This window comes from Oryx dammah, unplaced genomic scaffold (assembly GCF_014754425.2).
Source record: "Oryx dammah isolate SB20612 unplaced genomic scaffold, SCBI_Odam_1.1 HiC_scaffold_3, whole genome shotgun sequence".
Lineage (NCBI taxonomy): Eukaryota > Metazoa > Chordata > Mammalia > Artiodactyla > Bovidae > Oryx > Oryx dammah.
The window spans coordinates 7,788,252-7,860,340 of NW_024070187.1; the positions used below are offsets into that span (position 1 = coordinate 7,788,252).

At 37.7% G+C, this 72,089-nt stretch overlaps 1 pseudogene; it reads left to right on the forward strand.

The window, feature by feature from the left end:
* The first annotated feature begins 7,928 nt into the window (after positions 1-7,928).
* Positions 7,929-45,311, forward strand: LOC120862267 (annotated as a pseudogene).
* The last annotated feature ends 26,778 nt before the right edge of the window (positions 45,312-72,089 follow it).

Here is a 72,089-nt window from a genome sequence, read left to right on the forward strand (position 1 = left end):
GAATATATTTCCAAGGATGCAACCGACAAAGGATTAACTTCCAAAATATACAAACAGCTTATATGACTCAATAGCAACTGAGCCACCAGGGAAGCCCCTAATAACAAACAACCTAATAAAATAATTTGGCAGAAAATTTAAATAAACATTCTGCAAAACTATACACACAGATGGTCAAAAGATACACTATCAGTACAGCATCACTAATTGATTTACATTTCTCTAATGAAACTACAATAAAGTATTACCTCACAGCAGTCAAAATGACCATCATCAAAAAGTCTACCAATAATAAAGGCTGGAAAGGGTATGGAGAAGAGGGAATCCTTCTTTATTGTTTGTAGGAATATAAATGGATGCAGCCACAATGGTGAACAGTATGGAGTTTCCATCAAAAGGTAAAAATAGGGTTGCCATAATTTCCAGTGACCCCACTCCTGGGCATATATATGGAGAAAACTACAGTTCAAACAGGCACATGCACCCCAGTGTTCACTGCAGCCGTATTTACAATAGCCAAGACATGGAAGCAACATGAATGTCCATGGACAGATGAATGGATGAAGATGTGCTATATTCACACAGTAGGATATTACTCAGTCATAGAAAATAAAGAAACAATGTCATCTGTGGCAACATGGACAGACCTAGAGACTGTCTAAAGCAAGCCAGACAGAGAAAGGCAAATATCATATGCCTTTGCTTATACGTGTAATCTAAAAACAACAACAACAAAAGATACAAGTGAACACATTTACAAAACAGAAATGGAATCATAGGCATAGAAAGCAAACTTATGATTGCAAAGGATAAATGCAGGGAACATGGGTAAATTAGGATTTGGGGATTAATAAATACACACTATTATATATGAAAGAAATCCCCAACAAGGACTTACTGTATAGTACAGGAAACTATATTACATATCTATGAGGAAAAAGAATCTACAAAAGAATATATAGACATATACATCTATATATATATGTATATATATACATATTCAAAACTGAATCACTTTGCTGTACACCTGAAACTAACACATTGTGCATAAACCATATTTCAATTAAAAAACAGAAAGATTTTTAATATCCTCAGAAGTTCTTGACTTTTAACAACACCCCTGTCTTTGTTCATTTTTGATATGAATTTTTTCTTGTTCCTTTTGTCTTCTTGAACACCTTCTGAGAAGTGAAAATGTTTGCCAAATAAAAGGCTCTTCTGAATAGGTTGATAGATGGTTTTTAGAAAGGTTTCCTCAAGTATGCTGGATAAGTGAAATGAAAATCAATATTCTTTCATAAAAGATCAAAAGCTTTTAGGTCTTTACGAATACTTCAGTTTACAAAATTATCTTGGATTTTTTCAGGTTTATATAAGTATCTCTTTCATAGTGGTATTTCTTATTTATAGTATTTTTTTATGCCTGTACACCCAGCTCAGAATGTTGCTCCTGATTGTGATATCCTCACTCCTTTACAGAAAACCATATCCAACAACATATAAAATATCTATAGATTTTGTAGAATTTAAAGAAAATAATTTATTTTATGGTACTGGTTAATGAAACTAAAGATGAGAAAGAAAATCTGGAAGTGTTGGGGAAAGCATTCCCATTTTGTTTGAGAGGTGGCATACCACTTTCTATGAGGAATCCAGGAAACTAAAATAGTCATCAAAATCACATTTCCCATTGACTTCTTACTTTGTAGACTCTGTACACTTCCCCCAAATTCACATGTAAGGATGAAACTATCATTCTCTTTGTAATTACTCTGTTACAAAAGTGATAGTTACATGATCCTGAACATAAGGGATGATGCTTGTATTTTAGTTAGTCAATTTAGTACAAAGAGGAAAAAGAGGAAGAAATTAGTCCCCAGTTACAACATTATAAAATACACATGTTCATGCACACACACACACACACACACACACACACACACACACACACACACAATCAAGGAGTGAGAAGTTGGGGAGGAAATTAGTCATGCCTCATTTAATTGTCCATTTTTTAGTATACTCAATAGTACCACATATTGGATTCCCAGGAATGAAGGACATGTTAAATATTAAAGTGTATCATAAGAAACTCCAATAAGTTTTGTTAGATATTATACCTGTCACCCATTCCTATAACAAATTGAATGAGCTTTTCTTCTTGAAATTGCCCTGGATACACTTTTCATAATTATTGTTTTTGTCCTTCCAAGATTGTTAAAGATCTAGATAGAAAGGACAGAAAATTAAATATCCTATGTATATTTCTAGGTTTTAGTCCCCAGTAGATCTAATAGCAGCACCTAGGCATAATTGGTGTTCAATATTGATAAATGAGTTGATTGTTTACAGTGACAGGGAAAAAGTTCATTCTCTCAATGATAAGGTTCTTATAATTTTGTTAGCTACCTAAAACTTTGGTCAGCAACAGTGCATTTAGAAATATTTAAGTTTCATGGGGAAAAATGAATATTTACTCATTATTTTATGCTACTTAAATTTACTAAGCACTGCATAATTGCCAGCCTAGTTATTAATGCGGAAAACTTTACCCTGTGAGAAGCAAAAATAATATACCTTAAAAAACCTGAGATAACCAAATTCTTTCTAATACTTGCCTCTATAAAATGTTCATTTCAGCTGTAGTTGCAAGATCGAGACTCAGAGTAGATTCAGAAGACCAAATTGTGTGACAAGTAGATGACATGCAACAGCTTTGACATTATTTTGTTTTATGATATTTTTCAATTTCAATCTTGATCTCTCAAGAAGATAAGCTTTTTCTATTTTAAAATATTTCTAGTATTCCTAAAGTAGTATTTAAAAATTTGAATTTATTGTTAGACAGAGATGCACTTGTCTCTGAATTCGTTTAAAATAAAAATTTAGAACTTTTTTTTGAGAAGGTAATCTCCTAGACACTATATTACTTTCTAATTCATGTTAATTGTAGTGCTATTTTCTATATGAGTGGTCAAACTAAATCCAAGGTGACTCCAGTTTTATCAAGGAAAGTTTTATCACAGAACAGGCAGTCTCACTTTCTTAAATACTATCTCTGATATCCTGCTAAAAATAGCCAGCTTGAATGGTTGTTACAGGGACTCTATGGACCAAGAAGCTGAAAATATTACTTGAATTTTATAGAAAACATTTTTCAGCCCTTGTGTTATACCATCAGTTTGAACAATGCTAAAAATCAGATTGAATATTTGATTTATTGTATTGTCAAAAAGAGGGGTAAACCTTAATATACTTGCTTATATTTAAAGAACCTATAGTCAATGCCTAAACAAAATTAGCTCAAAACTATACATGGTTCTCAGTTTAACTACAGAGAAAACGATAAATTATTTATCTTCGAACAGTTAAATGACTTTCAAATAACTAACAACTGTATACAAACAAATAAATACTTATTTAAGCAACCTAATTACAAGCGTTATTAGGTCTTATTGATCTGACCAACACATTTAATTATATGTTTTTTTAGTTTTTGCTGCCTAAAGAAATTGCAAAAATCCTTAGAGCTTTGCATGTTATAATCCCTGGAGTAACATCTCCTAAATAGATAGATACTGGTCTTATACCAATACCTGAATCATTTGGGGTTAACCAGGAACATGCATATACTTTAGCTCACTCAAAGAATACTTAAATTAGAAATCAATCCTTCAAGCCCCAGTAACTCAAGTCAATTAGACATTAGGTTTAAAAGCTGGGTCATTATATAGTAATTTTATATCCCATTTCTACCAAAAAGCCATGCTTTTCTGCTCATTTGAACAGTGAAAAATAACTATTACCACCCCACAAAGACTAAAATAGAGCAGTTCTATTTTAGCACATAACTATATATTAAAACCAAAATTTTTTAGTACTAGTCTTTAAATATTATTTTACACAGAGTAAAGCCTAAGCCACAGTTTCATTCTTAGAGCATTTAAACAATGCCATGAATACAGCAAACACTATGGTAACAAAAATAATGGTGGCAAAAAAAATGCAAATAAGTGATTTGATGATTAGACCTGAAATTTAAAAATTCTGTAAAATGAATGTTAATATATGTGTTGATTTCTCATAGACTCTGGAGTGTTTTATCTATGGTAACAAAATTCTCATTTTAAAAGTTTTATGTGATGCAAAGTTTTCACACTTATTGCTAAGTTAGAAGACAATCTTAAGAGAATCACAACTATTCAGTTTCTTCCAACTTACTTCCTGACCTTTACATGGAGAGACTAGCACTCTCACGTTGCACACAGTTGCTTATCAAACTGTAGTCATTTAAACAACGTACTTACTGACAGGATGTATCAGCACTTTGAATAACATTATTCTGGATGTACATCATATTATTTCAGGCAGCAAATATTCAGTAAAGGAAAAAGCATACATATTAAAGATAAAAATTCAAAAAATATTTTACTTTGCAATGAAAATTAATGATTTAGCAAAGAAAGAAAAGTATCCAATCTATTTTAAAATGCCTTCAACAGTATACAGATTGTGTGTTCTTTTTTTTTTTTTTTTTTTTGATGACAAAAAGTAGTGTTGGTCTAAATAATTTTTGAATCACCATTTTCTGAACTCTAGTCTAAAATGTTCCATAATAAGTCAAGAAAAAAACAAAGCAATTGCACCTGGAGAGAAGAAATAAAATGTGATTATTTACAGTTAAAAAAAATAAAATAAAATGTTCCATATGGAGCTGGGAAAATGGCAAGCTCACAATCTATATTTAACGAACCTAGATTATAAAGCTTATAAAAGAAATTCATTTCATTTTTTAACTATGATGGTAGTGTTAATGTCTCACTCAATACTTTTGAATTTCTAAAACACCTGTATTTCTTTAAAAATAAAATTGTCTATAGTTCTATAAAGAAAGGCACATTATTTCAACTCTGGCAATTATGTTTCCTAAGAACTACTACATAGTAAAATCACTATTGTTTTGCTATTTTGATGATATATCTGTTGATTGAATGAAATTGCCATGATCTATCAATAAATCATCAATGTTAATCGCTGTCAAAGTCATTCCACTGGGTTGCTGGAAGTAAAGATTGCTATTAAGGGAGGGGTAGACAAATGTTAAAGAAATGAAACAGGTAAATACTGGAATATGTTTGGCTGTTTCAAAAGAAAAATGAGGCTGTAATTGTGGAGACCAATCTGGGGGTGAGAATACAATAACTGTGTACATTGTTTTAAGGAGAAGAAGGTAGGGTGTGATTGTTTAACATGCAAGATATGCTGAGATGTTAAAACTTTCATTTAAGAGTTAGAAGGGTGGTGGTATGCAAGAGAAAGACCTCCAGAATATAGATAATCAGTGACTGTAAAGAGAATTAGGAGGAAACATAAAAATAGTGAATGGTAATACAAATATATTTGTAGGTTTAATGGCAGGAACTTAGATACTATTTTCTCTGTAAAGAGATTTGAGTTTTTCTGTTGCTAGAGGAAAATTTGTAGGGTTCAATGCTTAAAGAAATTGGAAAACAATTTAAATAGCTATTGTGAAGAATCTGAATGAAATAGATGATTATCTCACAAGATGGAGGGCACAACTGAGGATGAATCCTCTGAATTCAAACTAGCAATATGTTTAAAATTTTGTAACAAAATACATTTGGAGTTCCCATGACTGGAGTTTTGCCAGGTGACCTTAAGAGAAGGGTAATGTGAAATGAGGATTTAGGTTCTTTTAAGACTGTACCTAAACTGGAAATCTAAGACATACATAAATAGAATTTTTGGCAACAATAGCAAAACAGAAACAGAAAACTTAGGGGGTCACAAAATTGGAGTTCTCAAAGTTAAGACAGAAAGGTAGTAGGGGTAACTGAAGGAGAAAAGACATGGAACTATAAGTTTGAACATAACATTTAAAAAACCTACAACTTCATTATTAAAAAGGAGAAAGATCATTGAGGCTGGCCAACTAGGGACAAAAAGTGAATGCAACTGTATCAAGTAACTGAGGCTGGGTGTTCTTTGATATTCTGGATGGAATATCAGAAAAGTTGATGGCAAATCTGCAAAAAGCATGGAAGATATAAGTTCCAAAATCAACAAAATTGAAGTTTACTTGAAAATAAAGAGAAGAGATGACTGTAGCTGAGTGGCCTTACCCTCAATGGGGCCCAGCTATTTAAGGATGGGCAGGGAGGGGCTGGGGAGAAGTTTAAAAGCAACAGGGCATAAAGCTGGGCTCAGTCCCCACCATCCAGAGAGGGTAGCAAAGGAAGCAGCACAATGAGTCTAAGTTACAGCAATGAGAAGAAACAAGTTAGGAATTCGAGTCTATTTTCTAAGGAACAGATGTTCCATAGATTTCAGAGTACATATTGAAATTATTTAGGTGTAAACGAGAAAATATTTGTGTGACATGAAACATATTTTAGAATGATATAGGGATGCAAGTGTGAGAGATGATGACAAATTTAAATTATAGTGCAGTGATTGTAGTTTGGTCAGGCAACCAATAAGAATCTGGTCTCAGACACATTCCTGCACCACTGAGAACTTGAACTCTCTCTGAACTATAGCAAACCCAAGAACACCACCAGGCATATTTGGAAAAACAGCCACCAGCTGCAAATTTATGTTCTCAACGTCCCCCTTAGTTGGTTCAGTTCAGTCACTTAGTCATGTCTGGCTCTCTGCTACCCCATGGACTGCAGCACGACAGGCTTCCCTGTCCTTCACCAACTCCTGGAGCTTACTTAAATTCATGTCTGTTGAGTCAGTAATGCCATCCAAACATATCCTCTGTCGTCCTCTTCTCCTCCTGCCTTAAATCTCTCTCAGCATTAGGGTCTTTTTCCAATGAGTCAGTTCTTTGCATCAGCTGGCCAAAGTATTGAGTTAGCATCAGTCCTTCCAATGAATCTTCAGGACTGACTTTCTTTAGGATCGAGTGGTTTGACCTCTTGGCAGCCCAAGGGACTCTTAAGAGTCTTCCCCAACACTACAGCTCAAAAGCATCAATTCTTTGACATGCAGCTTTCTTTATAGTCCAACTCTCACATCCATACATGACTACTGGAAAAACCATAGCTTTTAGTAGACGGAACTTTGTCAGCAAAGTAATCTCTCTGCTTTTGAATATGCTGTCTAGGTTGGTCATAGCTTTTCTTCCAAGGAGCAAACATCTTCTGATTTCATGTCTGCAGTCACCATCTGCAGTGATTTTGGAGCCCAAAATCAGAGGAAAATAAAGTCTGTCACTGTTCCTCTTAATACTAGGCAAGCATTTCAGACCCCAGCCAATCCTAGGTAACAAGGTCCTTTACTTGTTGCCAGTTCCAACTATGGCCTTCCAGTTGGCACTAGTGGTGAAGAACCTGCCTGGCAATGCCAAAGATATGAGAGATGTGCATTCGATTCCTGGGTCTGGAAGATCCCTTGGAGGAGGGCATGGCAACCTACCCCAGTATTCTTGCCTGGAGAATCCCATGGACAGAGGAGCCTGGTGGGCTACAGCCTATAGGGTCGCAAAGAGTTGGATACAACTGAAGTGACACACATGCACACGTAGCTCCAATAATAATTCTTGACAAACAACTTATATAACTAACTGCAGCCTTACAGGTTTTGCCTTTATAAGCCTCTTCCATTTTTTAGTCCAGGGGAGCACCATTCAAGTGTTTCTGGAATTTGTGTCTCTAGGTTACAGCCCTGACAGACCCCGAATAAACATCTGTTTATTTTACCCAGGTCTTTCTTTCTAATATTTTGATTACAAAAGGGATGTAAAATCAGAGAAGACCCCTCCAAAGATAATAAATACAGATATCAGGAATATAAGGTCTGGTAGTTTACCTGTCACAGCACTTTTTCGAGTATTAATCAACAGTACTTAGGCGGATTACAAGACAGGAGGATGTTCAGGAGACTCACCAGCAGTGACCGGAATGGGTGGCACCTTGGTGGTAAGAGAAATTCCTGCTCACTTGGCAGGGCAGTGGTGTGGATTCGTGGCTTGTCTAGTTGTGGATGGACCATTGTTAGAGAGCCAGCATTTACTGCTGCTTATATTCAGGCTTGTGAGGTGCGCGCTCTTGTTCTTTCATATCATATATGTCTTTATCTGCACACTTTATTCTTTACTTGATATAAATTGACTAAATTTGGTGTGTCTCAAGTTTCTGTTCAGACATAATTTTTAGTTGTATGTACTTAGCATGACTTTTTTAGCCTCTTTCCCTAGAACATCATCTAAGCACTTCAATTCTCACCGCTAATTAGCACATTCTTCCCATATTTCTTTGTTTAGAGACTGAGAGGCCTAGCTCCTTTACACTCCTTGCTGAGAAACAAAAGGCCCCGGCAGTCCATGGTAACCCTTAGGTTACATCTACTCAGGGGAATTGTGTACAAAGCACAGCTTTAAATCACAGCAAAGCCTGAAGCCAGGGAACATTTTGTTATAGACCTTCAGATCAAAGATAAAAGAATTCACATTTTAAAATACCATATAGAGGATTACATTTTTGCATTGAACACACTGCAAAACTAGAATTAGACCAAAGCCAGTACCATGGCTTGCAAAAGCTTTAACTATATAGACTTTTTTTTTTTAGAACAATGAAGCAAATTGAGAAATTAATAACATTATCAGATTCCTGGCAGAGGTGGGTAAGGTAATTTTTCAGGAGGTTATTGTCCACCTAACTATTAGTCTGATGGAGCATCAACCCAAATCCGAAGCTGAATACAGTTTTAAGCTCTCTTATGACTGGATGATAGAAAACTCATATTCCCTATCTTTTTCAGAGAACACATTCTTTATATTACTTCTACCTGGAACTTGTTGGAAACATTTATTTGGGGGAATCATTCTATTAACAATTGCCACTTATATCTTCAAATAATCTATGTATCTGTTAACATAAGGAGGACTATAGAGAATTGTATACATGCATCTGTTTCCATACAAATACATTTACTGAAATTCATTTCATGTTAATAACTTTCTACAAAGTGTGTTATGAGTAAAAACCCTAGATTAAAAATCTGTTTCTGTAATAGGATGTTCTTGAAAGAATTATTCTTGCATTTGCACAGAGCGTATCTAATGAAAATACAAGACAGACTTTCACTATGATATTTTTAAAACTTTATGTACACTGAGAATCATACAACACATGCTGTGGAAAACAAAGCTGCATACTCAGAATTTAAAATAAAACTGTTTTCTGAGAACCAAATACAATAAAACAAAAATAACAGTGTGAGTATATGTTGTCTGAAAGTCGCTCAGTCATGTCCGACTCTTTGAGACTCCACGGACTAAAAAGCCCATGGAATTCTCCAGGCCAGAATACTGGAATGGGTAGCCATTCCCTTCTCCAGGGGATCTTCCCTACCCAGGGACAGAACCTAGGTCTTCTGCCTTACAGGAGGATTCTTTACCAGCTGAGCCACAAGGGAAATCTAAGAATACTGGAGTGGTAACCTATCCCTTCTCCAGTGGATCTTTCCAACTTATTGTCTAAAGGAGTTTATTTTCACTCTCCCTCAGCTACTAAGAGTACATGGACACAGCACAGCAAGTTTCTCTGGCAGATCCTCCTGACTGTTCACACTAGATGTTCCTGAGCCAAAGCTAATCCCCATTCCCAGCTACCCTCGTGGTCACTGTGGCCATGCGATTAGATCTTGCCATGTGATATTTGCAAAAGTCCAGGCTGAAATTTTAAGGAAGCAAATGTGTCTCCCACATTCTTTTACCATTGGCCTTTAGGATACAGATGAAAATGAGACCTTAAGAAATGACAGATAAAGACACCATTTATGGTCCTTAAATAATCCCTCCCCCCTCCAAATTAACCTTTCCACTTACACACAGGCCTTGGACTCTTATGTGAAAGAAACATACACTATCCTGATATGCCCTAATTTGCCAAACTAATTTATTTTAAAGTTTCTTTTTGGCCAGTAGGGGAAAGAGGACTGTGACATCATGACAGAGAAAGGGAAAAGGAGACTTTATTCACACACAATTCTATCTTTTATAAGATGTGATTCTTCCTTCACAGACCCAGTTTCTCTTTGGTTGCTCACTAGAAAAACCTTATGTAAATAGATGATGCACAGTAGGTTCTTAAAAGTTCATTGCCTTGAACACTCAAGTTATTAATGCCAGCTGCTAATAAGATGGGTGTTAATTTTGTTTTACTACTCATCATAGTCAAATTTAATGACTACAACTATACCTGTTAAAGGCATTTTGTTTGTTACACTTAGTCTTTCATGTGACCTTCTGGACCGTCTTCCTTTTGTTTCACAAGTGTCATTTTTTAGGTCCATGTTTTGCTATTAGTTGCCTTTATACAAGACGACTAAAAATAAAGCATTTGGTTTCTTCAGGTAGCTACACATTCTACAACTCAACTCCTGTATGATGGGATTCTCCAGGCCAGAATACTCAAGGGGGTAGCCTTTCTCTTCTCCAGGGGATCTTTCCAACCCAAGGATTGAACCCAGGTCTCCCACATTGCAGGCAGATTTTTTACCAACTGAGCCACAAAGGAAGCCCAAGAACACTGGAGTGGAACTGAGCTATCAGGGAATCCCTTAAAACAAAAAAACAAACAACAACAAAAAAAAAAAAACAAAAAAAACTATTATAGATAATTCAAAATTCATTCTGGGAACTTTCTGCAGTGAAAATAGCAGAGATAATGACACTGATCAATAGGAAAGACAAAAAAATCCTAACAATATTTGTCTATGAAGTAAGTCATATTTAAATATCATGGTACTACAGGGAAACATCACCAATTATCCACTTTTTACAACCAATTTTTATATATAATTTAGAGAACATCTTGGAATGTCCTATAGTGGTTATAATTTTGACAAAGTAAAAATATAATTACAGCTATGAGGGTCTGGAAGGTGAAAGGGAATGAGGACTCATTATAAAATGAGAACTGGAATCTGTAGTATATATAAAAGTAGGGCTTTAGTTATATTATTTGAAGATGAAGTGGGACCTGTGAGAAAATGAAAACTATTAATGTATTTGAAGATTTTTAGAAAAGGTGGAGGGTAGGGTAAATTTTAGCCAACTTTTCTATGTGTATATTTAAAAGAATTATGATTTAAAGAAGGCAGTAAATTTTTTTTTAATTTTTTTTCCTGGTTTTTCTTTTCTTTCTTTTTTTTTTTTTTTTACTTTATTTTATTGGTTTTGCCATACATTGACATGAATCCACCATGGGTGTATACAACCTCCCAATCCTGAATCCCCCTCCCATCTTCCACCCCATATCATCTCTCTGGATCATCCCCATTCACCAGCCCCAAGCATCCTGTATCCTATATCAATCATAGACTGGCACTTCGTTTCTTACATGATAGTATACATGTTTCAAAGCCATTCTCCCAAATCATCCCACCCTCTCCCTCAGTGTCCAAAAGTCCATTCTATACATTTGTGTCTCTTTTGCTGTCTTGCATAAAGGGTCATCATTACCCTCTTTCTAAATTCCGTATATATGTGTCAGTATACTGTATTGGTGTTTTTCTTTCTGGCTTACTTCACTCTGTATAATTGGCTCTAGTTTCATCCATCTCATTAGAACTGATTCAAATGTATTCTTTTTAATGGCTGAGTAGTACTCCATTGTGTATATGTACCACAGCTTTCTTATCCATTCATCTGCTGATGGACATCTAGGTTGTTTCCATGTCCTGGCTATTATAAACAGTGCTGCGATGAACATTGGGGTACATGTGTCTCTTTCAATTCTCGTTTTCTTGGTGTGTATGCCCAGCAGTGGGATTGCTGGGTCATAAGGCAGCTCTATTTGCAATTTTTTAAGGAATTTCCACACTGTTTTCCATAGTGGCTGTACTATTTTGCATTCCCACCAACAGTGTCAGAGGGTTCCCTTTTCTCCACATCCTCTCCAGCATTTATTGCTTGCAGACTTTTGGATCGCAGCCATTCTGACTGGTGTGAAATGGTACCTCATTGTGGTCTTGATTTGCATTTCTCTGATAATGAGTGATGTTGAGCATCTTTTCATGTGTTTGTAAGCCATCCGTATGTCTTCTTTGGAGAAATGCCTATTTAGTTCTTTGGCCCATTTTTTGATTGGGTCGTTTATTTTTCTGGAGTTGAGCTGCATAAGTTGCTTGTATATTTTTGAGATTAGTTGTTTGTCAGTTGCTTCATTTGCTATTGTTTTCTCCCATTCAGAAGGCTGTCTTTTCACCTTACTTATAGTTTTCTTTGTTGTGCAGAAGCTTTTAATTTTAATTAGATCCCATTTGTTTATTTTTGCTTTTATTTCCAGTATTCTGGGAGGTGGATCATAGAGGATCCTGCTGTGATTTATGTCGGAGAGTGTTTTGCCTATGTTCTCCTCTAGGAGTTTTATAGTTTCTCGTCTTACATTTAGATCTTTAATCCATTTTGAGGTTATTTTTGTGTGTGGTGTTAGAAAGTGATCTAGTTTCATTCTTTTACAAGTGGTTGACCAGTTTTCCCAGCACCGCTTGTTAAAGAGATTGTCTTTACTCCATTGTATATTCTTGCCTCCTTTGTCAAAGATAAGGTGTCCATATGTGTGTGGATTTATCTCTGGGCTTTCTATTTTGTTCCATTGGTCTATATTTCTGTCTTTGTGCCAGTACCATACTGTCTTAATGACTGTGGCTTTGTAGTAGAGCCTGAAGTCAGGCAAGTTGATTCCTCCAGTTCCATTCTTCTTTCTCAAGATTACTTTGGCTATTCGAGGTTTTTGTATTTCCATACAAATCTTGAAATTATTTGTTCTAGTTCTGTGAAAAATACCACTGGTATCTTGATAGGGATTGCATTGAATCTGTAGATTGCTTTGGGTAGTATAGTCATTTTCACTATATTGATTCTTCCAATCCATGAACATGGTATATTTTCCCATCTATTAGTGTCTTCTTTGATTTCTTTCATCAGTGTTTTATAGTTTTCAATATATAGGTCTTTAGTTTCTTTAGGTAGGTATATTCCCAAGTATTTTATTCTTTTCGTTGCAATGGTGAATGGAATTGTTTCCTTAATTTCTTTTTCTACTTTCTCATTATTAGTGTACAGGAATGCAAGGGATTTCTGAGTGTTTATTTTATATCCTGCAACTATCCTGCAATTTTATAGAACTAAAATATGGCCCAAAGTGCTCACAGCTAGGGCATAGGTCAGTGGATAGTGAGGATAGTGATTCTCATTGTCCCTTTATTATATTAATAATATGGTATGACAATGTGTTGCTGTGATCATTCTAATGGGGATAAAGAGAGACTGGAAAAATTTTAATGGATCTAAGTTTTAAGATCCACCTTTGAGAGATGTCCAGTGAGGTTCACAGTTCAGTTCAGTTGCTCAATCGTGTCCGACTATGTTGTAATACCTGCTCAACATTTGAACACATCACATTTACGTAAGAGAAATCTGCCCTTGACCTTCAAGGGTAACTTCAGCTTATCATTGGCTATAGATAATACACAGCTATATAACTTCACTATATAAAGGTAGGTAGCATTTTGTGTATATACAATATGACTAAATTTATTTTGAAAATTATAACCAATATTGAAAAATATATTTTAATAATTGAACATTGAATATAAATATTTAATAAGTATTATAGACATCAGTTAAAACTCTTCAAAAAGGCACATTATAAACAAAATGTAGAGGTCACGATAGTTTAATATTTTCCACATTCCTACAGCCTATTTCTATTGTTGAGACCCATAGCATCATAAGTGTATTCTAGATTAATTTGATGAAAAGTAAACCATAACTGGGAGGGGGGCCAGGAAACAACCTGCTACTATTGTAGATACCTAGAAATATAGAAAGACTTCCTAGTCTAGCTGATGAAGACCAAGAGACTGTTTCTTAACCACTAAATACATCTGTGCATTTCCTACCTAATCAACACCAAGGCCCTCATGTTAAATGAGAATTCACACCCTCATTAGAACAGCTAGCCATTGCAAGACTCTTCCTGTTACAATGGTACTACACAGGTTGCATGTTTTCCTGGTTCATTGATTCACTGATGGGCGGGTTTTTCTTCTTCAGACTCATGTGTATTGTCAGTACCTCAATAAGAGAGAAAATGCTTGCTCAGATTTGCCAGCTTATTTGACATGTACCAGAGCTCTTTTCATCTGATAGAATTCATGATACACACATATATGAGGGTCCAACCTAAATACTTAGAGTTAACTAAAATGGATCTTTAATAGTTGAATAGATTGTGTCTATGTCTGTTAGTATAGTAATAGTATTTCCTTCAGTAGGACACTAGAAAAGTTCCAGACCACATTTTCTCTCAACATGGCATTAGGATCCTTTAGGTTTACCTAATGTCAGACTGGTGTAGCTCAAAAAGTGAAAAGCAACTTCATCTCACATCTATAAGGGATTCTGTGGTTGGCTTTGATGTAAATTGGGCATGAAATAAATATCTTACTGCTAAAGCAGAGAAGCAAAATCTATTATGAACTTGAAATGGATCTCAAAATAGCAAATTATTTTCTATGGTATAGTATTTTCTCTGCTATTGTTTTGCTTTATTCATTTTTAAAGCTTTGCTGAGAAGCAATTATGTTACCTTTTCTCTTTGCTTTCATTACTTATGAATTCGATATTAACTTCTACTTATTACCACTTGGTTTTATTTTTAAACAACTATAAGAATTTTAAGGACATTAAAGGCTTTGTTGACTAGGTGACTGTTAATATATTGTCTTTTAACTATCTTCTCACAGATTAGCATGGTCTGAAATTCTTAACAACTTAAAATGCACAAACAATTTAAATTTGTAGAAGAATTCCTTGATGATTACTTAATGACACTTCAGTTATTTACAACAGATGTCAAAAGTAAACAAGCAATCACATTTCCAGAGATTTTAATGTTATGGTTCCTAAATAGCTTTTTGTCATAGTGTTAAGATAACTTATTTAAAATGCTGCAGGTTAGTGCATTTCAGTGGGTTTATGTGAAATCAATATACTTTCAGTTTCACTTTTTGATGTTGATGAAAAATCAGGTTAGGCATTCATGTATATATAAAGTACACCTCCTTCAAGTGAGTTAAAGATATACTGAATTTTAATGATATATCTGTGATTATGTGAGAAAGTCAAATGGTCTGAGTTTTTTAATTCAGTAAAGGAGTATAGGAGTTTCTGCTCTAATATTATTTAAGTGCTTTTGGAAAAGTCTTGGTGAGGAAATACCAATAGATTAGAGGGTCAAAGTTTGAAATCTATGAAACTTTGTATCAGGAGCAATAGCAAAATCATAAATCAAAATAATAATGTAATAACATTTCTAGTAAATGAAGAATATCCTAGTAAATATAGAATTTATCTTCAAAAATAGACTGTGAAGTTTGTTTGATAGTTAGGATGATGAAACAGGATTGGAGCTGAGAAAAACAAGAGCAGAAAAACTTCCCCAGAAAGGACAGTACTTTCACACACACAAATGGTGAAATGAACAACACTTCCAAAGGAGAATGTAAAGTTAAACTAACCCACGGAGATCTGTGGGTATGACATCATGCCACATTTCTATTTCAGTGGGATTTTACTGCCTTTAGCTATCTGAGGGAAACTTACTTTCAGCTACAGGTTCTTTGTAGTAAAATGCTTGAATGTGCTGAGAAAAAATATATACGAATCAATGCTATTTCTGAATTATGGTGTCACTCATGTATTGTCAGTTGCATTTTATATTTACCTTTTTCTTTGTGGAGTTATGCATTGTTGAAAAGCAGACTGTACTTGTTTTAAGGAATTAAATCGCATTTTCCTTTTTAATACAAAAGTGCATATGAATTTCGAACAATTTTCAAATCAATGTTGGACTCATACTTATGTTCCCACAGTACACTCAAGATTAATAATGCTCTTACATTAACTTTGTTTAGGAAAAACTTACCTGAGCAATGTTTTAAAACCTCTTTAACAAAAGCTCTATGTAGGCAATGTCATAAAAACATACACCAATTTCTTTAATACTTTGACTCTCTGTGAAGCACCTTCATGCTCTCTGATAAAGTCAGTGTATTCTAGGGTTAAAATTTCACAATACAGAGAAATAGTTATCAACTCAAAAATTTTTTATTAATAAATTACTTCTATATTTTTAAATTATACTATTAATTAGAGATAAAAATGATTAAAGGACATTTTGACACTCAAGATTGAAAACAAAAACGGATATCAAGCAAACAGTAATTGTAAGAAAACTTCTGCATTTTTTTTTAAAAGAATCTTAAAGTACACTTCAAGACCATGAGAAATACAGAGATAAATAAGGTCATTTTGGAATGAATAACCTGGTCAAGTTGTTTACGAAGTTACTAAAAACTAAGTATTTATACAATTAATTCAATTTCAAAATAAAAATGGATTTAAGGAGGGATAAATCCATAACAATAGTTACTCTAACATTTTTCTTTCAATAATTTATTCAGTGAGTAAATAATCTCTAAGGATATAGAATATTTGCAAAACACAGTTAACCAATTTGAATCAACTGCATTTAGGACACTACACCTAATAGTAACAGAAAACATATCCAGTTTAAGTATACAAATAACTTTTATCAAAAGAGACCATCTGCTGGACCATTAAGTAAATCTCAATAAATTTCAAACCATACTGAAAGATGGGAGCAAAGTCATATAGAAGATGTTCTCTGACCACAGCAGTGTTAAATTAATCAGTAGATAAAAGATGTCTAGAAAATCCATAAGTGTTTAAAAAGCACACCACATAATTTTAAGTAAGAATCATAAGAAAAATCACAAAGCAAATTAAAAAAATGGAACTAAATGAAAATGAGGGCACAATGAGTGAAAAATTGTCTCTGCAGATAACTCATTCTATAGAAGGAAACAGAACTTTCTAGACTAATATGAGATGAGTGCATTAGTTTCCTACAACTACTCTAACAAATTAACACAAATTTAATAACTTAACACACAGTTACTCTCTTACAGTTTAGGAAGTCAGAAATCCAAAACCAGTTTCACTTCACTGTCCAGAACTCACAATGTGGGCAGGGCTGTGATTTCTCTGGAGGCTTTGGGGAAAAATTCATTTCCTTGGTTTTTACAGTTCCTGGAGTTGTATTATTTGTACCCCTGGCTGCAGGGTTCCTGGCTATTCTTCCATCTTTAAAGACAGAAGTGCAACATTTCACGTGGCCTCCATTTGCCTTCTGTCTCTCTAGTACCGCCCCCACCTGCCTCTCTCTCACAAGGATGCTTGTGATTACATCACTGAACCCATCTGGATAATCTAGGCTCTTCTTCCCATCTTAAATCATTAACCCTAGCACAAGTATAGAGTGCCATTTGCCATGTAAAAGGTAACATTCCCAAGGCCCAGGAAGCAGGACTTGGATGGATGTCTTGGGGGTCACTACTCAGCCTACCAGAGGCGACAGAGTGGCTTAAAATTAATGATCCAAGATTCTGTAATAGTATGGCAGATAAAAACCAAAAAGAAAAGTCACAATGAAGATAAAAACAAAGATGGATAAAATAAAGGCAGTCATTCAAAACAATATATTAAAGACAAAACTTAGTTCTTTAAAATGGTTGTTAATAAACTCTAAGAGATTCACAAAGACAATTAGAAAAAAAAAATGAAAATAAGGATGGTACCATAGATCTGTCAAATATAGAAAAAGATAATACTGAGTATGTCATAAGCAAATTAAAAAAAAATAAATTTGACAACATAAATAAAATCATTAGTGTTTGTGTGCTTTAGTTATTTTGGAATGTGTTTGAGTTTGGCTATTTTTTTAATTAGATATAAAATAATTAGAGAATAGGAAATGAGAGGAAAAAAAGTTCAGAGGTATTCATGTTTCATATATAAAGACCACCAGGGACCCACCTGTAGATTAAAAGTTCCAAGAAGCCATTCATGCATCGCAGGGGACCATGAACCATCTCAATTAAAGGGTGATATTCTATACAAGGGTCCCCAAGCCCTTGGGTATGGCCACAGCCTGTTAGAAACCTGGTTACAGAGCAAGAGGTGAGGGGCAGGTAAGCAGAGCTTCATCTGCTGCTTCCCATAACTTGCATTATCTCCTAAACTGCAATCCCCAAGCCCCACCACCCATCGATGGAAACCATGTATACCATGAAATTGGTCCTGGTACCAAAAAAGGTTGGGGACCACTGATTCTGTAGGGTTTGGGTTTGCACTCAGTGGTTTTGAGTAAGGTTTGAAAAAGCAAGCATTTCCTCTGATATCAGAAAGTTGGGGTAATTTCATGACTAATTACCTAAAAAGTTTCACCTAGGAGACAGGTGACATGAATTGAGGCTAATGTAATTGGGAAAGGAGTTTTTCAGCACAGGAGCCAAAATAGAAGGATGTTTGGTTACTTTCACAGTTTTCACAGTGTTCTTGTTTCTGAGTTTAGACATGATTACAGAGTGAGCTGCTTTTGTTCTGCTTCTACACGTTCTTGGACTGGTCTGTCTTAATGGCAGCCTGCGGACTTTTCCACATTAGTAAGGAAACATCTTGGTGCAACTGTTAGTGTTGTCAGGAACCAGCTGACTGCTGTCATGTCTGCCTCCCCCCCCCCCCCAGAGGCCTGAAATGTCTAGAAGCAATGAATACATTGCATTTCCCTTGTGGCTCAGTGGTAAAGAATCCACTTGCAATGCAGGAGATGTGAGTTCTATCCATGGGTCTGGAAGATCCCCTGGAGAAGGAAATGGCAACCCACTCCAGTATTCTTGCCTGAAAAAAATCCCATGGACAGTGGAGTCTGGCAAGTTACAGTCCATGGGTCACAAAAGAGTCTGATGCTGAATTACATGACCGAATGACTAAACAACAACAATGAATGCATTGCTTTCAAAAGTAGAGAAATATTTTCGAACCCTAGAGAAAGGAGAAACCCTGTGGGTTTAGAGCAAGTTGAAGGTTGAATGGGGTGGTAGCTACATGGACCATCAGCATTTGGTGACATTTACACTAGTTCAGTACCTTCCCGAAAGGTTCTTGTGTCCAACCTGCAGATGGATACATTAGACATCATCTAGAAGGAGCTGTGAGGAAGAGCATCAATACAGTAAAGAATGTGAAAAAATCAGTTACCAATGGCTTTGAGCTGCTTCCTGTTACCCTATTAACATGTGGGCAATTTTAAGACAGAAACCCAAAATTTAGTGGCTGGGGAGAATCTTTATGAATGACTGTGTTAGGATCTCTTCTATCTGAAGGATTTTGGAAGATTTGTAATCAGAGATTAACTGGTCTCCAAAACAAAAATTACTCTGTGAAACAAAATAAGACAATATGGTTTTTAAAAATTTCTATACAACCCAGCAATCCCACTGCTGGGCATACACACCAAGGAAACCAGAATTGAAAGAGACACATGTACCCCAATGTTCACTGCAGCACTGTTTATGATAGCCAGGACATGGAAGCAACCTAGATGTCCATCAGCAGATGAATGGATAAGAAAGCTGTGGTACATATACACAATGGAGTATTACTCAGCCAGTAAAAAGAATACATTTGAATCAGTTCTAATGAGGTGGATGAAACTGGAGCCTATTATACAGAGTGAAGTAAGCCAGAAAGAAAAACACCAACACAGTATACTAATGCATATTTATGGAATTTATAAAGATGGTAATGATAACCCTGTATGTGAGAAAGCAAAAGAGACACAGATGTATAGAACAGTCTTTTAGACTCTGTGGGAGAGGGTGAGGGTGGGATGATTTGGGAGCATGGCATTGAAACATGTATAATGTCAAATGTGAAATGAATCATGAGTCCAGGTTCAATGCATGATACAGGATGCTCGGAGCAGGTGCACTGGGATGACCCAGAGGGATGGTATGGGGGAGTTCAGGATGGGGAACATGTGCACACCCGTGGTGGATTCATGTTGATGTATGGCAAAACCAATACAATATTGTAAAGTAATTGACCTCCAAATAAAGGAAATAAATTTATATTAAAAAATTATAATTGTGAATTTGAAGTCTAACCAGATAAACTCACACAGTTCACATTAGATGATACTCTTGTCAATTTTACATGCATTTATACTGTATATCCCCTGGTAGCTCAGCTGGTAAAGAATCTGCCTGTAAAGCAGGAGACCTGGATTCAATCCGTGGATTGGGAAGATCCCCTGGAGAAGGGAAAGGTTACCCACTCCAGTATTCTGGCCTGGAGAATTCAATGGACTGTACAGCTCATGGGTTTGCAAAGAGTCAGATTCGACTGAGAGATTTTCAGTCACATACTGTGTATAATGGATCTTCACTATGTCATGAGGTTATTTTGGGAAAGTTGGTACATTTCTATAGGCTTTAATTATGACACCTCTAAAATAAGATGTATGCACTAATATATCCTTTGTCTCTATTCTTTTGTTGAAATATGTACATTGATATCTATATTTAACTTCAAATGTTTATTCATATTTGGAAGAACCACAGAAGAACAAAACTCAGTTCCTGAAAATATTAAGCTGTATTTTGAGGCTGACTAGAGAAAGCAAAATAATTTTTTACCCAAGAATAATTTTAAAATAACATTAGCCAAACATTCTATAAATAACCCAATGTCTTTTTCTTCCCCCAACTACAGCTTTCTCTTTCTCTCCTTTATAGACATCCTTACTATTTAGAATCAAGACTAATAAAAATGGGTCAACAAAGGAATTGGGAAAGTACATCACTAGCGTCAGCAGCAAAATTGAGTGGATGCTTGTGACCACCTCCTATCTTTCACTCACGACATCTTAGGAATTTATAGCACCAGAGCACGGCTGCACCATCATAGTCCATGTATTTTCTGAATCTACATATGCTATCAAATTAAAATGCAACTAAATGTGTGAGAATGATAAATGCTTTATTAAGTGAAAATATGTTTATTGTATGAATAAAGGAAATTTTCTAGCTCATGAAATTATAGAGAAGAGATATAAAAATACTGACAACATCTATAAAAACTTGATTTGCAACTGATGATTATGAACTCTGTAAGGGAGGTGGATTGAGTGCTCAGTTGCTTCATTCATGTCTGATTCTGCAACCCTATGGATTGTAGGGGCTAGTCTCCTTTATCCATGGGATTCTCCAGGCAAGAGTACTGGAGTGGATTGCTATGCCCTTCTCCAAGGGATGTTCCTTACCCAGGAATCGATACCATACCCCTTGTGTCTCCTGCATTCCAGGTTGATTCTTTAACCACTGAGCAACCTGGGAGGCCCAAGGCAGGTGGCAGATGGAAAAAACTACTTGCAGGCCATGGGGTTGATTATTGGCTATCTACCACTGATCAGGTACATGACCCTGGGTGGGTTATTTTACCAATTTTCTCATTTGTAAAATAAATATATTAATATATACATCAGAGTGTTCTGATTTAAAATTTAAAAGCACATGCAAGGTGATTAAATTATTTGGCAAATAGCAAGCACTCAATACTTGTCAGCTATTAGATTGTTCCTGCCCACTTCTGGCCTCCGTAGAAATTTATTTTTCAGGTTTGTCCTTCCAGTGCTTATTTGCATTCTTTTTGGCTTGACTTCCTTAGATCTTTGACACTTTTTACGTGAACCAGGAATATTTAATATAATATAAACACTCAAACAATGAATATTTTTAGATAAACCAAGGGAAACGAAAACAATGGGGTCATCTATTCATTCTATCAGTAGAGTTACTGTTTAAATTCAGTGATGTCAGCTGGTTTGTATAATTCACATGCCTCTATTGCAGATGGCGACTGCAGCCATTAAATTAAAAGACGCTTACTCCTTGGAAGGAAAGTTATGACCAACCTAAACAGCATATTAAAAAGCAGAGACATTACTTTGTCAACAAAGGTCCATCTAGTCAAGGCTATGGTTTCTCCAGTAGTCATGTATGGATATGAGAGGTGGACTAGAAAGAAAGCTGAGTGCCAAAGAATTGATGCTTTTGAACTGTCGTGTTGGAGAAGACTCTTGAGAGTCCCTCGGACTGCAAGGAGATCCAACCAGTCATCCTAAAGGAAATTAGTCCTGGGTGTTCATTGGAAGGACTGATGTTGAAGCTGAAATTCCAATACTTTTGCCACCTGATGCGAAGAGCTGACTCATTTGAAAAGACCTGATTCTTGGAAAGATTGAGGGCATGAGGAGAAGGGGATGACAGAGGATTAGATGGTTGGATGGCATCACTGACTCAATGGACATGGGTCTGGGTAAACTCTGAGAGTTGGTGATGGACAGGGAGGCCTGGCGTGCAGTGGTTCATGGGGTCACAAAGAGTCAGACATGACTGAGCAACTAAACTGAACTGACTCGTATCATAAAATATGATCCCTGTGCTTCTGATCATCTGAACAAAGCAATTTCTCTGTGTGTCTATATTAAAAATATCAAGTGTGGTGGACATTAGTACATTTTACTAATATTTGTAGTTTTCCTCCTTCCAATTATACAAGGTATTTGTATCACCTGCTATGTTAAGGTTGTTGCTCAAGTGGCAACAACCTTTCAGGTGGATGCATCTAATGTCTGGTGCTCAACTCTGCAGCCCATACAGTCTCTGCATGGGTGACTGTGGAAAAAAGTGATAAGAAGATGCCATAAGATTGAGACTGTGGGGACCACTGAGTCTACACATAGACAACAACTATCTTAAATTGAGCCCTAGATGCACAGCAGATTTTGAGTGAGTATATATATTCTGTGTGAAGCCACTGACATTTGGAAGTTATTTGCTACCATAGCATAGACTAGCCCAACATAATTTTATATTATACAAACTAAGCATTTTGATATTAATGTTAAATCTGCTCTTAGGTAACATAATTTTTTAATTATTAAAATTATCTCTGTACTAATGTTCTTAAAAAGATATTTACAGCATTGATTAAAATATTTAGAAATCAGAGAGGTGCTTAGGAATATATTATCTATGTATAATGATTTGAAAAGGTAGAAGAACTTGAGCTATTACCACTCATTGACCTCAGAATGTACCTTTTTTACAATGTTTGTGCAAAGAGATTGGTCTCTTCACAGTGATGCATATTACCAGTATGATTTTAATAAAGTAAGGTAAACCGATTTAAACAAAATTTAGAATAACAACTTACCACTTGTTACCTAAATTTGCCCTAAATATCAAATACAGAGCTTATTTCATATTATTTCTAGCATATCTTTCCCTGAGCTCTTCAAGATAAATATTTGGGAAACTTCCCTGAATCTATAGGTTGGCAGAAAATCAAGGAAAGGTAAATCAGATTTGTATTACTTCCTCCCCAGCTAAATTTACTATGCAGGATTGTCCTGACCAAAAGAGTACATTTCTGTGATATCACCCTCTTAGGCAAATAGCATAGTGTTACATCAGTATTTCACCAACTACAGCCGAGGTGACTTGAAGCCTCTTCTATTTCTAGCAGTACAGCAGTTTTCTTCTATTTTACTATTATCAGTACATCAAGATTCTGAGTTTATTGATATATTTTTATTCTTACATTTCCAGCAATATTTAATTTTATAGGGAGTGATAGTATTTCAAATTGGAAAGCTGCATAGTTCAGGTATATATTCAGGGAAAAGATTACTGAGTGTTATTGAAAATGCTTTCACCGAATGACATTCTTGAATTTTCTACTCTGCTCAGCTCTCAACTTAGCAGGCTTAAAGCAGAGAGTTCAGGACACAGAGTGAATCCATTTACGAGTCATTATGCTTAATATATCTCATGAGACTAACTTTAACCCGATCTTCCTGCTAATTTTGAACAAGTGACATTATAAGTGTTGGTTAGTATACTATATGTGTTTTTCATTAATATGTTCTTAAGACATGCTGGTAATTTATAATACTACATGTAATATACAGGTCAATTGTATTACTTGTTTCTGAAATATTAGAATACTTTCTCCTTCTTTTCAGGTCTACCTGGAAGCCAAATTAAAATAATAAATTTTGTTGCTGCACAGACTTTCTTGCATCAGCCAAAAGTAACAGAAAGTCCAAATCAGCACTGGTTTTGAAAAAATACAAAAAAACTGATTTCTCTTTCAGAAAATTGAGAGTTAAATTGGGTAAGTTAAGTTGAGGCAGCAGCCTCAGGGCTGAAACTGTGCCCAACTGTTCCGGTGGACAGGCTTTTTTGAACTGGTTGTTGTAAGGTCTCCCTTACTCAGTATGTTGCTGATTTAGAATTGCTGTTTCAACTCTAACTTTCATATCCACATTACAATCAATAAGAAGAAATTAAAAAGCAATAATAGACATGGTTCTTCCCTTTAATAACCTTTTTTTGTGTACTTTGCACATACATTTGCAGTCTGTTGTAATGTAACATAGTTACATAATGATTACTACTTGTTAAGGCAGTAGAAAGTAAAAGCTACATTCTGAAAGGCCAGGTGTCCAACTGGGACATTTTGAAAGAGATAATGGTTTTAGGGGATCTCAAAAAGAAAATTTTATCATTTTGGTATTTTATAAATTACAGTCACAATACCTAAGGTCTGGAATGGGAAAGACATGGGCAGTTATGTTGGAACACACTGAATCTTTGCTCAAGACTGCATCCTACAAATTGCTTAGATGGATACTGCCAACATGCAACTCTACTCAAAGCTACTATAGATAACCAAGATCCATTGGGACTGATATATTTTTACTATATCTAGGATTTTTTTCTTTTTTTTCAGCTTTATTGAGATATAATTGATATATAGCATTGTGTAAGTTTAAGTTGTAACACAAGCTGGAATCAAGATTGCCAGGAGAAATATCAATAACCTCAGATATGCAGATGACACCATCCTTATGGCAGAAAGTGAAGAGGAACTAAAAAGCCTCTTGATGAAAGCGAAAGAAGAGAGTAAAAAAGTTGGCTTAAAGCTCAACATTCAGAAAATGAAGATCATAGCAACCAGTCCCATCACTTCATGGGAAATAGATGGGGAAACAGTGGAAACGGTGTCAGATTTTATTTTTTGGGGCTCCAAAATCACTGCAGATGGTGATTGAAGCCATGAAATTAAAAGACACTTACTCCTTGGAAGAAAAGTTATGACCAACCTAGATAGCATATTCAAAAGCAGAGACATTACTTTGCCAACAAAGGTCCATGTAGTCAAGGCTATGGTTTTTCCAGTGGTCATGTATGGATGTGAGATTTGGACTGTGAAGAAGGCTGAGCACCAAAGAATTAATGCTTTTGAACTGTGGTGTTGGAGAAGACTCTTGAGAGTCCCTTGGACTGCAAGGAGATCCAACCAGTCCATTCTGAAGGAGATCAACCCTGGGATTTCTTTGGAAGGAATGATGCTAAAGTTGAAACTCCAGTACTTTGGCCACCTCATGTGAAGAGTTGACTTATTGGAAAAGACTCTGATGCTGGGAGGGATTGGGGGCAGGAGAAGAAGGGGACGACAGAGGATGAGATGGCTGGATGGCATCACTAACTCAATGGACGTGAGTCTGAGTGAACTCCGGGAGTTGGTGATGGACAGAGAGGCCTGGCGTGCTGCAATTCATGGGGTCACAAAGAGTCAGACATGACTGAGCGACTGAACTGATGTTGTAAGAGGATTACCAAAATTAGAATAAGATGTTAACACATGCTTGCTGCTGCTGCTGCTAAGTCGCTTCAGTCGTGTCCAACTCTATGCGACCCACCAGGCTCCGCTGCCCCTGGGATTCTCCAGGCAAGAACACTGGAGTGGGTTGCTATTTCCTTCTCCAATGCATGAAAGTGAAATGTGAAAATGAAGTCGCTCAGTCGTGCCCGACTCTTTGCCACTCCATGGATGGCAGCCCACCAGGCTCCTCCGTCCATGGGATTTGCCAGGCAAGAGTACTGGAGTGGGGTGCCATGTTGCTGCTTTTGCTATTATTTTAAAAATATTAGAGTTCTACTTTCATAGTAACTTTTCTGTGTGTGTATTTTTCAGTTCAGTTCAGTCAGTTAGTCATGTCCGACTCTCTGCAACCCCATGGACTGCAGCACGCCAGGCTTCCCTCTCGATCACCAACTCCTGGAGCTTACTCAAACTCATGTCCATCAAGTTGGTGATGCCATCAAACCATCTCATCCTCTGTCATCCCCTTCTTCTCCTGCCTTCAATCCTTCTGAGTATCAGGGGCTTTTCGAATGGGTCAGTACTTCACATAAGGTGGCCAAAGTATTGGAGTTTTACCTTCAGCATCAGCCCTTCCAATGAATATTCAGGATTGATTTCCTTTAGGATGAACTGTTTGGATCTCCTTGCAGTCCAAGGGACTCTCAAGAGTCTTCTCCAACACCACAGTTCAAAAGCATCAATGCTTCAGCTCTCAACTTTCTTTATAGTCCAACTCTCACATCCATACATGACTATTGAAAAAACCATAACTTTAGATGGACCTTTGTCGGCAAAGTAATGTCTCTGTTTTTTAATATGCTGTCTAGGTAGGCTGTAGCTTTTCTTCCAAGGAGCAAGCATCTTTTAATTTCATGACTGCAGTCACCATCTGTAGTGATTTTGGAGCCCAAAAATGTAGTCTTTCACTATTTCTATTGTTTCTACATCTATTTGCATTGAAGTGATGAGACCAGATGCTATGATCTTAGTTTTTTGAATGTTGAATTTTAAGCCAACTTTTTCACTGTCCTTTTTCACCTTCATCAAGAGCCTCTTTGCTTCTTTTTCGCTTTCTGCCATAAGGATGGTGTCATCTGCATATCTGAGGTTATTGGTATTTCTCTTGGCAATCTTGATTCCTGATTGTGTTTCTTCTAGCCTGGCATTATGCATGAAGTACTCTGCATAGAAATTAAATAATCAGGGTGACAATATACAGCCTTGACGTACTCCTTTCCTGATTTGGAACCAGTCTCTTGTTCCATGTTTGGTTCTAACTGTTGCTTCTTGACCTGCGTACAGATTTCTCAGGAGGCAGGTAAGGTGGTCTGATACTTCCATTTCTTGAAGAATTTCCCACAGTTTGTTGTGATCCACAGAGTCAAACTTTTTTACTGTCCTCTTTCACTTTCATCAAGATCCTCTTTACTTCTTTTTCGCTTTCTGCCATAAGGATGGTGTCATCTGCATATCTGAGGTTATTGATATTTCTCCTGGCAATCTTGATTCTAGATTGTGCTTCATCTAGCCTGGCATTTCGCATGAAGTACTCTGCATAAAAGTTAAGTAAGCAGGGTGACAATATACAGTCTTGACGTACTCCTTTCCTGATTTGGAATCAGTCTGTTGTTCCATGTTTGGTTCTAACTGTTGCTTCTGGACTTCCCTGGTGGCTCAGATGGTAAAGTGTCTGCCTACAATTCAGGCAACCTGAGTTCAATCCCTGGATAGGGAAGATCTCCTGGAGAAGGGAATGGCAACCCACTCCAGTATTCTTGCCCCTCCTCAAAAAAAAAAAGGGGGGGGCTCAAAACAGTTTTTTGTTTTTTTCTTTCTGGGCTTCCCTTGTGACTCATATGGTAAAGTGTCTACATACAATGCGGAAGACCAGGGTTTGAGTACTGGGTTGGGAAGTTCTCCTGGAGAAGGAAATGGCAACTCACCCCAGTATTCTTGCCTGGAAAATCCCATGGACGGAGGAGCCCGTCCATGGGATCACAAAGAGTCGGACATGGCTGAGCGACTTCACTTCACTTCACACAGTCAAAGGCTTTGATGTAGTCAATAAAGAAAAAGTAGATGTTTTTCTGGAACTCTCTTGCTTTTTCTATGATCCAATGTATGTTGGCAGCTTGATCTCTGGTTCCTCTGCCTTTTCTAAATCCAGCTTGAATATCTGGAAGTTCTTGGTTCACATATTTTTGAGCCTCACTTGGAGAATTTTGAGCATTACTTTGCTAGTGTCTCATGCATTGCAGTGGATTCTTTACCCACTGAGCTATCAGGGAAGCCTGTGTGTATGTATGTATACACACACACACATACACATATAATATATATCAGGAGATGATTAAATCACTATCTTGATAAAATATCTGCACTCCCATATTCACAGAAGCATTACCCACAATAGCCAAGATATGAAAATAACCTAAATGTCCAGTGACAGATGAATGGGTAAAGGAAATGACATATATATGTGTGTGTGTGTGAAGGAGACCCACACATGAAGGAGACTTGTGAAGATTAAATAGAAGATAAAAGTTGAGACCAGATTATTGAAAGGTTTTATACATTTTCTCAAGTAACAGACTTTATGATTTGGTTATTGAAAAATTTATAACATTGTACATTATGAATTGAAGAAAATTATTTTTTTACTTTTTTAAAAATAAATAACTCTGGTAGTACTAAAGAATGTATCTGGTTTTAATAGTGGAAAGGCACACACAAATAAATACCCTATAAAGCTAAGGAAGGTTAAAGCAGAGCAGTTCATTTGCATGGATCTGTGCAAAATACTGCAGTGAGTGAAGTTGCTCAGTCGTGCCCAACTCTTTGCGACCCCATGGACTGTAGCCCACCAGGCTCCTGCATCCATGGAATTTTCTAGGCAAGAGTACTGCAGTGGCTTGCCATTTCCTTCTCCAGGGAATCTTCCTGACCCAAAGAACAAACCCAGGTCTCCCGTGTTGCAGGCAGATGCTTTACCATCTGAGCCACCAGGGAATCAGAGGGGGTGACAAAATGTTCATGTATTTACAATTTTTTATAAAATTGGAGAAATTAACCAAAGTTTAACTTAAAACTACTGTCATCACATTGACTTTTATTTTTTTCCCATTTCTCTTCCACATATCAGACAGTGATTCAGTTTTCTTGGGCATTTTGTCCTTTAGTCAAATTCTTGGAAGATGGAGAAATTTAACTTGAGTTATATCAGGACAGGGCTTCTCAGGTGGTGCTAGTGGTAGAGAACCCTCCTGCCAATGCAGGAAACATAAAAGATGCAGGTTTGATTCCTGGGATGTGAAGATCCCCTGGAAGAGAGCATGGCAACCTACTCCAGTGTTCTTGTCTGGAGAATCCTAGGGACAGTGGGACTGGCAGGCTACAGTCCATAAGGCTTCAAAGAGTCAGACATGACTGATGCAACTGAGCATGCATGCATTATCAGAACTAGAACATAAGGACAGGAATTCTGTGGGCATGGTTTGCTTAACACTTTAAGTTTAACCAGAAAACTAGTGAGAAAGAGCTGAGGGATCACAGTGGAACTTCTTTAGTCCTCCAGGTTCTTTCACAGTCATTTGCAATACTGTGATCTTAAAAGAATATTATATTTTGTACACACCATAGAGAAAACCAGTCAACATCGGACATCATGATGGAGCAAAAAGAGTAGAAAAACCACTGCCAATATGCAAATAAAGGAGTGATTTTTTAAAAAATAGAAACATGTTGTCATTGACAGTAGCCATTTCAGATAATTCTGAGTGACGTTTAAGCATTCTTTGGCATTGCCTTTCTTTGGGATTGGAATGAAAACTGACCATTTCCAGTCCTGTGGCCACTGCTGAGTTTTCCAAATTTGCTGGCATATTGAGTGCAGCACTTTCGCAGCATCATCTTTTGGGATTTGAAACAGCTCAACTGGAATTCCATCACTTCCACTAGCTTTGTTTGTAGTGATGGTTTCTAAGGCCCACTTGACTTCACTTTCCAGGAAGTCTGGCTCTAGGAGAGTGATTACACCATCGTGATTATCTTGGTTATGAAGATCTTTTTTGTACAATTCTTCTGTGTATTCTTGCCACCTCTTCTTAATATCTTCTGCTTCTGTTGGTCCAGACCATTTCTGTCCTTTATCGAGCTCATCTTTGCATGAACTATTCCCTTGGTATCTCTAATTTTCCTGAAGATATCTATAGTCTTTCCCATTCTGTTGTTTTCCTCTATTTCTCTGCACTGATCACTGAGGAAGGCTTTCTTATCTCTCCTTGCTATTCTTTGGAACTCTGCATTCAGATGCTTATATCTTTCCTTTTCTCGTTTGCCTTTCACTTCTCTTCTTTTCACAGCTATTTGTAAGGCTTCCCCAGACAGCCATTTTGCTTTTTTGCATTTCTTTTCAATGTGGATGGTTTTGATCCCTATCTCCTGTACAATGTCATGAACCTCCATCCATAGTTCATCAGGCACTCATCTATCAGATCTAGTCCCTTAAATCTATTTCTGACTTCCACTGTATAATCATAAGGGATTTGATGTAGGTCATACCTGAATGGTATAGTGGTTTTCCCTACTTTTTTCAATTTAAGTCTGAATTTGGCAATAGGAGTTTTTTGCTTTATTGACTATGCCAAAGCCTTTGACTGTGTGGATCACAATAAACTGTGGAAAATTGTGAAACAGATGGGAATACCAGACCACCTGACCTACCTCTTGAGAAATCTATATGCAGATCAGGAAACAACAGTTAGAACTGGGCACAGAACAACATACTGGTTCCAAATAGGAAAAGGAATACATCAAGGCTGTATATTGTCATCCTGCTTATTTAAATTATATTCAGTGTACATTATGAGAAACGCTGGGCTGAAAGAAGCACAAGTTGGAATCAAGATTGCTGGGAGAAATATCAATAACCTCAGATATGCAGATGACATCACCCTTATGGCAGAAAGTGAAGAGGAACTAAAAAGCCCCTTGATGAAACTGAAAGAGGAGAGTGAAAAAGTTGGCTTAAAGCTCAACATTCAGAAAACGAAGATCATGGCATCTTGTCCCATCACTTCATAGGAAATAGATGGGGAAACAGTGGAAACAGTGTCAGCCTTTGTTTTTGGGGGCTCCAAAATCACTGCAGATGGTGACTGCAGCCATGAAATTAAAAGATGCTTACTCCTTGGAAGGAAAATTATGAACAACTTAGACAGCATACAAAAAAGCATAGACATTACTTTGCCAACAAAGCTAGTCAAGGCTAGACGGTCATGTATGGATGTGAAAGTTGTACTGTGAAGAAAGCTGAGCACTATAGAATTGATGCTTTTGAACTGTGGTGTTGGAGAAGACTCTTGAGAGTCCCAGACTGCAAGGAAATCCAATCAGTCCATTCTAAAGGAGATGAGTCCTGGGTGTTCTTTGAAAGGACTGATGCTAAAGCTGAAACTCTAATACTTTGGCCACCTTATGCAAAGAATTAACTCATTAGAAAATACTCTGATGCTGGGAGGGTTTGGGGGCAGGAGGAGAAGGGGACGACAGAGGGTGAGATGGCTGGATGGCATCACTGACTTGATGGACATGAGTTTGGGTGAACTCAGGAAGTTGGTGATGGACAGACAGGCCCAGCGTGCTGCCATTCATGGGGTCTCAAAGTGTCGGACACGACTGAGCGACTGAATTGAACTGAACTGAGTGAGGTACACTGGATAGGAACCTCTGTGGACTAAAGAGAGGGATCAAAGAAATGAGGTATTTGGTTTGAAATGGGTGTTATTATGGCTTCTGCTACCTGTGCGTATCTATATTTTCCCAACCACCCTAGAAGTTTCTGTTTCTGAAGAGAACTACAGGTAGGGAAGTACAGAGGTTCTGTTAACAAATTTATTATTTGAGTTTCAGAAATCTGGGCACAGCTTAGCTGGATTCTGTGCCTGTCTCACCAAGCTGCAATGTATTGGTGGGAGACAGAGTCCATCTGGAAGCTGGAGGAGGACAGAAAGTTCTTCCTTGGCTCACAAGGCGTTGACATCAATCAGCTCCTTGGGGTTTAAGATTCATAATGGACTGCTTCATCACAGACAGTGAGGGAGAGAGACAGAGAGAGACAGGAGACTAGCAAGATGACACTACTCTTATGTAATCACACATACCTGCACCCATCACATCACCTTGGCTGCATTGTACTGGCTAAAAGTAAGGCACTGGTCCTTAACATTGCAAATACCAGTAAGATGAATTATGGCTTAAAGTCTATTGGCCAGAGGCTCTACTCCTCTCTTTGTGAACAATGCTGTGAGTGACTTAATGTAGGCTTCCTGTTGGGTAAATGACTCTCCAAAAAGAAGTCCACACAAAACAGTAGAATAATAATAGCTCAGTAACTTGGAAAGGTAGCAAATGATGATAGGGTCAACCAATTAGGATTGCTAATAAATTTAAAACCAAGCACTTGGAACAATGAAAATGAAGAGAAACATCTGCAATTTCTCTTGCAGTTTCAATCTATGCCATGCTCAATTAAATACGTTAGAAAACTTTACTAAATATAATGATAAAGTTTGTGAATATCTTTTTCTTAAGATTTTTAAATTTAAGGAGGAAACTCAAACATTTACTGTTATAAAAACACTTACTCTTCTCAATATATTAAATTGATTAAAAAAAAAAAAACTACAAACTAAAGTGCATTTCTTTTCCAGCAAATATTATTGAAATATCCATGGAAAATATTGCTGATAATATGAAAAGTGTTAGAATACTAAGTTACAGTAATACAGTTACAGTATGAAACATTTGCTTCCTAGTTGAAGAATTTTCAGATACTCCCAGAATATCTGAGTTTATGGTATTTTCTGGATTTGGTTTCAATAATAAAATATTCTACAAATTGCCTTTTTAATGACATATTAAAGGAAAGTGAAAGTCGCTCAGTCGTGTTTGACTCTTTACGACACCAAGGACTGTAGAGTCCATGGAATTCTCTAGGCCAGAATACTGGAGTGGGTATCCTTTCCCTTCACCTGGGGATCTTTTCAACCCAGGAATTGAACCAGCGTCTCCTGCACTGCAGGTGGATTCTTTACCAACTGAGCTATCAGGGAAGCCCTATTAAAGGAGAGAAGTACTGACAAAGAATATAGTTAAAGACGTCTTTAACAAAAGTCAGTGCTTGGGTTAAAAACTATGCATGGATAACCACTGAAGAAATGGCCACTTTAACTTGGCCAAAGGTTGTGGAATATGGTCCAGAGTGAGCACTGCAGCATTATCTGAAATTTTTCCAATGAATTATTCATAACCTAGTTAATGCAGAAAGTAATTAGTTTTGTCAGTTGCTAGGTTTGTGACCAGAAGAGGATTATTTAAAGTCACTAAGGGCTCCAGTTCTCTTGTATGTCAGGTGGGAACACTACCTAAGTACACGGTAAGTGGTGACATTCTTAGCACAGTGCTTGGGTTGTGGCGGGCACTGTCCATCTTCATGTCTACCCCTCACTCACCTTTCACTGCACTGCACGTCTGATCTTTGGTCCACCCACACAGCAGACCAGAAGTGTTGGTGAGTTAGGCCCCTTGTGAGGAGCCAAACCAGGGATATACTAGAGTGGGTATGCAAAAACCTCAGTGTTCTCATTTCTCAATTAGGATAATTCAACTCATTAAATATTTTGAGTCTCTTTGGGAACTATTAGGTCAGTTCAGTCACTCAGTCATGCCTAACTCTTTCTGACCCCATGGACTGCAGCATGCCAGGCTTCTCTGTCCATCACCAACTCCCGGAGCTTGCTCAACTCATGCCCATTGAGTTGGTGATGCCCTCCAACAATCTCAACCTCTGTCATCCCCTTCTTCTCCTGCCTTCAATCTTTCTCAGCATCAGAGTCTTTTCCAGTGAGTCAGCTCTTCGCATCAGGTGGCCAAAGTATTGGAGTTTCAGCTTCAGCATCAGTCCTTCCAAGGAACTATTAGGTACACCTTAATAAAAGAATGGATACTAATAGAGCACTCTGTATTTGTGTATTTGTTTTATTGCATTTGCCAAGAAATGCACATGAAAATTTTTATGTAGTCACATTAAAATGATAACTTTACTAGATATTTGTTGTTCTTACTTTCTTCTTTATATATAATCTAACTTATTTTTCATTTAAACAGACTTATTTTATGTCTGTATTGTAATCGAGTTTACTGAAGTCTCTTTTTGAAGCAGGCTATATAAAAATTGGATGGACAGTAGAAGGTAGGTAGAGAAAAGAAAACAAAAGAAGGAAATAGTAAGATTGACTATTTGTAGATTTTTCACAAGTCCTGGGAATCCCGAGATATGAAACCTGAGACTTTGGCCAGCTAATATCAGATTTCCTGGGAAGACAAAAAGAGGAGGTTGCGTCCAGTCACTGGCCAATCAGTCAGTCAGCCAAGCCTATGCAATTAAAGTCTAATAAAATCTGAACCACACCGATAGAGTGTCCTTGCTGGTGGGTGACACACTTTGATGTGCCAGGAAAGTGACACATCTTGAAGACAAAGAATCTCCATGTTTGGAACCCTCCTATCCTCACCCTTTGAGTCTCTTCATTTCATTGATTGTGATTTGTATCCTTTATAATAAACTTCATTCATAATTATAGCACTTTCTTGAGTTCCATGAGTCACTCTAGAAAATTATCAAATCTGAGAGGACAGTGAGAATCATCACATTTATGGGATTTCTTTGGAAGGAATGATGCTAAAGCTGAAACTCCAGTACTTTGGCCACCTCATGCGAAGAGTTGACTCATTGGAAAAGACTGTGATGCTGGGAGGGATTGGGGGCAGGAGGAGAAGGGGACAACAGAGGATGAGATGGCTGGATGGCATCATGGACTCGACGGACGTGAGTCTGAGTGAACTCCGGGAGTTGGTGATGGACAGGGAGGCCTGGCATGCTGCGATTCATGGGGTCCAAAGAGTTGGACATGACTGAGCGACTGAACTGAACTGAACTGAACTGAGTTGTATAAGTGGCTGATGAACTTCAGAGCTTTCAGCTTCACCTCCTCTGAAGAGGAGAGTCTTCTGGAGACTCAGAGGTCAACCTGAGAAGTCTACACTAACTCCAGGTAGTTAGTATCAGAATTACATTGCAGAATTTAATAAAAGTGAAGAGCAAAAAGGCAAAATTGTATTTAGAAAATAGCAAGAAAGAAGGAGGTAGGTATAGACCAAACCAGTGGGAGCTAAGGGTATGCAAAATATGGAATTTGAAGTTTTTCCTAAGTACAATAGAAAGCTTTTTAAAAATTTAAAGCAGATAAAAAATGGAAATAGAATTATGGTTAAAACATTACCCTGGATGCTGTGTGAAAAACTGCAGACTGTTTGGTGGCTGCAATGACCATGCAGTGAAGATAATCCAGGCATGGATGTGTGTAGTCAAGTGGATATGGAGATATTGGGACTTATGTTGATTTTAGAGCCTCAATTCTTGCAGCTGGTTGGATGAGGAGTAATGAAACTGAGAGGAAACAAGGGGCTATTTATTCTAAGATATTGACCTGAATTGCCAATGCAGGAGACATGAGAGACAGATTCGATCCCTGGGTAAGGAAGATCCCGCGGAGGAGGGTGTGGCAACCCACACCAGTATCCTTGCCTGGAGAATTTCATGAAGAGAGGAGCCTGATGGGCTATAATCCACAGTCGCACAGAGTCAGACATAACTGAAGTGACTTAGGATGAATGCATGAATTGGCTTGAAAGTAGTAAGTACTCAGATGGGAAAAAAAATGGGGGGGAAGAACTGACCTATTAGGAGAGATGGAGAGAATTTTGTGTATCTTAAGGTGGTTTATTGTGGCAGCAGATTGATGACTTCCCCAAAGATTTTTACATCCAGATTTGGAAACTGTGAGTACATTACCGTATATATTAGTGGGGAATTGAGTGAACTCTGGAAGTTGGTGATGAACAGGGAGGCCTGGCGTGCTGCGATTCATGGGGTTGCAAAGAGTCGGACATGACTGAGCAACTGAACTGAACTGAACTGAAGGTTTCAAATAAGTGGACATTAAAAATAGAGAAATTAGTGTGTATTATCTGGATGGATCCAATGTAATTATGGTTTTTTAAGAGTGGAAGAGAGAAGTACAAGAAAAAGAATGAGAAAGATGGCAGAGTGAGGACTCAACTTAATGATGCTGACTCTGAATATGGTTAAGTGGGACATAATCCAAGGAATGCAGGTGGCTTCCAGAAAAGGCAAGGAAATGGATTTTCTCAGAAAACCTCAAGAAGGGAACTCAACACTACTGACAGCTTGATTTTAGCCCAGAAGTAGCCTGCGATAGAATTCTAATCTATAGAAATACAATATTATTATGTGGTTGAAATCAATAAATTTGTGGTAATTTTTTATAGCAGCAATAAAATATTAATATACCTGTTAATCATACAGTTAGAGGTTTTCAGAAAGAAGTTATTTTATAAATATTTAGTTCAGAGAAGGTTGGATAAAGAAATGCAGACATGAGGGTCAAGGACATATTGACAAAAAGGCAGATAGACAAAAGAGAGGCTAATTTAGATAATACATAGATTAAGATAGTACAGCTTAGCATTTTCAAAGTCTAATACTACACAGTTACTGTGTAGCTAATGAAGGAATTACTTAAGGTATGTTTTGTATCAAGTCGCAAGTGTGAAAACTTAATTATTGTAATTGCTGACATATTTTTTACATTGTGAATTATTTTGTTTAAGGCATTCAAATTTATATTTTTATCTAGTACAGTTTTTAACATGGAAGTGAGCATCAGAATGCAAATAACTGAGACAAAAAGAGAAGCTCAAGGCAAAGGAGAAAAGGCAAGATATACCCATCTGAATGCAGAGTTCCAAAGAATAGCAAGGAGAGATAACAAAGCTTTCCTCAGTGATCCATGCAAAGAAATAGAGGAAAACAATAGAAAGGGAAAGACTAGAGATATGCAGATGACACCATCCTTATGGCAGAAAACAAAGAGGAACTGAAGAGCATCTTGATGAAAGTGAAAGAGGAGAGTGAAAAAGCTGGCCTAAAATTCAACATTCAAAAACCTAAAATCATGGCATCTGGTTCCATCACTTCATGGCAAATAGATGGGGAAACAGTGGAAACAGTGTCAGACTTTATTTTCTTGGGCTCCAAAATCATTGCAGATGGTAACTGCAGCCATTAAAAGACACTTGCTCCTTGGAAGAAAAGCTATGACCAACCTAGACAGCATATTAAAAAGCAGAGACATTACTTTGCCAACAAAGGTGCAACTAGTCAAAGCTATGGTTTTCCCAGTAGTCACGTATGGATGTGAGAGCTGGACTATAAAGAAAGCTGAGTGCCAAAGAATTGATGCTTTTGAACTGTGGTGTTGGAGAAGACTCTTGAGAGTCCCTTGGACTGCAAGGAGATCCAACCTGTCCATCCTAGGAAATCAGGAAATCAGTCCTGAATATTCATTGGAAGGGCTGATGCTGAAGCTGAAACTCCAATACTTTGGCCACCTGATGTGAAGAACTGACTTATTGGAAGACCCTGATGCCAATAAAGATTGAAGTCAGGAGGAGAAGGGGAAGACAGAGGATGAGATGGTTGGATGTCCAGTGACTCGATGGACATGAGTTTGAGCAAGCTCTGGGAGTTTTTGATGGATAGGGAAGTCTGGCGTGCTGCAGTCCATGGGGCTACAACGAATCTGACACAACTGAGTGACTAAACTGCATTGAACTGAAGCATCAGAAAATAGTTAACATAGAGGTTTAGATACTAAAGGAAACTTTTAAAATGTATTCTATATTAGGAAGATTGGAAGATTTTTTGTTTTCTTTTCCTCCTTAGAGATGATTTCATACTTCTTGAAAACTACTGAAGAAATTCCAAGAGAGCACTGACCAAGTACCAGTATGAACGATTCTGTTTGCCAAACGATAATTATTACGTCTCAAAGGGTTACAAAATGTATATTAATGACTCTTTTAAAATCATTTCTGGACTCTGCCTTGTCAATTATTTTGAGAAATGATAAAAATTATTCCCTACAAATAATTGACAAATGTCAGCAATTAGAGTCCATTTCCCTGTGTTTGGTACACATATTTCATATTATCCTATAGTGACATTATAATTGACTAAAGTGTTTAACCAATTGTACTTTGAGGGTTATTTTCCCTGGCTCTAGAAGTATCTTATTGAGACAATAATGAAATCTCTGCAGCCAATCTTATTCTCTCCGGTTGAAAAGACTTTATTATTTATCACAGATAGAGAAAGGCAGTTTTCTTCACTGAAAAAAAGCAAATTAAAGTGAAGTGAAAAAAAGAGGATTGCTGGAGCAAAAATTTGAGAAAGCTGCTTCATGAGAATAAAGTGGGCTGTGAAGAGAAGCTGGCCTTTTACAGTCAGATGTTGCCTTTCACTGGTATTTGTTAAATTTAAAGACACCATGAAAATTGTTTGACATTGCATTCAAACGCTTTTAGACCTCTCTTTGGATACAAAATGTAGGTTTCATGTAGCCTTTTATCTCTCCAAGCTAGTGGAGACTAGGGCAACGCTGTTTGTGCTTCAGAGCACTGAGAGTTAGTTACAGAATCCAAATACAGCCACACAAGAACTTGGGCAGCTTATTTTCAATGGTACGTTTTAACTGCAATGGTTTAGTATTTCTTCATACTAAAAATTAGCTGCTGTATGGATAGTTTACTCAAACCCAGTCACATTATTTATGTACTATCAAAATTAATTTTTTAAGCTCATCTATCAAAGCATTTTTACCATTTGCAAAAAATCTTGAAAGTTTCAGAGTTTTAGAGTTTCCTGGTTCTGGAATATCCTCAAGTGTTGTGAAAGTAAAAGCACACCCCCTCGCCTTCCTAAAAGGAAGGCTTTACTTCATCTCTTTCCTGGACGAGGATCCTTTTCTGTTTGTTTTCATTCCTTTGTTTAATGAGACAATGCTACTTGAAGCACATATTTAAATACACAGTTTTCAAAGCTCAAATAAATATGTTAATTTCTTTAACCATTAAGATGACGAGCATATTCATTATTCCCCCAAATTTCCTTTTGTTTCTTTGCAATGCCTCCCTCCTACCTCTACAGCCAATCCCCAGGCAACGACGGATCTGCTTTGTCAAAGTGGATCAGTGTGTATGCTTTCAAATTTCATATGAAAGAGTTACAGAGTATGTATCTTTAATTTTGTTCTTACTTTTTTTTTACTCAGATACTTTTTTTGAAATTCATTATGTTGCAGCACGAGTCAATACTTAATTTATTTTTAATGCAGCGCAGTATTCTATCTTATAGTATTGTTGTTGTTCAATCACTAAGTTGTGTCTGGCTCTAAAGTATGGAAACCTTGCAATTTATGTGTCTATTCCATATGTTGATGGATATTACAAATAATATTGCTGGGTGGTTATAAGTTGCATTTGCCCAGGGGCTGATGATGTCTAATATGTTTTCATGAGTTTGTTGGTCATCTATCTTTGGGAAAGTGTCCAAATCTTTTGCCCATTTAAAAAAAAAAAATGGGATCATATTTTTTATGAAATTTATTATATTCATTAAGAGTCTGAGATTCTAAAATTCTTTCTAAAGACCATATTCTGGATACAAGCTCCTTATGCGACACATGATGTATGAAGAGCAAACATTTTCTCCGTCTGTGGCTTGTCTTTTCATTCAACTCTGAAGGAAGAAACCAGAAGTGTCAAATTTAAATTCTGCAAGTGTACACTACACACTTCCTTCTCAGGAATATGCAGGAGTAAAATATTATTACATCAAACAACAACCATAATGATAGAACTTGGATAATTAGAAGCTATAAGCTGTTTAGTGACAGGGCATAGGTTGATCTTTGAAATCCAGACATCTTAAAATACTGATCTGTTCAAATAATACTTCCAAGGAGAATTTTGCAATAGTAGAAAATAAAACAGAATTGTACATTTTATATACAGCCTCCACATTTGACAAAAAAGAAGACTGGCATTTTGAGAATATTCTCAATTTGATATCAGCTCTAAATTTATGAATTTGAATTGTGTCTCCACTTCTCTAGCTGCAAAAGGAGAAACAATATATTCTCTCTTTGAGACTATTTTTCACTATCATTATTTTCAAGACTAAGCAATGGAATTCCACAGTTAACACTAAAGGAAGATAACAGGTCTAAAACAAATACATTATTGGAGCCTGGTAGCTCCCTGAATTAAGGAGATAGAACTCCATGTCTTATGAAGCCAGGGTGGGTAGAATTTGCAGGACAGAGTACTGCAGAAAAGAGAGTTACCCAAGGAAAGAAGTTCAAATATATTCAGAAGGGCCACCTTGGATATCCAGTTGATTACTACTCAGAGAATGAAGTAAAGACAATACCTGGTGCCAGGGAAAGGATTTCTTCAAAAAATTAGAGGTAAGAATATCTGGCATTAAAGAGAATATGGAACAACACATGTGCTTAACAACCAAAGTAGAAAATTTTATAATCGGGCACGGGGTGGGGTGCGGTTGGAGGGACAGTTGGTTACAGTATTAAGCAGGGTACTGCCACAAAGGTGGGAGAAAAAATAATCCTAGACTAAACATAGTTTTAATCCAGACTAGAAAAGTTTAAAAGCAAGATTCAAATGGTAAAACTATTATAAAAAACATAACCATATTCTGGAACCAAGCTCAAAAATATAGTAACTTAAATAGTATCTTAAATAAATATTTTATTTAAGAATCAAGGTAAAATTCAGAATGTCTCAGTTCAGTTCAGTTCATTTCAGTTCAGTCGCTCAGTCATGTCCGACTCTTTGCAACCCCATGAATCGCAGCACACCAGGCCTCCCTGTCCATCACCAACTCCCAGAGTTCACTCAGACTCACGTCCATCAAGTCAGTGATGCCATTCAGCCGTCTCATCCTCTGTCGTCCCCTTCTCCTCCTGCTCCCAATCCCTCCCAGAATCAGAGTATTTTTGAATGAGTTAACTCTTCACATGAGGTGGCCAAAGTATTGGAATTTTAGCTTTAGCATCATTCCTTCCCAAGAAATCTCCTTCAGAATGGACTGGTTGGATCTCCTTGCAGTCCAAGGGACTCTCAAGAGTCTTCTCCAACTTCAAAAGCATGAATTTTTCGGTGCTCAGCCTTCTTCACAGAATGTCTGGTAACCCCCAAAATGACCAGGTATGAAAAGAGGGAGGAGAAGAGAAAATATAATGAGGAAAAAATAAAAACTGACCCAGAATTATGTAGATGGTAGAAATTTTAAAAAAGAATAAACATTAAAACACTGATTATGAAAATATCCTTCATGTCCATGTTGGTTAATTTGGCCTTTGGCAGTTTCCCAACTTTTAAAGTTATTATTTTTTATTTGTGATTAATATCATGTTGATGTATGTTGCCAGTATAAGTTTATGATGTGTTTCTAATTATGGAAAAATTGCCATAATTTTTAACATTCAAAGTGAAAAAGAAACCATATGGTCCAAAGGACAATGAATTGGCCTTACTATTTATTTATATCTACCAGCATTTATCTAGCTACTCATGTTTTGAAGCACAGCTAGTTTTGTAAAGGAGGGGGAAAAAATCTTCCTTTCACCCCTTTAAATTATGGACTCTGGGCTTAGAGAACAAAATTTCTCCCTGTATATCATCTACACACTTTAAGGGCAGGGAAGCCTGGTGTGCTGCAGTTCATGGAATCTCACTGGAGAGTCAGACTGACTGAGCAACTGAACAACAACATGGTTTAAGCTACTTGATTCTGCACAGTCACAAGAAGGTGGGCTTAGAGCTTAGGCTTCTTCTGAATCTCAACTATTATTTTTGGTTTGGGACAAATAATGTAATTCCTCCAATGCACCTCATCCACAAAATGGAAATCATAATACTTGCTAAAGAAAATAAATAATATAAAACTGCCTAGAACATAATAAGAACTTACTAAATGTCAACTTTTAGAGAAAATGATGCTGAAGAAGTGAGCATAAATATTTTAAAAAATGAAAATTGAATTTTTAAAATATGTTTAAACAGAAGCCATGTGTTATTTTCCTGTGCTTTGGCTATTATTTGTGTGTGTGTGTGTGTGTGCATGTGTGTAGAGGATTTATAATTTATTTTTTCCTCCTTTCAAGAATTCTAATTTTAAAATGTAGACTGTTAGAATCAATATTTTACTAGGGTGAGAACTTACTACTTGACTCCTGTGTTTGGAAGAGGTACAGTAAATTTTTAAAGAGTTTAATAACAAAATTTTTGCTATTTTTTTCATTGTTAGGAAATTAAATGATATGTGAGTTGGTGCTCTATATAATGTACAAAGCAGTATATAAAGTACAAACAATTTTAACAGTACCTATTAATTTTAATAGTACTTGTTAACATTTTTCATTATGTTGATTTTGATGAAAACAATTAAATAAATGTTATTTTATGTGGAGCTCCATGACTTAATAATCCCTGCAGGTGCCTGCCAACACACAACAGCTTTTCTTTCCCACTTACCATTCCATTAGACAGAGTAATAAGTAGCAGTGTAGGTATTACATTTCTAGGAAAAATGGAGGTTAAATAGTAAAAAAATATTACACTGATATTAATCTCACGGTCATATTGATAGTGACTAAAAAAATAGGATTAATGAATAAATCATACTAATCTGACCGAAAAAATGGATTCAGTTACTTTGCTTTGAAAAGGTCATTTCGTTAATCTTACAACTGTTTACCAATTCATAAAGGGTTAAATGAAACATTATTTTCATTAGATCTCTTCACAGCCATCTTGGGTGATTATCTAGAGGTAGTCAGGTTAAGTGATTATTTTGCTTCTATGTAAGGCAATGTGAAATTTATAAAATTTATTGGATATTTTGAAAGACTGGCAATTTAATAATGTTAGTAGCTAGGGCATGCTTAATTTGGAAGATAGGCTGTGGAGACTTTGTTATTCCTTACAATGGTTATCTAAAAGGGTCTGGTGAATTAAAAAATGTTATCCAGGGCCCCTCCCATGCCACGGGCTGGTGAGGAGATGGTGGCGAAGGTTTCCTGGCCATCCCCCTCCAACTTCTCCCCAGCAGGAGCCACAGCTGGTTGGCCTGCGATGAGATTTCATTCTCTCCATTCAAAGGACATCCTTTCTGAGCTGCTGTGAATAAATTTGGAATGATACTGTATATTTCCATCGGATGGAGAATTAGCTGAACCTTGACTAAAGATTGCTGCACTGGACGACTTCAGAATATTATTGGCCACGTCACCCAATAGAAGTCAGAACTCCCATGGACTGAAGCACATTGGCCTTGACCAGATCTGGGATGACCTCAGAGCTGGCATCCAGCAAGTGTACACCAGACGGAGCATGGCCATGTCCAGACCCACAGAACTCTACACTCACACCTGTAACTACTGCACGAGTGTTCACCAGTTCAACCAGGCTCGAGGAGCTGGTGTCTCTCCTAAATAAAAAAAGGAGCAATCTCTGGGGGAGCTCAGTTTGAGGGATTGGAATTGTACAAACAGCTTAAAGAATTCATGAAGAATTACTTGACAAATCTTCTTAAGGAAGGAGATGATTTTATGTATGTGAGTGTACTGAAGTTCTATACTATGCAATGGGAAGACTACCAATTTTCAAGCAAAGTGCTGAACGGGATGTGTGCCTACCTCAATAGACATTGGGTTCGTCAGGAATGTGACAAAGGATGGAAAGGAATCTATAAAATCTATTCTCTTGCATTGGTGACGTGAAGAGACTGGCTTTTCAGGCCACTGAATAAAGAGGTAACAAATGCTGTTTTAAAACTCATTGAAAAAGAAAGAAATGGTGAAGCCTTCAATACAAGACTGGCAAGTGGAGTTGCATGGTCTTACCTGGAATTGGGGCTGAATGAAGGTGATGCCTTTGTGAAGGGCCCTATGCTAACAGTGTACAAAGAATCCTTGCATCTCAGTTTCTGGCTGACACAGAAATAATTTTTACCAGAGAGAGTACTGAATTCTTGCAGCAGAACCCGGTTACTGAAAATATGAAAAAGGCAGAGACCCGTTTGCTGGAGGAGCAGCAGAGGGTCCTGGTGTACCTTCCTGAGAACACAGAGGAGGAGCTTGCCAGGAAGTGCCAGAAGGTGTCATCAAGAAACACCTGGAGATCTTCCACACAGTTCCTGAACCTGCTGGATGCCGACAAAAATGAAGATTTGGGTCTCATATATAATCTTGTATCTAGAATTCAGGATGGCCTGGGAAAATTGAAAAAACTCCTGGAGACACACATTCATAATCAGAGTCTTGCAGCAATTGAGAAGTGTGGAAAAGCTGCATTAAAAGACCCCAAAATGTATATACAGACAGTGTTGGATGTTCATAAAAAATACAATGCCCTGGTAATGTCGGCATTCAACAATAATGCTGGCTTCCTGGCCTCACTGGACAAGGCTTGAGGTTGCTTCATAAACAACATGGCTACCAAAATGGCTCGTCTAGTAAATGCCCCTAGTTGCTGACTTGATACTGTGACTCCCTGTTAAAGAAGAGTTCAAAGAACCCAAAAGAAGCAGAACTTGAAGACACACTCAACCAAGTGATGGTGGTCTTCAAATAAATCGAAGACAAAGACGTGTTTCAGAAGTTCTACACGAAGAGGTTGTCTCTGCTGGCCAAGAGGTTGTCCGTCAGAGCGTGCGAGCGACGCTGCCGAGGCGAGCACGATCTCTAAGCTACAGCAAGCTTGTGAGTTTGAGTTTACCGCTAAACTTCAGCAGATGTTTCAAGACATCGGTTTAAGCAAATATTTGAATGAGCAATTCAAAAAGGACCAGACGAACTCCCAGCCGCTGGACTTGGATTTCAGTATTCAAGTACTGAGTTTCGGATTGTGGCCCTTTCAACAACCTTGTACGTTTGCCTTGCTGTCTTGGCTGGAAGGGAGTTACCAGCAATTCACAGCCTTTTACTCCAGCCGTCACAGTGGCAGAAAATTGACGTGGTTATGTCAAGTATCAAAAGGAGAATTAGTAACAAACTACTTCAAAAACAGATACGCTTTGCGGGCATTTACAGTCCAGATGGCCATCCTGCTCCAGTACAACACAGAGGATGCTTAGGCCATCAGCAGCTGACTGGGAGCACCCAGATAAAAACGGACATTTTGGCACAAGTCCTACAGGTTTTGTGGAAGTCAAAGTTACTGGTCTTGTAAGATGAAAATGCAAATGCTGATGAGGTGGAATTGAAGCCAGATACCTTAATAAAATTAAATCTTGGTTATAATAATAAGAAATTAAGGGTTAACTTCAATGTGCCAATGAAAACGGAACAGAAGCAGGAACAAGAAACCACACACCTACACATCCAGGAAGATCTCAAACTACTGGTTCCGACGGCTATTGTGAGAATTATGACAATGAGGAAGGTCCTAAAACACCAGCAGTTACTTGGAGAAGTACTGCCTCAGCTGTCCTCAAGATGCAAGCCCCAGGACCCAGTATATTAAGAAATGCATTGACATTCTGATCGAGATAAAGTATCTGGAGCGAGTGGACAAGGAGGAGGACACCTACAGTTTCCTGGCTCAACCCCAAAGAGTCTGAGCCCGGGCACAGCCCCTCGGCCCCCCGGGGAGGGGAGCTGAGTGTGCGGCAGCGGAGCCTCCGGACTCCTGCTCCGCCTGAGGCCCAGGCTCCCATAGCAAGCTGGGACGACTGGAGCTGCTCAGGATCGCCACACTTCATGTCTGTCCATATGAACACGATGCCATTTAACCTAATTTAAGACTAGAGGATGGGACTTTCCACGCTGAGGGCTGCACGCTTCTGCATCCAAATCAACCCATTGGCCACGTGAGCACCGGCTGCCGGCCAGGGCCCCTGAGCCAGCAGGCCTGGAGAGTCAGTCTGAATTGACCCACGTGTAATCTGCTATGAAAAGCCATTCGTATAGTGTGTTTCATCTTTTAATGTGTGAAAGTAAAGAAAATTAAAGGATTTCTGTACAAAAAAATATTTTCCACAAACAAGTATAATTTCATCAAATCATTTATCATAGTTTGATTTCATATGACTATATTTAGTCATATAATATGAAGACACTTAACCAACTGGAATGGCAATTTATACTAAGATCACAACTATCCACATTTTAGAATTATTTGCTGAAGACATCTATAACCAAGAAATCAAAATGTCAAATTTTGTTTATATGTATAGTTCAATGAAGTCTCAAACCATTTCCTTATAATCAAATATTTATACTTAAATTTATAAATATTTAACTAGAAAAGTATATTAAGTGACTAAATAAATAACACATGAAATAAATTCAATTTGCCACCAAAGAGATGTTACCAATTCTACAGGAACTTTTTTTTTTTCCACAAAGTATAAAGGGTTTCTTTTCTTTTCTTTTTTTTTTTAATTTATTTTAATTGGAGGCTAATTACTTTACAATATTGTAGTGGCTTTTCCATACATTGACATGAATCAGCCATGGGTGTACATGTGTTCCCCATCCTAAATCCCCTCCCACCACCCTCCACATCCCATCCCTCAGGGTCATCTCAGTGCACGGGCCCTGAGCACCCTGTCTTATGCATCAAACCTGGACAGACAATCTGTTTCACATATGATAATATACACGTTTCAGTGATATTCTCCCAAATCATCCCACCCTCTCCCCCTCCCACAGAGTCCAAAAGACTGTTCTTTACATCTGTGTCTTTTTTTGCTGTCTCTCATATAGGGTTATCATTACCATCTTTCTAATTCCACATATATGCACTATGCACTGATATACTGTATTAGTGTTTTTCTTTTTGATTTACCTTACTCCTTATAATAGGTTCCAATTTCACCCACCTCATTAGAACTGATTTAAATGCATTTTTAATGGCTGAGTAATATTTCACTGTGTATATGCACCACAGCTTTCTTATCCATTTGTCTGACAATGGACATCTAGGTTGCTTTCATGTCCTGACTATTGTAAACTGTGCTGTGATGAACATTGGGGTACACGTGTCTCAATTCTGGTTTCCTTGGTGTGTATGCCCAGCAGTGGGATTGCTGGGTCATAAGGCAGTTCTATTTCCAGTTTTTTAAGGAATTTCTACACTGTTCTCCATAGTGGCTGTACTGGTTTGCATTCCCACCAACAGTGTAACAGGGTTCCCTTTTCTCCACACCCTCTCCAGCATGTATTGTTTGTAGACTTTTGGATCGCAGCCATTCTGACTGGTGTGAAATGGTACCTCATTGTGGTTTTGATTTGCATTTCTCTGATAATGAGTGATATTGAGCATCTTTACATATGTTTGTTAGCCTTCTTTGGAGAAATGTCTGTTTAGTTCTTCGGCCCATTTTTTACTGGGTCGTTTATTTTTCTGGAATTGAGCTGCAGGAGCTGCTTTTATATTTTTTAGATTAGGGTTTCTGTTAATTATCTTTAACATAGGCAAGGTTATTTAAGTCAATAAATTTTTAAGGAACTGCACACGTTCTCATTTTTTCCACTGCCAGTCTCCATGGCTTGTGATGCACTGCAAGACTGTAACAGCACAGCACAGACTGGGGAGATTAGTTTGCAGTAAGGTTAAAATGTCATCTCTGGTAAAAATAAGATATTACTGCTTTTTGTTCTTTCTTTTTGAAGGCTATAAATACACATTTTATTAGATAGATTGTGTGTTATTCTAAAGTTGACTGTAAATGTAATAAATTCTTTCCATAACAGTAAAAAATATAATTTATTCTGTCATAAACTAAAAATGCCTTTCTGTGGGAAAGCCACATCTGTTATTATAAAGATACGCTGAATTTCAGAACTCAGAAAGTCCTAGTAGAATTGTGTAGGTGTATATTTGTATAAAATACTAATATTTTGGAATAATAAATTTTTTGAAGCTTCTGTTGGCTATGATCCTGGAGTAAGAAATGGCAACCCACTCTAGTATTCTTTCCTGGAGAATTCCATGGACAAAGGAGCCTGGTGGGCTACAATCAATGAGTCTGCAGAGATCACACATGACTGCCTGAGCATACTGGCTATAATATATTTAAACATAAAATTATGAAATAGTAATATAATGTACCATGACCTGTCAGTATTGCATGGCCCTACACGGCATGGCTTAGTTTCATTGAGTTAGACAAAATGTGGTCCATGTGATTAGATTGGTTAGTTTTCTGTGACTGAGGTTTCAGTCTGTTTGCCCTCTGATGCCCTCTCTCAGCACCTACTATCTTAGTGGGGTTTCTCTTACCTTGGACGTGGGGTATCACTTTATGGCTGCTCCAGCAAAGTGCAGCCACAGCTGCTTAACTTCAGTTCAGTTCAGTTCAGTCGCCCAGTCGTGTCCAACTCTTTGCGACCCCATGAATGGCAGCACGCCAGACCTCCCTGTCCATCACCAACTCCCGGAGTTCACTCAAACTCACATCCATCGAGTAGGTGATGCCATCCAACCATCTCATTCCCTGTTGTCCCTTTCTCTTCCTGCCCCCAATCCCTCCCAGAATCAGATTCTTTTCCAATGAGTCAACTCTTCGCATGAGGTGGCCCAAATACTGGAGTTTCAGCTTTAGCATCAGTCCTTCCAATGAGCACCCAGGGCTGATCTCCTTTAGAATGGACTGGTTGGATCTCCTTGCAGTCCAAGGGACTCATAAGAGTCTTCTCCAACACCACAGTCCAAAAGCATCAATTCTTCAGTGCTCAGCCTTCTTCACAGTCCAACTCTCATATCCATACATGACCACTGGAAAAACCATAGCCTTTACTAGAGGCACCTTTGTTGGCAAAATAATGTGTCTGCTTTTGAATACGCTATCTAGGTTGATCATAATTTTTCTTCAAGGAGTAAGCGTCTTTTAATTTCATGTCTGCAATCACCATCTACAGTGATTTTGGAGCTTCCCAAAATAAAGTCTGACACTGTTCCCGTGTTTCCCCATCTATTTCCCATGAAGTGATGGGACCAGATGCCATTATCTTCATTTTCTGAATGTTGAGCTTTAAATCAACTTTTTTACTCTCTTCTTTTGCTTTCATCAAGGGGCTTTTTTAGTTCTTCTTCACTTTCTGCCATAAGGGTGGTGTCATCTGCATATCTGAGGCTATTGATATTTCTCCCAGTAATCTTGATTCCAGCTTGTGCTTCTTCCAGCCCAGTGTTTCTCATGATGTACTCTGCATATAAGTTAAATAAGCAGGGTGACAATATACAGCCTTGACATACTCCTTTTCCTATTTGGAACCAGTCTGTTTTCCCATGTCCAATTCTAACTGTTGCTTCCTGACCTGCGTATAGGTTTCTCAAGAGGCAGGTCAGATGGTCTGGTATTCCCATCTCTTGAAGAATTTTCCACAGTTTATTGTGATCCACTGCTTAACTTAGACATGGGGTATCTCGTAACTGCTGCCTCTCCTGACCCTGGATGTGGGACATTTCCTTTTGGCTGCTCCAGTTCCTGCACAGCCAGTGCTCGCCACCATGCCAAAATATTATCAAGCACTTTCACTCTCCTCCTATCTCAGCTGGAATTCCTTGCATTTTCTGGCACTGTGAAAAAAAAGCCTCGAAAGATCTTCATGACCCAGATAATCACGATGGTATGATCACTCACCTAGAGCCAGACATCCTGGAATGTGAAGTCAAGTGGGCCTTAGAAAGCATCACTACAAACATAGCTAGTGGAGGTGATGGAATTCCAGTTGAGCTCTTTCAAATCCTGAAAGATGATGCTGTGAAAGTGCTGTGCTCAATATGCCAGCAAATTTAGAAAACTCAGCAGTGGCCACAGGACTGGAAAAGGTCAGTTTTCATTCCAATCCCAAAGAAAGGCAATGCCAAAGAATGCTCAAACTACCGCACAATTGCACTCATCTCACATGTTAGTAAAGTAATGCTCAAAATTCTCCAAGCCAGGCTTCAGCAGTACATGAACTGTGAACTTCCAGATGTTAAAGCTGATTTTAGAAAAGGGAGAGGAACAAGAAGTCAAATAGCCAACATCTTCTGGATCATTGAAAAAGCAAGAGAGTTCCAGAAAAACATCTATATCTGCTTTATTGACTATGCTAAAGCCTTTAACTGTGTAGATCACAATAAACTGTGGAAAATACCAGGCCATCGCCTCTTGAGAAACTTATATGCAGGTCATGAAGCAACAATTAGAATTGGACGTGGAACAAAGACTGTTTCCAAATCGCGAAAGGAGTTTCCAAATCGGGAAAGGCTGTATATTTTCACCCTGCTTATTTAACTTATATGCAGAGCACATCATGAGAAACACTGGGCTAGATGAAACACAAGCTGGAATCAAGATTGCCAGGAGAAGTATCAATAACCTCAGATATGCAGATGACACCATCTTTATGGCAGAAAGTGATGAAGAACTAAAAAGCCTCTTGATGAAAGTGAAAGAGGAGAGTGACAAAGTTGGCTTAAAACTCAACAATCAGAAAAGTAAGATTATGGCATCTAGCCCCATCACTTCATGGGAAATAGATGGGGAAACAGTGGAAAACAGTGGTGGAGTTTACTTTTGGGGGCTCCAAAATCACTGCAGATGGTGATTGCAGCTATGAAATTAAAAGACGCTTACTCCTTGGAAGGAAAGTTATGACCAAACTAGACAACATATTAAAATGCAAGGACATTACTTTGCCAACAATGGTCTGTCCAGCCAAGGCTATGATTTTTCCAGTAGTCATGTATGGATGTGAGAGTTGGACTATAAAGAAAGCTGAGCACTGAAGAATTGATGCTTTTGAACTGTGAGAGTCCCTTTGACTGCAAGGAGATCCAACCTGTCCATCCTAAAGATCAGTCCTGGGTGTTCATTGGAAGGACTGATGTTGAAGCTGTAACTCCAATACTTGGGCCACCTGATGCAAAGAACTGAGTCATTTGAAAAGACCCTGATGCTGCGAGAGATTGAGGGAAGAAGGAGAAGGGGACAAAAGAGGATGAGATGGTTGGATGGCATCCCCAGCTCAATGGACTAGAGTTTGAGTGGACTCTGGGAGTTGGTGATGGACAGAGAGGCCTGGTGTGCTGTGGTCCACTGGGTCGCAAAGAGTTGGACACTACTGAGTGACTGAACTGAGCTGAACTGAATATAATATAGTATTCTGATTTGTAATACTGAATATACTAGTTTCCTAGACCCACACTAATAACTTACCCAAAACGTGTGGCTAAAGAACAGAAATCCATTCTCTCATATCTCTGGAGGCTGAAAGCTCTAAACCAAGGTATTGACAGGGCTATGCTCTCTTTCTCTGAAGACTCTAGGGGGGACCTCACTGATTCCTCTAGCTTCTCATGGTTCCTTTCCTTGCAGGTGCATCATTCCTCCACTGTCACATGTCATTATCCCTGTGAATCTGCGCCTCTCTGTCCAAATTTCCCTCTCCTTATATGTTTCCAGGTAGGCATGGCTCCAATTTTGAGGAGAAATTATTCGACTCAGTACCTAACATACCAACATCCAAATTATAATGCTGACATGAAAGTTCAGTCTTCCAGGTTCCCACTGAATTTGCTGATTGCTGGTCTCATGTAAGGGTTTATCAGATCAATGTTAAAATTTATTTTATGTTCAGCGGTGGTGGCTAATTGCGGCACATGGACTTAGTTGCTCAAGGCTTGAGGGATCTTCCTGGATCAGGGATTGAACCAGTGTCTCCTGCATTGGCAGATGGATTCTTTAGGGCTTTCCAGGGGGGCACAGTGGTAACAAACCTGCCTGCTAATGCAGGGGATGCTCCAGATGCGAGTTCAATCTCTGAGGCGGGAAAATCCCCTGGAGGAGAGAAAGACAACCCACTCCAGTATTCTTGCTTGGAAAATTCCATAGACAGAGGAGACTGACAGGCTACTGGGGTTGCAAAGAATTGGACATGGCTGAGCCACTGAGCATGCATGAATGCATACGTGCATAAAAGGAATGCAATCATGCAGCAGTGCTGAATATATCAATATGATGAAAAACATGTAAGAATATAGGAACAATAAGGAGACATTTAAAATGGTGAAACTTAAATAATCATGTTTGTCACAATCACCAAGTATCTTGGAATCTTGGAAAAAATAAAGCAAATTAATGGAACTATTAATATTTTCTTCTCTAACTTTGGAAGTTGACTATAATAAGAAAAGAGGAAAAAGTTATGTTTAAAGTAAGAAATTGTGAGTTGCTTCTAAAATTATATAAACATAATTTAGATAATCTAACACTTAAGTACTTCTTTCCCTAAAGCTGATTTTCTGATAGTCAATTCATTAAATGGGACTGGTCAGACTTTAAGATATACTCTGTATAACATCACTAAATGACCTGAGATATTTTGTATTCATGAACTTATTGAAAGATGCTTGTTGCAATTAGTAGTTTAAAGAGAGGAGAATTACCTCTGTCAATTATATATCAGCTCTAATACATGTAGCTCTGAGCTAGCTACATGAAAGTTATTTATAAGACTTGTAAAACCCAGCAGTAAAGTTACTTCATATCTGAGTGATTGGACTATGGCACTAGCAGATAGTTTTTTTCTCTCAGAGTATTTGTGTAATAAATGAAAATGTGGTACTGAATAATATACAGTAAATAACAGATCTCTGTGAAATTTGAAGGTTTTTATACTTGTTTTTAAAATCATGGGGGAAAATGTTTTAAGTTGGAAGAAAATATAGTTTTATTCCAAAGAGTAAGGTAAAAATGAAAAAAGAAAAGATTTTAAAATAAAAGTATGATGTTTTAGATTCATATAATTTATATTTTTAAAATAATTTTTGGTTTGGTTTGAAATAATTTGAAATCTAAAGTGTACATCAGGAATCAGATTAATTCAAAAGCAAAAAAGTTTTAAAGTATTTGTAATTTTACATCAAAATGGAATATGAATAAATTTTACAGCAAAATGGTATGTTTTAATATGTAGAAAAATATTATTGTCTAGTAATGTTCTCTTACTGAGAATAATTTGAGAATCTGGAAAAAGACATAAAAAATATCATCAAGTCAAAGACTTGGGAAACTTAAGACATAAAAGAATGATGGTCAAGAACAAAAAGAATAAGAAAAACCAGAACTGCGAGTGTGGCATTAGGGTTGCTTTCCCTGCATTCGTCTCCTGATTCAAAAAGAAGCAACTGAGAAGCTTCGAAGCTGAACTGAATTTTTCACACTCTCCTAGGACTAGGAAGAGTTTTTCAATATTATTCAAAATTTTTCACTAGCTAGCTCTTGGTGCGGGGGCCCTCCTGTGCATTGCAGAATGTATAACAGTATCTCTGGTCTCTACACACTAGATACCAGTAGTAACAAACTTTCTTTTCAAAATGTAACAACCAAATTGTCTCCAGGTAATAGATATGAATTGTGGCTTGCCTGGTGGCTCAGATGGTAAACAACCCGCCTGGAATGAGGGAGACGCAGGTGTAATCCCTGGGTTGGTCGGGATGATACCCTGGAAGAGGGCATGGCAACTCACTCCAGAACTCTTACCTAGAGAATTCCATAGACAGAGGAGCCTGGTGGGCTACAGTCCATTGGATCACGAAGAGTTGAACACAACTGAAGTGATTTAGCACACACGAATGCAATAAATACCAAATATCTCCTGCAACAAAAAAGCACCTAATAAAGAACTACTGGGATAAAGGAACTGAAATTTTAGCTCAATTTAGGGCTTCCCAAGACGGGGTTCCTAGTAAATGATTCAGGCTTTCAACTGATACTCCAAAAGGTATTCTTCTACTTCTAGATATAAATATAAACTTGAAATAAATTGGCCTTGGAGGAATGAGGCTCAACCTTAAAATATTTTGATCCCTGAACTTTATTAAGTGGTCTGAAACTGCTAGCACATCAAGTGTCTGCAAGAAGTAAACCTAATTTGTACACCATTATAGGCCACAAATAATGTTTACAAATGTTCATGTTCACTGTATATCATTTAATCCATCTCAGCAGGCACTGAACAAGAATAGGCACCATGACTAGAATTCAAAGAAATATTATATCTTGTCTCTTCATGGAATGGAGTTATCACATCAGACTTTTGAAATATATATTCATGATGTATTTGAGCAACTAAAAGGTGAGATTGCAAACTTTCCCAAAGAACTGAAAAACACAAAAATAAATATAAAAGTTCTAGAAATGGTGCAAAAATTAAAACTAGAGAAGTGGGAATTATGGTCAAAAACTTTATTGAGGTTTCCTAAACAACAGATGCTGTAAAATATGCATGTGTATTCTCAGTCAGTCAGTTGTGTCTGACTCTTTGTGACCCACTAGACTGTAGCCCATCAGGCTCCTCTGTCCCTGGGATTTTCCAGGCAAGAATACTGGAATGGCTTGCCATTTCCTCCTCCAGGGGACATTCCTGACCCAGGGATCAAACCTCTGTCTCTTACATCTCCTGCATCGCAGGCAGATTCTTTACTACTGAGCCACCTGGGAAACTCTCCTGTGGGAAAGAAAAAAGTTCTTAAGAAGATGTGGAATATGGAAGACTCTGCTTTTGGTAAAGAAGAAATTTCAAGGGATTAATTTACCTGCTCTCTCCCGTGCTTGAAAAAAATATATACATATTATTATATGTTATAATAATGATATGTTATATATAATGTATATAAACATTATGTATATATAAATAAATATGCTGGTGGTGCTGCTGCTGCTGCTAAGTCACTTCAGTCGTGTCCGACTCTGTGCGACCCCAGAGACGGCAGCTCACCAGGCTCCCCCATCCCTGGGATTCTCCAGGAAAGAACACTGGAGTGGGTTGCCATTTCCTTCTCCAATGCATGAAAGTGAAAAGTGAAAGTGAAGTCGCTCAGTCGTGTCCGACTCTTAGCGACCCCATGGACTGCAGCCTACCAGGCTCCTCCATCCATGGGATTTTCCAGGCAAGAGTACTGGAGTGGGGTGCCATTGCCTTCTCCAAATCAATATACAATAGTAATATATATATGAGGAGTACATTAAAATGGCTCTTATTTCTTTGAGAGTGTTTTCAGGCTTTGGTGCAGGGAAGAGGAATTGATGTAGAGCTCTGAGATCCCCTTGAGTTGAACTAGAGCTGAAAGTTCAAGGAAACCAAGGCAGCTAGAGTTTGCAGAGCAAAGTGCCAGAGAGATAACAACTGTACAACAGCACTCTCTTGAGTGTTCAGGAGAGTACTTATCACACATGGTAGGAAACTACTTGAGGCCCCAGGCAGCAGCACTCCAGAGAATTTAAGGTAACCCCCCAGCAAGTCAGGCTAGAAAAAAAGTGTTAATCCATGGGACAATGGGCAGAGTCTTGAGGAAGTTCATATCTCAGTTGTTAGAAATAGTTAGCTTTCGACTGAGCATTGTTCCAAAACTACGTTAATAAAAATGACCATACCCGAAGGATCAGATTGCTCTCAAGTGCTTAACCGCACTGAGAGACAAAGCATAAGGACATTTACACAAATCTGAAAGTGTGAAACACTCAACAAGGAAAACTTCACAACGTTTACCATCCAAAAAAACTTTTTCTAGCATGCAAAGAGTCAGAATAACTTTGCCCATAATAAGGAGAGTGATTATTCAATAAAAACAACACAGAACTGGGGTGGATGTTAGAAACATCAGATACAAAGATTAAATCTGTTTTCATTATCATTTCATATGTTTAAAAAGTTAAGTAGAGACTTGGAGAATAGAAGACTGTATTTAAAATTTTAGATATGAATACTACAACATCCAAGAGGAAAAATACATTAGATATGATAATCTAGACTATCTGGATGTGGATAATTTACTTAATAGGCAAATTACACACTGCAAGAGTTAAAAAAAAAAGCAAACTTGAAGACATAATATAAAATATACAAAACGGAACATATAGGGGGATTTTTTTCAAAAAATGAAAAGAGCATCATTGATCTGCGGAACAATATTTCTAGACATCACATCTATAAATGACAAAAAGAGTATCCGTTGGAAGGTAGATCCCAACTGCCCTCCCAGCCACAGTAATGGCATTTCCCTCTCTGGACAAATGAAGTAATTCTTGCTAATGAGGCAGGAGGAAAAATCTGTTGAAAGATGTATAAGAATGTTTTTCTTTGAAGACCTGCCAAACTATCTCCCCCTTTTCTTTTATGAATGTGGTGTCAAGAAATGTTGGAAGATGCTGTGACCTTGAAGGCAGCTGGCATGAGGATAAAGTTGAAAACCAAAAACTGCAGAGAAAACAAAATGGAAAGCATCAGAGCACTTGCTAATTTTATTGAGTCACCGAATTAACCGGTCATCATCCCTTGAGACATGGGCTTCCCGGGTGGCACTAGTGGTAAAGAACCCGCCTGCTAATGCAGGAGATACAGGTCCCTCGGTAGGGAAGATCCCCTAGAGGAGAGCGTGGCAACCCACTCCAGTATTCTTGCCTGGAGAGTGCCCATGGACAGAGGAGCTTGGCAGGCTGAAGTCCACAGGGTCACAAAGGGTTAAACATGACTGAAGTGACTTAGTACGCATGCACATCCCTTGAGACAATCTATGTGACAATTATCGTCATTGTTTAAACCACTTTGAGTAGAGTTCTCTGCTACTTGTGGCAAAATATTTTGACATGATTGGCCAAGTCCATTAACTAGAAGCCAATATCCATAATAGAGTTAAACAACTCACATTCTAAGTGTCTTTTAAATAGATTTCTTTCTCCGTGGCAGCATCTGTACGGTATTACAGATATATATGATTTGTACATAATTCCTAGATAAAAGAAGTAGCTTCCATAGTCCTTGAACCAAATCCCAGTAATTCTAGTTCAACATACTTCACCAAAATCTTTTAAATACAGTCTAGAATAACACATCTAAGCATCATTATAAAATCATTCTCCTGCGAGAAATCTTCCAATGGTTTTGTGCAGACTGAAGGTTTTCCTTAGCTTCCATGCAGAAAATTTCATGAGGTGATATGCCTCTCCAGTATCATTTCCTATCACCTTCTATCAAAATGTTTTATTTTTAAGCTTCCAATTTTGGATAATTTAATTATCATTTTCTTTTTTTATTTAAAAGTGCAGTTATGAACATTTCTTATCTTAAAAAATAAAATATTGGATATATGTATAATGGATTTACTTTGCTGTACATCTGAAACTAACACAAACTGGTAATTCAACCACACTCCAGTAACATTTTTTTAAATGTATAAAAATAAAACAAAATAAATGATGAAATAAAACTAATTTGGATCTGTCAAAGATAGCTGAGTATCATAACCATATAACATCTTTCATTGAAAGAAGAAAACAATCTGTGCATTATAGTGATAATTCAGTAGTTGGAGAGAAAGCTACTCCAATGGCAATGACAACTCTATTGCACCAGTAAACCTGAGGAATAACAACAGGGATGGGAAGGTGGGCCAGTGTTAAGCAGAACGGCCATGTGCAGTTGTCCAAGTTGCAGCCTGCTCAAGGCACCTGGATGAAGTCAAGTAAGGGCTAGACTTCAACTGATCTTCCACTCACCAAGCTATAAGCCCCGCCATTGGAAAGCATTTGTTGGAAGAAAAGACTCCATTTTCTATCTTTCCACCCCAAAGCAGCCTTTTTTTCCCCTATCTTTCCATGTAGGAGTTCTATCTGTTTATTCAGTCAAAGGCATAGTGCACATTTAAACAAAAGCTCCAAAATGAAGATTCCACAACTCACTATGGAAGTAACATAAATGAAGGGTTATATCTGACTTAATGCAAAGAGCAAGGAGAGAAAGACATGACAAATATCTTTTCTTCATCTAAATGATTTGCACCATTTGAGTTATATTCATTTAAGTAGAAAAAAATAGGAGCAAGCTAGGGTTGAAAAAGCTTATAAATAAGATTTTATTTTATGTCTACCGCTGTTTTGCTCTGTAGGCATTCTCCAGCTTATGGAGGCTCAAGTTATAATTGTACCAACAATGTAAGACAATTGTGTCTGTGCAATGAAGGCCAATTCTTTTCCTTTTTTTCTTGTGCAGGTACTCAGATATGCATTTATTCTTTTTCATGACTAGATGTAAAACAAATAAATACCATGTTCAGAGCTAAAAATATAATTCTCTTAGGTGCACTACATTATATAAACATTTAAATAATATTTTATACAAGGCACTCTGCTATCTTTTGTAGGTCATAAAAAATTCTCAATATAACATTAGTGAAAATCTATAATATGAACTGGAGGGCTTCGCTGGTGGCTCAGCTGGTAAAGAATCTGCCTGCAGTGTGGGAGACCTGGGTTTGATCCCTGGGTTGGGAAGATCCCCTGGAGAAGGGAATGGCTACCCACTGCAGTATTCTTGCCTGGAGAAGCCCATGGACAGAGGAGCCTGGCAGGCTACAGTCCGTGGGGTTGTAAACAGTCAGACATGACTGAGTGACTTTCACTTTTACTTTTCATAATATAAACTGAAATTAAATCAACCTTAAAAAGTTAAAGTAAATGAACAGACACGATTAATACACTCATCTTATAGGTTTTAACGAGAAAGAGAATAATTTAGGGGAAACTTTGAGAATAAAGTAATATTTGAGGGAAGTACTGAAAAATTGTCAGGACTGATTTTGGCTTGAGATATGTGGATTATCAACCTGAGAAGAGGTATGAGTTAAATGTGTACATGCTCAGTCGAGTCTGACTCTTTATGACCCCATGGACTGTAGCTCACCAACTCCTCTGTCCATGGGATTTCCCAAGTAAGAATACTGAAGTGGGTTGCCATTTCCTCCTCCAGGGGATCTTGCCAACCCAGAGATTGAACCAGTGTCCCTTGGATCTCCTATGTGTTAAATGCATGGAGATAAAGCAAACAAAGCCAATGCATGGTTCAAGGGAGGTCTATTAATCCTGTTTGACTAGGCAATAGAAGAAAAACACAGAGGAAGAGAAAAGCAGAAAAGGCTGAAAATGTTGTTTCACTGTTGTAAAGGGCCTTAATTTTTGTTTTTTTGTTTTTTGAAAGAAAATAGTTATTATTCAGTCAGTGATATGAAGTCATAGAATATGATCAAAACTGTGCTTTGGGACAGAGCATCTACAGTGTTGTATAGTATTGGACTACGAGTGGGTAAAAGATTGTCTGAAGAAGTAAGAGGAACTTTTAATATACAATGTGAGAATTAAGTTTCATATACAGAATAAACATATTCATTTATAAGGTTAAATCTAAAGTGTACATTTAGGGCAGAAGATCTAAAGGGATGTTTCTCCAAAGAAGACATACAGAATGCCAAAAGCACATGAAAAAATGCTCGACATTTTTAATCATTAGAGAAATGCAAATCAAAACTATGATGAGATACCATCTCACGCCAGTTGGAATGACCATAATCAAAAAGCCTACAATAAAAAATGCTGGAGAAGGTGTGGAGAAAAGGGAACCTTTCTGCACTGTTGGTGGGAATGTAAATTGATACAGCCACTATGGAGAACAGTATGGAAGTTCCTTTAAAAACTAAAAAGGAGAGCTACCATATGATCTAGCAATCCCACTCCTGGGTGTAAATTGGAGAAAACTATGGTTCAAAAAGATACATGCACCCCAGTGTTACCGCTAGTGCTGTTTACAATACAGAACATGGAAGCAACCAATATGTCCTTCATTAGAGGAACTGATAGAAAAAGATGTGGTACATATATACAATGTAATATTACTCAGCCATACAAAAGAATGAAATAGTGCCATTTGCAGCAACGTGGATGGACCTTGAGATAACATGACTAACTGAAGCAAGTCAGAGAAAGATAAATGTCATATGATGTTGCGGTCTTTTTTACAGACTGGGGCCTGGTGGATCGGAGTCGATGAAAAGAAAGCAAAGAGAGAGAGACTAATATTCCCTGGGTTACGTGGAAAACCAATAAAGCCTTAGAATAGGGCTTGTACCACTCACGCAGGCACAGGGCATCCTCTCGAGGAGGTCTTGAAAGCCCAGGCAGGAAAGTGAGCTCAGCAGGCCTCTACGCTCCAAAGAACTAGCCAGAGAGAGAAAGGACACGGGGGACCCAAGTCTCTAGTGGAACAAGGGTGCTTTATTCATGTTTGCGTGAACTTATATATTGTTATACAAGGAAGCTTTAGGTAAAAAATAAAGTTAGGCAAAGAACAAAAAACCAGGCATATAACAACCACTACCAAGGGAATAACAAGAAATAACAATCGTCACAAGGCCAGAGGACAATCCATATCTTGAGTAAGAGGGTCGTGACTAAACAGTTCTACCTTAGGGTAAAAGGTTACTGAAGGAAATCCATGTATGCGTTCCATCCCATGACCTCAGTCCTGGGAACAGCATGCCGCTCTACTCATTCCTGTCTACCAGGAACTGATAAGGAACAGAGGATTCATGAGAAACAGAAAACAACATACAGAAATCCTAAAGTCAAAGGTTCCCTCACAATATGATATCACTTATATGTGCAGAATCTTTAAAAAATGATACAAGTGACATTTACAAAACAATATCACAGACTTTGGTATCAAATTTCTGATTACCAAAGGGGAAAGATGGGGAGAAGGATAAATTAGGAGTTTGGGGTTAAAAAATATACCCTACTATATATAGTCAACAAGGACCTACTGAATAGCACAGGGAACTCTACTCAATATTCCACATTCCATATAGGATATATGTGGAAAAAGTATGTGAAAAAGGATAGATATATGTATATGTATAACTGAATCATTTTGCTGTACACCTCAAAGTAACACAGTATGGTAAATCAACTATACTCTAATATAAAATTTTAAAAAATCATACAGAAAGAGAAGAGAAGAAATGGATGCAAGTCTCCCTCTCTTTTTAACAGGACAGAAGCATGCACTAGCAGCAAAGATTGAGGCTGCTTTTCTTTAATTACCTATTGAATCAAAGTCCAAGATAGCTGAAAATATGACTATGGTACAGTTTTGTTTACAAAGAGATTGTCTTATCTAAATCTAACACTAATCTCACTGGTTGCTCACTCATCACGTTTCACCAAATATTCATAGATTGAGATAAATTATAAATTGTCCTTCTTCATAGCATTTATAAGCTGACAGTCACAAATATATTCTCATAAATATTGTCATCAGTGGTGGTGTTAGGCTGCTAAGTCATGTCTGACTCTTTGTGACCCAATGAACTGCAGCATGGCAGGCTTCCCTGTCCTTCACGATCTCCCAGAGTTTGCTCAAACTTGTGTCCATCAAGGCCATGATGCCATCCAATCATCCTATCCTCTGTCACCCCCTTTCCTGCCTTCAATCTTTCCCAGCATCAGGGTCTTTTCCAATGAGCCAGTTCTTCATATCAGGCTGCCAAAATATTGGAATTTCAGCTTCAGCACCAGTCCTTTCAATGCAAATTCAGGGTTCATTTCCTCTAGGATTGACTGGTTTGATCTCCTTGCTGTCCAAGGGACTCTCAAGAGTTTTCTCCATCACCACAGTTCAAAAATATAAATTCTTTGGCACTCTGCCTTTTTTATGGTTCAACTCTCACATCCATATACGATGACTGGAAAAACCATAAGTTTGACTATACAGACCTTTGTCAGCAAAGTGATGTCTCTGCTTTTTAATACACTGTCTAGTTTTATCATAAATGTTAACTGAACATAAAATATATTTTTCAAATAATAAATTTGGGAGGCTATTATTTTTCATTGATTTTAAATTGCTGGCAATCTTAGTTCACATTGATACCATTTGAATTTCAGCCATACTGGAACTCTAAGATTCTGTTTTTTACTCATTGAAAGATTACCAAATTGAAAATTTTAAGTGATACTAAAGAATGTGTCGGAACTCTATGCATTCTTTCAGAATACTTGATCTTATATTACACATAGGGTAATGTTTAAAGATATATATTGATAGAATTAATTCATTTTATTTAATAATCTGTTAAAGTCTAAGTAAACTATGTTAAACCTATGAGAAAACTAGCTAGTTTATTGTCAAGCTGAATAATAGATGTTTAACAGTTTATTATTCACATGATGTATCATATTTGAGAGTGCATTGTTAATGATATTCAACTTCTTGCATGCATCAATCACAGAAAAATGCTAATGTTAATAAAAATGCTAATGATCTCTGTTGACTAGAGCAGGACAGCGGGCAATTCATCAGTGACCGCCCCAAGCCTCCATGAACCTCCTGTCTGTTTTCTGCATTAGCCTGTCCAGCTGTCTGCCACAGCCAAAGGAGAGCAAATGGCTTTTTCCTTCCTGCCTTCCCAAGCTTGCGTGAGCATCTCTCGACAGCATCCTTACTGGAAACCAGCTGGCAGGATATTGGGCAAATATTATTGAACAGGCTTTTCCAGAGTAAGTACCAAAAAATGCAGAAAAGGCAGGAATGACAAGAAGCAATCTGTATGCTGATTGTGATGAAACGGAAGAGGAGACAATTAGAGGCATTTGCCTTCTACCCTTGGTGATCACATTTCAGGAGAGAAGGGAAATATTAAGTGCTAACTTGCCAAATCACAAACATATGAAATCTGAGGTGTCACCGGAAAATGTGGAAACCTTAAGGACATGGAGAATGAGTTTACAGCAGAGTTGTTGAAAATGTCCCTGACATGAAGCATCCTGCTCCCCCAGCTCACTTCTCTGCCCCATTTCCATGCTTTCAGCTTATTTGCACAGTTTTCATTTTGAAGAAAAGTTGTGACTAGCATAAGAACATTGAGTCTCAAACAGGTGAGAGAGAGGGAAAGAAAATTATAATAAGGAATAGGCAAAGGATTATACATCTGTGTACAGAGATAATATCAATTGCTTAAGATAGAAACACCACACCGTCTGTTATTACATAGCATGTGAAACAAGGTTTAATGCAGGGCAACACTGTCAATGGCACCCCACTCCAGTACTCTTGCCTGGAAAATCCCATGGATGGAGGAGTCTGGTAGGCTGCAGTTCATGGGGTCGCTAAGAGTCGTACATGACTGAGCGACTTCACTTTCACTTTTCACTTTCATGCATTGGAGAAGGAAATGACAGCCCACTCCAGTGTTCTTGCCTGGTGAATCCCAGGGACGGGGGAGCCTGGTGGGCTGCCGTCTATGGGGTCGCACAGAGTCGGACACGATTGAAGAGACTACTGAAGCGACTTAGCAGCAGCCGCAGCAGCAACACTGTCAAAGTGTTCCCTGAGGATCAGCTGCTGCGGCGCCACCCAGTGGCAGTAGTGCCGCTGACGAGGCAGTAGCACCTGCCCCTGTCACCATCTTCTTTAGGATAGGATTGATTTCCCTTGGTTCTTTCCCATTTTCTGCGCCAAATTATTAAATCTTCCTTTTGATTATGAGAGTCCACTTTGCATTCTAGTAACTTCATTTTCCAAAGCAAGTTAAAGAGGCTAAGTTTCTGGCTCATATAAACATCAGGCGTCTAAGTAAATTTCAGGCAAGAGGTTCTGAGTGAAACAAGGTTAATTTGAAATGACTTATCAGCATATTTGGGCTGATGGCAGTGCGAATTCACTGCACTAAGAGTAAAGAATATGGGAATTCATGGTCTGCAGAGATAAAATGTCTCATTACATTATCGTGCATTGATATCTGGAATAAAGTCCCCTCTTCGAAAGTAAGGTCTTTAGGGAACTGAGAACCTTTGGTGTTTTTTGTTTGATTAGCAAAAAGAGAGTGAGGATCTCTGCTTGTGTTACTGCACTAGGAAGGAGAAATGATCTTTGGAAGATTAGCTCAGGACAGGGGAGAGTAGAGGTCAACTCTGAGAAGTAATGTCTATTTCCATATTCCATACCTGTGAGAACTACTGAGAAATCCTCATTTCAGCTGAGAGCAGTATAGGGAAATATATCTTCACATGGAGTCTCTTAAAGAATTTTATATGGATAGTTACCTATTGATTAGTAGGCTATGAAATCAGTTTAGTCAATTCTAATAGAATTTTTAGTGATATAATATAGAGGGAAACAAAAAATATTACTGTCCATCACATATTAAAAGTGGGAAAATAATTACATTTTGAAACTTGGATATCAGTTACATCTGTATATGATATGGGTACTTGTGAGAGTGTTTGTGTTTTCCTGTATTGGGTTGTGATGAAAGATGTGTTTCTAACACCTGATCTTGGTAAAAAATAAAATAAAATTACTATCTTAATAGGACAGGGGAATGTAGAGGCAAGATGGAGTCATGAGCTTTCCTAACATTGCTTTAAGATCACTAAGAATGTCCCTTGCTTGTCATCACATTTTTTAATGTATTTTTTTTTTCCTCATGAGATACAAATTGAAGTTGGACAGATTCATGGGATGTTTCCTTAGGACAAGAGAATGAGTGAGGAGAATTCAAAGGTGATATTATCTGAAAAGACAATCCGTAAAGACCGGACAAAGGGTTTTTCTTGAGGGATCATGTACTTCATATAACCTAAAATATTATCTAAGAAAAACAACATTATAAAATAAATCCTTAGAAAACGTAAAAATCATTTATATGTATTGTTGCTGTTATTAAGTTGCTAAGTCCTGTCCAACTCTTTTGCAACCCCATGGACGGTAGCTCACCCGGCTCCTCTGTCTGTGGGATTTCTCAGGCAAGAATACTGGAGTGGGCTGCCATTTCCTTCTCCAGGAGATCTTCCTGACTAGGGGTTGAATCCATGTCTCCTACCTGGGCAGGTGGATTCTTTGTCCCTAAGCCACCAGGGCAGCCCTCATGTATATGTAATGTTTGTTGTTGTTAAATTGCTAAGTCATGTCTGATTTTTTGCAATCCTATGGACTGAAGCATTCCAGACTCCTCTGTCCTCCACCATCTCCCAGATTTTGTTCAAATTCATGTTCATTGAGTCAGTGATACTATCTAACTATCTCATCTTCTCCTACCCCTCTCTCCTTTAGCCTTCAATTTTTCCCAATATCAGGGTCTTTTCCATTGATTCAGCTCTTCACATCAGGTGGCCAAAGTATTAGAACTTCAATTTCAACATCATTCTGTCCAATGAATATACAGGGTTTATTTCCTTTGGGATTGACCAGTTTGATCTCCTTGCAGTCCAAGGGACTCTCAAGATTCTTTTCCAGGACCATAATTTGAAAGCATCAATTCTTCAGCACTCAGCTTTCTTTATGTGTATATACATATATATTCATATATATATATATATGTATATATTCATATATATACATATATATTCTCAGGTGGCTCAGATGGTAAAGAATCCTCCTGCAATGTGAGAGACCTGGGTTCGATCCCTGGGTTGGGAAGTTGGGAAGATCCCCTGAAGAAGGGCATGGCAACCCACTCCGGTATTCTTACCTGGAGAAGGAGAATCCCCATGGACAGAGGAGCCTGGCAGGCTTCAGTCCATGGGGTCACAAAGAGTCAGACATGACTGAGCAACTGAGTGCACCCACACACACTCACACACACACAAACACACACACATGTATATATTTATACATTTGACTCTATAATACATTATACAATGTTATAATTTTAAAAGATGTGGGGAAGTATTCAGAAGTGACAAGTGTCAGACACACTTGCTGGTTTGAAGATGGAGGGGGCATTGTGATGAGGTAAGCAGGTGGCCTCAAATAGCTGAGAGAGGCTGGCTGTCAGCAAGGAGATGGGAGCTCAGCACCAGAGCTGCAGAGATTTGAATTCTGCCTGCAGCCTGAAGGAGCCTAGATGTGGACTCTCCCAGGCCGTCTAAGGAAGAGCTCAGGCAAGAACACTTTGATTTCTTCCTGGTGAGATCTTGAGTAAAGGAACCAGCTGCACCCTCCCAGAATTATAACTGATGCAATTATGACATAATATATTTGTGTGGTTTCCCACAGTTGAGATCATGATAACTAGTCATGGCAGCAAAGGAAGAAAGATGCACATTCTGAGCTCAAATGTTTATCCTTCACATACTAGGATGATTGCAGAACTACACAGTGAGAACGACTCAATGAAAGTAAATATTTTTATGATTATTATTGTTTTTAGTCTCTACAGTACACCAAAAGTAAGCTAGACTTTGCAGTAAGGAATCAATAGGGTGAGATGGAAATACTAACACTAATAATTTTTTGTTTAAAAATTTTTAACATGATGAATAGTAAACTATTTACTTCTTAATGATTTCTCCCTTTGATGAGTTTGTGAAATTTCTTCCAGTTTTAAAAATGGCCAGTCTGGAAATGGTGATTTGTTTTAAAATGGATCATGCAGATATTTCCCAATGCTGAGCAAGACAGGAAGATGAAGACAGAATACACACAACTGTTTATTCTGAGTCACTCAGGTTGAGGTTACATAAGGTCATACGAGCAACGAGAAAATTTGCAGTGATTTTTGTTAAATATGTGCTTTGACCTTAATGTTTTTAATAGCATGCTCCCTGTCATAAGACATTTATAAATATGTCTCTTATTTTCTGGCCTAGTTAACTTTCTTTTTCCTCTGATAAATGTTATTTTCCCTTTTCAAGTGAGAGAATGAGATTTTAAATGAGATATTTTAAAAATGAGTTATATTTCTTAAGTTAAAACTAAACAGTATGAAGAACTTACTATAACTTTTACTCGTGTTTTCACTGGATACAAACGACAGAAATGACCTTACATTTTTTTCCTCTGAGTTCTTAAGCCTTCTGATTTGCTATGATCTTTCATGTTCAGTATGTAACCTTGACTATGCCCTTATAGGAAAGAGAAATTTACACATACAGAGGCTAAATCAGGATTTGGAGAAAAGGAACAATTTCCTCCGAATTTCATGAATGAAAGAGGTAAAAATTGGATACAGGACAACACAAGGGAGAAACAGACACTTAGAAGTGGGGTAAAATCCACACCAGGAGGTTGGAAGTATGTGTAAAGTTACCTGAGCCTCGTGGCTCATCCAGCCTGCATCCCAAGCTTCAAGGCCTTATTGAAATATTGGCATTGTATTTAATAAGAAATAAGAATTCTGGTTTGAGAAACGGTTCAAACTAATTTGGGAAAATGAATTAGTGTTTAGCTTCTCTGTCCATGCTAAGATACTGGCTATTGTCCCATGACTGAGAAAAAACTTACTTTAAATTGTTAGTGCATTGAAACTAAACATATGATTCTTTAAAAATATTGTAAGAGAATTGCAAGAATTGAATAATTTATTTTAGTTCTGTGCTTATTTTTAACAATGTATGCCAAGGTAATTTCAATTCACATAATTGATTTAATGTGCTTTCCTTCTTATTCAGTCTGAGACTTATTTTTACCCTTGATATATAATGATATATAATATATAAATATCATATAATGACAAATGTCAATGTATTTGTTTCACATGCAATTTGGAGCATTTTTTACATCTTTTAACTGTAGGCTGTTTGGTATATTGAGGTAAAAAAAAGGTTTACTTTCTAGAACCAGAATAAATGATCAAAAACACAAATACAATGCTTGTATGCAAATTATTTATAAATATGATAAGAAATAAATAATAGAAAAGCATATTTGTCATCATAACTAATAAATTAGGTATATTCTAAACCAGCCATCCCCAAACTCTTTGGCTTTGTGGAAGACAATTTTCCCATGGACTGGGATGAGGGTGATGGTTTCAGGGTAATTTAAGTGCATTATATTTACTGTGTACTTTATTTCCATCAGTATTATAGAAGCTCCACCTCAGATCAATAATCAATAGGCATTAGTTCCTGGAGGTTGAGGACCCCTGCCTAATACAGAGTGGTCTGTTGTATAATGAGAGAAAAAATTATTCCTTCTCACCATTGCTAAAGATAAAATTATCATTAGGGTAAAAAAAACTGAAACCATAGGGGCACAATGTCAGGAAATGACTTTCTCTTAACCCTAAAGCATCATTTCTTGCAGGCCAGTATACTCCTGGGCAGAAGGGTCAGTACAGGAATGTGTCTTCCTTTCTCTGGTCAGCCTGCAAGAAAGCACGCCTGGGCCAGCAGATGAAGGGAATGTACTGTGAGGCTTTCTTCCTGATAAGGGATCTCATCCTCAATGCTCCCCTTTATGAGGTGAGATTGGGAAGGACCTTGACAATAAAGCACACACTTCTTTATTGGCACCAAATGTTTGCAGAGATGCTGAAAACCAGTTTCTGAGAAGAAGCTTAAGTTCTGTGTAAACCTTCCTCTATTTCCATGGGGAACAGATTTCAGGGCAGCTACTCTTAATGGAGTGGAATCCTCAATTTTTCTATCTATATTTCACAGGGAATCTGGAAAGAACTCCCTGAGACATTTCTATGTGCAATCCTACCAGTATCCATACTTAGCCCAATAAAAGTTTATTTTCTTTGCTTCAGAGAAAAACCAACCAGCAAGGATATAGATGGATGGAGGTTATAACATTCTACCCATGGTTTTCTTTACAGCCTGGGTATTTACATCTTGAAAAATAAGAGAAAAGATAGAATTGAGGCTTATCCAAAAGGATTTTTAGACAACAGACAACTCAAGTGTAGCATATCACTTCCATCTGCTTACCTGAGTAAGTTCTAGCCAAGTTCTCAGGTGCTTACATTTAACAGGAAAACATACTTAGTTGCCTAGAGAAAAGGAACATGCATTCAGTGACCAGCTTGAAAATTTCTGCCACAATAAAAGATATCCATTAAAATTTTGTAATATTTTATTTTTAGGTTATTCTCATTTCAAGTTGAGTGTTGAGACATTTTCTTGCCGTATAAAAACAATGTCTTACCTAACATAATTTCCTTAACCTAAATCCTAGAAAGAAACTGGTAACTGTTGGTGAAAGTGTTACTTGTAAAGAAGTGTTTTGCTTATATACAGTTTTATTTTGCACATGGTATACATTGAAAATGAAACCCTCAACACAACATCTCTTTATCACCTGAAACTGGCAATTCTAGTTAAATTCAAATTGTGGAATATTTTGTATAACTATCTTCAAAATGCACATCAGTATTAAAAACAAATTTCAGTTGATGTTATGCGGGATACACCTCACCTGAGATCTACTCTATATACATAATGACAGATAAAATTTTTACCTTAGAATTGAAATTTTTAAAAATATTTGTTTTGAACATGCAGCTTGCCGGAGTCCAGCTCCAGCAGCCAGGGATTCAACCTGAAGGGTTGAGCAGTGTCGGGGAGAAACTGAGGCAGCATCTCAGTTTTCTTGGACTGCCTGTTTATTTCAAGCTTATGATTCTCTTTTATACTTTTTTTACACAAAAGCATTAGGTCAGAGGTTTGATATTTTTAGTTCCCATTGACCCAGATTTATTTTTCTCCAGAAATAATTGTTGCCCCTCAAAAGGAGTTCCTTCCTCAGCGATTCTCTTATCTACTTTTTCTCATGTGTCCTTGTGAATACACTGTAAGTCATGCTAATGTCTGGGCTGCATACCACATTCTTCAGTTTAATTCTTATCTTTCTAACCTAAGCTCACTATTTCTAAGAAAGGGCTTCTAGCTATAAATATCTCTCAAGTCCCTAATCTCTATAAGCTATAGTAGAATATGCTAACATTACAGCATCCCTTGAATCTTTAGCTTCTATTTTAATTATTCCTAAGCCCTAAATTAAGCAAACTCCTTTGCCATAAACATTTTCCTCACAAATAGGTTTCAGATAGCAATCCCTCCCATGGTCTCAAGCTGCAGCCTCTGTGCTCACCCTCTAACACTCTTTTGTAAAAGTCCTTGAACAAATGTCGATGATAAACTTTATGAATTATTCTTTGAGCACAGCTGCCGAAGGCTTTATGCCTTCTCATGCTCCTCTCAAAAACAATAAGCACCTTAATATTCTCTTCAGTCAACTCAGCCAAGGAAAGGAAAAAACAAGTAAGAATCCCAAAGCCTAACTCCCTTATTCCAGGTCCGTGCCTAGGGAACAAAGGGAGGGGGGTTAGGGCCGTGCCTCCATTTTTTCAGTAATGCTTAACGTGGCTCCCATCAGCAGAGCATTTAAAACAATGAAAATCATGTTAATTTTTAATAATTCTTCTTAAATGCATGCTAACAAGGTAATGCTAAAAATTCTTCAAGCTAGGCTTCAACAATACATGAATTGAGAACTTCCAGATGCACAACTGGATTTTAAAAAGGCAGAGGAAACAGAGATCAAATTGCAGTATCCATTGGATCATAGAAAAAGCAAGAAAATTCCAGAGAAAACATCTACTCCTGCTTCATTGACAATGCTAAAGCCTTTGACTGTGTGGATCACAACAAACTGTGGATAACTCTTCGAGATGGGAACACCAAACCACCTTACCTGCCTCCTAAGGAATCTGTATGCAGGTCAAGAAGCAACAGTTAGAACCAGTCATGGAACAACAGACTGGTTTCAAATTGGGAAAGGAGTACGTCAAGTCTGTATACTGTCTGTCATCTTGGTTATTTAACTTATAAGCAGAGTACATCATGTGAAATGCCAGTGTGCATCATGAAGCTCAAGCTGGGATCAAGATTGCTGGGAGAAAAATCAATAACCTGAGATAGGCAGGTGACATCACCCTATGGCAAAAAGCAAAGAGGAACTAAAGAATCTTTTGCTGAAGGCTGGCTTAGAACTCAACAATCAAAAAAACTAAGATCATGGTATCCAGTACCATCATTTCATGGCAAATAGATGGGTTGCCATTTCCTTCTCTCGGGCATCTTCACAACCCTAGAATCGAATCCACATCTCTTGCTTGGCAGGCAAATCATTTACCACGGAGCCAACTAATAGTAAAATGCATAACAAAGAAATTTGCCACTTGAAATCTCTCCTTTAAAATAATTAAAAAGTTAATATTGAAGGTTTTTAAAATTCAAAATATTTCTGGGTATATGTGACATGCCAATCCCTCTGCATTATTTCTGCTGGAAAAAGCTGCTGATAGTCACATGCATGGATGCAAGATAAGTCTCTTCAGTCATGTTTTACTCTTTGGGGTGCAATATACCATAGCCCACAGGCTCCTCTGTCCATGAAATTATCCAGGCAAGAATACTGGAGTGGGTTGTCATGCCCTTCTTCAGGGGATTTTCTTGACTGAAGCATCAAACCCATTTTCCTTGTGTTTCTTGCATTGGCAGTCAGGTTCTTTACCACTGGTCCCACTTGGGGCGTCCTGATAGTCATATGGGTTCCCTTATTTGTAACGAGCTGCTTTTACTGTTCTCTATTAACTTTAGAATTTTAATCCTAAAGTGTATTGTTGTAGGTCTCTGTGGGTTCTTTTTTCCCACATTCAGTACAATTCAGTCACTCAGTTGTGTCCGACTCTTTGCAACCCCATGGACTGCAGCACACCAGGCCTCCCTGTCCGTCACCAACTCCCCGAGCTTACAAAACCCGTGTCCATTGAGTCGGGGGTGCCATCCAACCATCTTATCCTCTGTCATCCTCTTCTCCTTCTGCCGTCAATCCTTCCCAGCATCAGGATATTTTCAAATAAATCAGCTCTTTGCATGAGGTGGCCAAAGTATTGGAGTTTCAGCTCCAACATCAGTTCTTCAAATGGACACCCAGGACTGATCTCCTTTAGGATAGACTGGTTGGGTCTCCTTTCAGTCCAAGAGACTCTCAAGAGTCTTCTCTCTTCTCCAATACCACAGTTCAAAAGCATCAATTCTTCGGCGGTCAGCTTTCTTTATAGTCCAATTCTCACATCCGTACATGACTACTGAAAAGCCATAGCCTTGACTAGACCTACGTTTGTTAGCAATGTCTCTGCTTTTTAATATGCTATTTAGGCTGGTCATAACTTTCCTTCCAAGGAGTAATTGTCTTTTAATTTCATGGCTGCAATCACCATCTGCAGTAATTTTGGAGCCCCCCAAAATAAAGTCTGACACTGTTTCCACTGTTTCCCCATCTATTTGCCAGGAAGTGATGGGACCAGATGCCATGATCTTAGTTTTCTGAATGTTGCCAACTATTTCACTCTCCTCTTTCACTTTCATCAAGAGGCTTTTTAGTTCTTCTTCACTTTCTGCCATAAGGGTAGTATCATCTGCATATCTGAGGTTATTGATATTTCTCCCAGTAATCTTGATTCCAGCTTGTGCTTCTTCCAGCCCAGTGTTTTTCATGATGTACTCTGCATAGAAGTTAAATAAGCAGGGTGACAATATACAGCCTTGACTTACTCCTTTTCCTATTTGGAACGAGTCTGTTGTTCCATGTCCAATTCTAACTGTTGCTTCCTGACCTGCAGGTTTCTCAAGAGGCAGGTCAGGTGGTCTGGTATTCCCATCTCTTGAAGAATTTTCCACAGTTTATTGTGATCCACAAGTGAAAGTCTTTGGCGTAGTCAATAAAGCAGAAATAGATGTTTTTCTGAAATTCTCTTGCTTTTTCCATGATCCAGCAGATGT